The 64,570-nt window shown below is 43.3% G+C and overlaps 2 protein-coding genes and 1 long non-coding RNA gene across 8 annotated transcripts; 2 read left to right on the top strand and 1 right to left on the bottom strand.

Annotated features, from left to right (window-relative positions):
- The first annotated feature begins 5,131 nt into the window (after positions 1-5,131).
- Hnrnpa3 (heterogeneous nuclear ribonucleoprotein A3) lies at positions 5,132-15,055 on the top strand. Of its 3 annotated transcripts, none has more exons than XM_027420140.2 (11): positions 5,132-5,285; positions 7,461-7,583; positions 7,668-7,814; positions 7,893-8,103; positions 8,630-8,719; positions 8,804-8,899; positions 8,987-9,067; positions 9,549-9,692; positions 11,096-11,218; positions 11,302-11,371; positions 11,461-13,346. In XM_027420140.2, exons 1-10 carry the CDS (start codon positions 5,280-5,282, stop codon positions 11,352-11,354), a joined length of 1,074 nt encoding a protein of 357 aa, XP_027275941.1. In that variant the 5' UTR covers positions 5,132-5,279; the 3' UTR covers positions 11,355-11,371; positions 11,461-13,346. The 3 variants fall into 3 exon arrangements, with proteins under 3 accessions (XP_027275941.1, XP_027275940.1, XP_027275939.1); XM_027420139.2 differs by lacking the exon at positions 11,461-13,346 and adding an exon at positions 14,058-15,055 and having other exon boundaries at positions 5,201-5,351; XM_027420138.2 differs by having other exon boundaries at positions 5,201-5,351; positions 11,461-13,347.
- A 6,793-nt stretch (positions 15,056-21,848) lies between these two features.
- On the bottom strand, positions 21,849-48,453 carry Nfe2l2 (nuclear factor, erythroid 2 like 2). 4 transcript variants are annotated; one of them, XM_027420135.2, is made up of 5 exons: positions 48,213-48,453; positions 25,563-25,829; positions 24,808-24,897; positions 23,908-24,096; positions 21,849-23,524 (listed from the first exon to the last, which is right to left on the bottom strand). In XM_027420135.2, the coding sequence occupies exons 1-5, from the start codon at positions 48,255-48,257 to the stop codon at positions 22,301-22,303; spliced, it is 1,815 nt and encodes a 604-aa protein (XP_027275936.1). In that variant the 5' UTR covers positions 48,258-48,453; the 3' UTR covers positions 21,849-22,300. The 4 variants fall into 4 exon arrangements, with proteins under 4 accessions (XP_027275936.1, XP_027275938.1, XP_035303069.1 ...); XM_027420137.2 differs by lacking the exon at positions 48,213-48,453 and adding an exon at positions 47,182-47,332; XM_035447178.1 differs by lacking the exon at positions 48,213-48,453 and adding an exon at positions 32,836-32,860.
- On the top strand, positions 25,828-27,979 carry LOC113835261. The gene is made up of 2 exons (XR_003486301.2): positions 25,828-26,711; positions 26,810-27,979. It is a non-coding gene; the product is annotated as an uncharacterized LOC113835261 (long non-coding RNA).
- Positions 48,454-64,570: the final 16,117 nt, after the last annotated feature.

Genomic DNA, 64,570 nt, shown 5'->3' with positions numbered 1-64,570 from the left:
CTGGCCAGTTCACTCAATTTCCCTTAGCTTACTTACCTAAAGAGAATGAGTGAGAAGAATGACACGATTCATCTCTTTTTTTTTTTTTTTTCTTTCTTTCTTACCCAAACCAGGGTTTCTCCGTGAAACAGTCCTGGCTGTCCTGGAACTCACTCTATAGACCAGGTGGCCTCCAACTCACAGAGATCCACCTGCCTCTGCCTCCCAAGTGCTGGGATTACAGGATTCACCTCTTAAAGTGGTTATGGGAATTAGGACTGGGGACGTAGCTCAACTGATACAATAGAGTGCTTGTTGGATATCCACAAAGTTCCTAATATTTATACCAGATGTTGGATATACACAGAGTTCCCAGTTGAATATGACTCAGGCATCCTAGTGACTGCTGTAGATCAGACCCTAGAGCCAATGAACACATGGGTTTGTAAACCAGGTGCCCGAGCCTTATGTACATAGGGCTGGAGCTGCCTGTAAGGGAAAAGATGGCTGAATAGATAAAGTTTCTGCTGACTTCAGCCCCATAAAATGCCCTTTAAAAATAGTTCAATTTTATTTTATTTGCATTGGTGTTCTTTTTCCTGCATGTATGTGTGTGTGAGGGGTCAGATCTTGGAGTTAGTGTGTGAGGGGTCAGATCTTGGAGTTACAGACAGTTGTGAGCTGCCATGTGGGTGCTGGGAATTGAACCTGGGTCCTCTTGAAGTGCAGTCAGTGCTCCTAACCACTGAGCCATCTCTCCAGCTCCCATGAAATGCTCTTAGTACCTGTCAGAATATGTAATGACAGTTTCTCTTCCTTTGGAGTAGTCAAAGCCTTCTAACCTTTATTTTATTTATTTATTTATTTATTTATTTTTGGTGTTTATACATAGTAGACAAGCCCTCTACCACTGAACTAAATCACACTGGCACTTTCAATGGCATCCAGGTTGTCCTCAGTGCAAGTATATTCTGAAAGCTAGAGTTTCAATATACATTTAATTTTTTGGGAGGGAGGGAGGCAGGTCCTCATATAGCCCAGGCTGGCCTTGAACTTACTATGGAGCCAGGAATAACCTTGAACTTCTGATCTCCCTATCTTTGTTTCACAAGTATGGGGATCATAGGTTTGCTGACACTGTGTCTGGCTCAGGGTAGAAATATTAATATAAAATTGTTCTATTAGGTGTGAAATCCATTTGTATTATCACATGAAATGACATTACACTTGTCAATAAAAAGAAAAGTTGCTTGATTCTTTAGATAAAACTATAATTGTAAATTCTGAATGGCCCTGTAAAATGGTTTTAAATATTTTATCACCCACTTATGTCATCAGAGTCTCTCAATGATAATGAGGATTCAGAATATGAGGAACTCATCATTAAAAAGTCTGAATCAAAAACTGCATAAAGCCATTTCAACCATAAAACTCAATACTAAGATACAGTCACAGGACCAAGTTCAAAGTGATCATTAAAAAAAATGGAAATTTTTATTTGAAAGTTTTATGCAAATTCCATGTGCAATATCTTCCCTAATAATTTGCATCTTTTTAAAATCACAATTATATAAAGAAAATGTTATGAAAAATTTAAATCAGCCACTACTTAGATGGCTCCAAATCACTTGCAGCTTACCCCAGTATGCTTTAAAAAATGGTTTCTAAGTTCAGGGTCACCCTCAGCTACATAATGAGTTCAAGGCCAGCCTGAGCTGCATAAAATCCTACCTCAAAAAATATTCTTAATCATTTTCTAGGCTTGGTAGCAAATGCTTTTAATCCCAGAACTTAGGAGTCTGAGGCAGGCATATACCTGAGTTCTAGGTCAATCTGGTCTACATAACAAATTTCAAGTGAGTCAGGACTAATGAGATCGTCTCAAAAAAAAAAAAAAAAATCTGTATCTTGTCAAATGAAAGTGGAAAGACCCTCATATAAAATCTATAGGACACACCCCCATATCTCCCAGTTCCCCATGCCACCCTACACCCCCTCATTTCAAAGAAAGTTAGGGCTGCAAGTATTGACAGAAGACAGGGTTCAACCAAGTTTGAGCATGTGTTTTATAGGATCAAGAGCTAGATATTATATCTGAGAAATATTTGGCCTAAGAACTGGAGGTACTTTTAGGGAGATAAGAAAGCATAGAAAAACAGTTGCTCACCCATAGGCGGGAGCTTTGCCAGCTTACTCTGCAGTGTGGACTACAAGCAAGGACTACATAGCTAGACCCAGTCTTTCTGGGTGTTTTTGTTTGTTTTTTTTGTTTTGTTTTTTGAGACAGGGTTTCTCTGTGACTTTGGAGGCTGTCCTGGAACTAGCTGTTGTAGACAAGGCTAGTCTCGAACTTCGCCTGCCTCTGTCTCCCAAGTTGCTGGGATTAAAGGTGTGTACCACCACTCAGGAAGACCCAGTCTTTTTTTTTTTTTTTTTTAAAGGATTTATTTATTAGTGTATTTTATGTACATGAGAGCTCTGTCTTCTTGCACACTAGAAGAGAGAGCACTTGATCTCATTTACGGATGGTTGCAAGCCACTATGCGGTTGCTGGGAATTGAACTCGGGACCTCTGGAAGAGCAGACAGTGCTCTTAACCTCTGAGCCACCTCTCTAGCCCAAGATCCAATCTTAAAACACAAAACTTCACTGGATTGTGGTGGCCCATGCCTTTGATCCCAGCACTCCTGAAGGCAGAGGCAGGTGAATCTCTGTGAGTTCAAGGCCAGCCTGGTCTACATAGTGAATTCCAGGACAGCCAGAGTGGTTACACAGAAAAACCCTGCCTCAAAAAAAAAAAAAAAAAAAAAAAAAAAAGTTATACAGTTCAAAAAAATGAGATCAAAAAAATTATTGATAAAACAGGCGTTAGTGACCCAAACCTTTAATCCCAGCACTTGGGAGACAGAGGCAGCCAGATCTCTGTGAGTTAGAGGCTAGCCTGGTCTATAGAGCAAGTTCCAGGATAGGCTCCTGAGCTAAACAAGGAAACATTGTCTCGACAAACAAGCAAACAAAACAAAAACAAAGAACTTTGTCTCCCTAATCCCCCGAAAAAAACTAGCTGAGCATATGTCAGAGAACAGGCCTGTAAACAAGCAAAAATCATCAATGGTTTCTGCTTCCCATTCCTGCCCTGACTTTTCAATGGTGGCCCATGACCTGGAAGTAAAAAATGAATTTACTCTACTAAATTGCTTTTGGTCATGGTATTACAGCAACAGAAGCAAACTAGAAACAGGGTATCTTGTAGCCCATAGTGGCCTCACATTCCCTTTGTATCTGTGGATGTCCTTGAACTTTTTTGAGACAGGGTCTCTTTGTGTAGCTGTCTCTCTTGGAACTAGCTGTGTGGACCAGGCTGGCCTAGAACTCACAGAGATTCTTTTGAATCTGCCTCCTGCTGGGATTAAAGGCTTGTGCCACCACAGCCCTGGGTGCCTGAAACCTTTACTCCCAGCAATCAGGAGGCAGATTCAAAAGACCACCTCTGTGAGTTCCAGGCCAGCTTGGTCTACTTACTGAGTGAGTTCTAGGACTGGCTCCATAGCCACTGGGAAACCCTGACTCGAAAATGCAAGAAAAAAAGTCTCAGCCACCACACCTGGCTGTCCTCAAAGATTCCTTTGGATCTTCCACTTCAATTTCACAAATGCTAGGATTAGGGGCTGTGTCACCCTGCCCAGTTTGAGGAGATGAGGATCCAGGCAAAGGCCTCATGCATTCTAGGCAAGCAAGTTACTACATACCTGAGTCCATTTTTTCTCTCTTCATTTTTCTTTTCTTTTTCTTACGACAGTTTCTTGGTGTAGCCCTAACTGTCCTAGAACTTGCTCTGTACACCAGGTTGGCCTCAAACTCAGAGATCCACCAGTCTCCACCACCTGAATCCATTTCTAGTATCTCACAGGGAAAGACAAAGTTTGTTCTGTTATGCTGAATTTAAATTAAAATAGGCTATTTGTTGCAGGAAAGGGCTTGTCAATTGTGCTGTTCTTTCCCCTAGTAACTTTATTTAAATGGATTTGCAGATTTTGTTGTTGTTGTTGAGACAGGGTGTCACTATACAGCACTGGCTGCCTGGAACTCCACGTAGGTCAGAGTGGGCTCGAGATATGCTATACCACGCCTGTTGTCATGGGTGTTGGGAGATCATCGAATCCTATGTTGACTTTTATTTGAAAATCTAAAAGTCCAAATGATTTCAAATCCCTTTGCCAGGCCGAGAAAGGATTCGATTTCTATTTCATTTATGTGCTTCACAATAAAACTTCAAACAGCTGTCATTTTAAAAAGACACTAGTAAAAGACAGCCTATCTGGCCACCAAACCTTTTTAGATAGTTTGGAGCCAGGCGTTAGTTTGCACACGCCTTTAATCCCAGCACTCCGGAGGCAGAGGCAGGTGGATCTCTGTGAGTTCGAGGCCAGGCTGATCTTCAAAGTGAGTTCCAGGGTAGCCTCCAAACCTCTGAGAAACCCTGTCTCGAACCCCCCCCCCAATAAATAAGTAAATAAAAACAAAGAAAGAAAAAAAGAAACTTTGGAAATGGCTCCATTCTCTAAAATTCTGTGCCCTAAACAAACGATTCCGTTCCTTCCCCCCAGATTGATAAAAATCTTAATTCTTTAACTCTGAGAGTCGCCTATAGAGAGTCTCATCCAGTCAGCCGCATTTTCCCGCCCGTGCGACGTGCGGGACTTAGGAACGTCAGTGCCGCAGGGCTTGCAGCGTGGGCCTCCCAAGGGGACGGCGCCGTCACACTCTGCACACCTCGGGCCCCCAACATTTAGATTCCGCGAGGGAGGCAAAGGGGTCCGCAGGCTTTCTGGCAACCTTAAGTCGCAGGACAGAAAAGCGTGCTCTTCCTTCCGGCACTGCAATAGGGTGAACTGGGAAATGGAGACCCAAAAGCGCGCGGGGAGGGGCGAGAGGCGCCAAAAAGAAAGGGAATAGGCCTTTCTCTGGGCGGACGCGCGGTCACGCGGCTTTCTCCCGACGTGGGCGCTTGCCATTGGTCGAGCTGCCGCTGACGTACCTGACGTTGCCTGGCGCGAACCGCGGCGAGGGCGGCGCTGCGTTGGAAGTTGGTGAGGCGCGCGCGCTCCCGCGGCTCGACCAATCCGGACCCGCCGCTCTCGGCCCGCCAACCCGCCCGTCCAGTCGCGCTCCGCTTAGGCGTGACTCCGCCCCCGAGGGGCGGGCGGCGCGCGGAAAGCGCGTCACGTGATGACTAGCCCCGCCTCTTCCTCTCGGTCCCATATTGAACTCGAGTTGGAAGAGGCGAGTCCGGTCTCAAAATGGAGGTAAAACCGCCGCCCGGTCGCCCCCAGCCTGACTCCGGCCGTCGCCGCCGCCGCCGGGGGGAGGAGGTATTAGGGGGAGAGCGGGGGGTTGCTGGGTAGTTGCCGGCGTGGGGGGGCTTTGGCTCGATGGGAGCGGGGAGGCCGGGGGAAACCGGGACGATCGTCCCGCGCTCTGCGCTGAGAGGGCGGTGGGAGGGGGAGGGGAGCGGGCCTAGCGGCCCCATCGAGGCCCTCGGTCGGCCTGGCCCTCTCGGTCGGCCGCACCAGCAGCCCTCGGAGACGCGGCGCGGCCGGGGAGGTGGTCCGCGGCCGGGCGAGGATCCCGAGGCCTGCGCGGCCTGACTGGCGAGGCCGCGGGCGGCATGGCGGGCCTCCGCGGGAGCGGTTGGGAGGAGGCGGTGGGGGAGGGGAGGAGCACATCCGGGCGAGCGAGCGAGCAGGCGGGCGGCGGCCACATTGACATTGATCCGCTGCCGCGTTACGAAATGGCGCATTGGCCCGCAATGGCCGCCGCCTGGTTACGCCGCCAAGGAGGAGTGCGTGGGATTGGAGGGAGCGGCGAGAGGCGGCCGGGCATTTTGCCGCAGATGGCCTCGAGCCTCGGGGCGCGGTGCTTTCCGCTGGGGTGCTGCCTGCGCGTATCTGGGCCTTCGGGCCTCCTCGGTGACGGCAATCCGCGCAGATCTCCGGCCGGATTTTCTCACCGTTGATTTGGGGATACATTACTGAAATGCTTGCTGCTTTGAGGTGCTTCCTAACCCGCTAGTTTCGCTCAAGTGTTTGGAATGAAAGTGCTTATGGCGTCTGGTGGTTGAAGGATTAACCATTTCAAGGATTTGCGTGTAGATAAGTGCTAATTTGGAGCTTAATATCTTACCGATTTAATTTCTCGTGGATTGGCACCGGTTGTGGTTTCCTGGATTTTGGTTTTAGAGAACTTCGACCACAGTCAAAATTTCACGACTACGAGGATTTTTTTGTGTGTACGGAGATGTTGTTTTTGTGTATTGTCAATTGCGTTCATCCGAGGCTTGAATAAATGGGACTACGTGAATTAAAACTTTGGGCAGTTGATCATTTAACGTGTTTCTAGTATGTGGCAGTATTTAAGTATTGAATGCTTTAATTACTACTTTAGAAGATTGAAGAAGTTTTTAAATGTGATTGTGAGTCTCCTTTAAGGATTTGTGTTGCATTGTTTTAGTGCGTGCATTAAAAGCAATTCATTTGAATGTTAAAACCTTCCAAATGAAAAATTCATACCAGATATTCTAAGTCAATACGGTTTTGTGCTTACTTCCTTGGGCAGATGGTATATGCTATATGTGACAAATTCAAATTATATACTTGTGAATATCGGTGTACTGTTTGAAATCATTTAACTATATGATGTAAATGGGCATCCACCAAGTTAAATTGATTACAGAAAGCTAAGTAGTGCAACTAGGTGTAATGATGTACACCTGTTACCCTAGCACGTGGAAGGCTGAAGTAGGACTGCCTCAAGGCCCAGTCTTGCCTAGCCTGTCCTTGAGAACCTCCCTCAGCAGCTCCCCTCTCAAAGCACTACGGGCCTAATCTTATCGCTGATTTGTATTGTTCTTGTGGGATATGCCTAGGAATGTCTTAGATAACTGATGTGCTGGAAATCTGAATCTCTCTCAATTTGCCACTCCAAACTTTTTAAGTTGCATTTCACAGATTGTGTTTTAAAATACGGGTTTGTTGCTGTTCCAGACTGAGGATAGTGAAAATGGCATGGGTTGAATAATGCTGACTCCTGGGTTCTTTTTTGTTGTGAATGACTTGTTACACACATCTGAAATACACCCCTAACATACACTTGTAGCTTTCAAAAAGTTATTTTTTACTCTGGGATTGTTTTGGGGTTCAGTTTAGTTACATAATGTTTAAAGTGACCCGGGGTACCATTGTAGTGGGGTTTTTTTGTTTTTAAGGCAACAACCCACCCTCTACATACTTAATAATGGCTAGGAACTGGATACATAGTCCAGGCTAGCCTCTGCCTCAAACGCTGAAATTAACTGGTGTGTATTATCATGCCCAGCGTAGAGAGCAGATTTTTAATTGGGAGTATTAATGATAGAAATTTTGAGACTCTTGTAACAATTTGCTTCAAGAAAAAATAAAACTGTATCGATCTTTTTTTCTCAGGGCCATGATCCAAAGGAACCAGAACAGTTGAGGAAGCTGTTTATTGGTGGTCTGAGCTTTGAAACCACAGATGATAGCTTAAGAGAACATTTTGAGAAATGGGGCACACTTACAGACTGTGTGGTGAGTCCTTGGGGTGAGGATTGTCTTAGGAAGGGATGGGGACCTATGAGACTATTTAAATACTTTCATTTGTTTATTTTATAGGTAATGAGAGACCCCCAAACAAAACGTTCCAGGGGCTTTGGTTTTGTGACCTACTCTTGTGTTGAAGAGGTGGATGCTGCAATGTGTGCTCGGCCACACAAGGTTGATGGGCGTGTGGTGGAACCAAAGAGAGCTGTTTCCAGAGAGGTATTTTAATAACATGTTGTATAATGCATGGAACTGTGAGAGTTTGGTTTTTTTGACTTAAAATTATTTTATTTGCAGGATTCTGTAAAGCCTGGCGCCCATTTAACAGTGAAGAAAATTTTTGTTGGTGGTATTAAAGAAGATACAGAAGAATATAACCTGAGAGACTACTTTGAAAAGTATGGCAAGATTGAAACCATAGAAGTTATGGAAGACAGGCAGAGTGGAAAAAAGAGAGGATTTGCTTTTGTAACTTTTGATGATCATGACACCGTTGATAAAATTGTTGGTAAGTAACAGTTGCAACATAAATGATTTTTATTTTCTACTGAATTCACTAACTTACACTTCGTGAAAGGTGTAAAAGGATGTAATTCTAGTTTTCAACTTTCATAATGCTGTAACCCTTAATATAGTTCCTCATGTTGTGTTGACCCCTCCCCAATAACATTTTTGTTTCTACTTCATCACTGTAATTTTGCTGCTGTTTTGCTTATCTGATAATGTGATCCCTGTGGAGGTTGAAACCCATCTAGATTAACTTTTCTTGGCTGGGCGGTGGTTGCCCACGCCGTTAATCCCAACACTTGGGAGGCAGAGGCAGGCAGATCAGGTTGGTCTATAAGGCCTCCAAAGGCCACAGAGAAACCCTGTCTCTGGAAACCCCACTACCCCCAAAAAAACATTTATTCCCCAAATATCCTCTTATTCCCTTCTCAGTCTATCATTTTAATTAATTGCATGGCAACAAGGGTTTCACTTTGGTTTTCCAAACAAAAAAATAACTTTGTGGTTTTTTTTACTTAAACTTACAGTTCAGAAATACCACACTATTAATGGGCATAATTGTGAAGTGAAAAAGGCCCTTTCTAAACAAGAGATGCAGTCTGCTGGATCACAGAGAGGTAAGTAGGATCATATGCACATAAATAATAGACATGAACAGTAGTTGAAAGATTTTGAAGTTTTTACTTCAACATGTGTTACAGGTCGTGGAGGTGGATCTGGCAACTTTATGGGTCGTGGTGGAAACTTTGGAGGTGGTGGAGGTAATTTTGGTCGTGGTGGAAACTTTGGTGGAAGAGGTAAGGTGCTTGTTTTTAGTATAATGCATCATAAATTTAGTAGTCAGTTGAAGGTATCATTTTAATTCAAACTTTGATTTTCCTCAGGAGGCTATGGTGGTGGAGGTGGTGGCAGCAGAGGTAGTTATGGAGGTGGTGATGGTGGATATAATGGATTTGGAGGTGATGGTGAGTATTTAAAGACTGAGTTTTGTCTTTTAATTTCTGCATTGCCAGGAATCCACATAGCCTTTTGCTAGTTAGAAAACTTAAACATAGATATGATAGCGTTTTAACTGTTTTAAAAGTGTCATACCTTCCAGTCCTAAAACTTTGAATGGATTGAAGTATAGTTCATAACTAGAACCACAGAAGAGGAAGCCTCTTCCCAAGGATGGAAGTAAATATTAACTTGTTATCTTCTGGCAATAAGTTTTATTTGTATCAGCAGTTGAGCTAAAATTGCTTTGTGTAAGGCTATATTGTCATGAGTGAAAATAAAAACTGACTTGTTTGAAAGAACAAAAACACTCATCTTAAGTTTTACCCATCAAGATTGCTTGGCTCTGACTAGATTTGGAATGTTAAATCTGTTCAGTGGTTCATTGCCAGTGATGGTGTAGTATTTGGCCTTCCCTGAACATTTGTTTCTGTGTCGCTTTCTTTTCAGGTGGCAACTATGGTGGTGGTCCTGGTTACAGTAGTAGAGGAGGCTATGGTGGTGGTGGACCAGGATATGGAAACCAAGGTGGTGGATATGGTGGTGGTGGAGGAGGATATGATGGTTACAATGAAGGAGGAAATTTTGGTGGAGGTAAGTTAACAGATGTTTGAAGTAAATACAAATTAGCATTTAAATTAGTTCTCTGCAGTGCTTGGAAATGTTTAAAGGATACACTGGCAAAGTTTTAAGTGTTAAATAGCTATATTAAAACACATCTCATCCATGTAAACTTACCATGTCCATTTTTAAGTTGTGGAAAAATGGGCACTGCATACATTTCACAACTAGAAAACAATTTTTAAGGTATGTATACAGGGAGATCTTGAGTTCTAGATCACTGTGTCTTAATCCCAGCACTCAGGAGTCAGAGGCAAGTGGAGCCTGGCCTACAAACCTAGTTCTAGGACAGCCTCCAAAGAGAAACTATCTTGAAAAACAAAAACAAAAAACCCAAAGCCAAAATAAAATAAAGGTTTCAGTGTAGGATTCAATGCTGTTAAGGCATATTTACAGGTTGTTTTTTTGTTTGTTTTTGTTTTGGAGACAGGGTTTCTCTGTGTCTTTGGAGGCTGTCCTGGAACTAGTTCCTGTAGACCAGGCTGGTCTCGAACTCACAGAGATCCACCTGCCTCCTGAGTGCTGGGATTAAGGCATGCACCACCAACGCCCCGCTTTTTTCTTTTTTCTTTTTTTTTTATATTTACAGTATTTTACAAACCTCATCACTATTCCAGAAATATTTTCATCATTCCAAATAGGACTTTATTATAGCCCAGGTAGCTTAAAATATGTATTAGACTCTGGCTTTGAACCTTCTTGGATCCATTTCCCAACCACACCAGCAAATTTGATTTTTAAAAATGTTTCTGCAGTGTTAAAATGTGTATTGTAAATTGGTAAAAAGGATACTTACTAATTATAATTAGTAAATTACAAAGGAAGTTTTTAAAATGTGGTTTGTTGCTGGGTTTTTCCTTAACTCTTGGATACTTTGAAACTTGGTAAATGGGATGTGTAAGTTGTTTGAATAGGGTAGTATATCAGTTCATGGAATGCTTTGAGTGTTACTGTATTATGTATCATGCTACATACTATAGCATGGGTTATGCACAATTATTAAGGTAATATGATCTTTGTTAGGGAACTGTTGAACCTAACTCATAAATGTGCTTTTTGATGGTCTAAATTATGTGGTAGGAGTGTGTATGTAGGATATAATGGCAAAGGAAAAAAAATAGATGTTCCTCAGGCTGAAGTGTGGAAATATAGTCTTCTTGATTGATGTGTTTCACTTACTATGCCCTTTTTTTTTTTTTTTTTTTTTTTGGATTTGTTTATTAAATCACTTGGGCTTATGGTAATGGAGTTTAGTACCTAAGGTCAATGTTAAATCCTTGCATTAAAATAATTATAATACTTGGCTTCCATGAGTTGAAATAAAGGGGTAAATAATTATTTTGGAAAACTATAAATAAATATCTTTGTGATTTCAGGTAACTATGGTGGTGGTGGGAACTATAATGACTTTGGAAATTATAGTGGACAACAGCAATCAAATTATGGACCCATGAAAGGGGGCAGTTTTGGTGGAAGAAGCTCAGGCAGTCCCTATGGTGGTAAGTTCTTTTTAATCAGAATTCTTAAGAGCATTCTTGGTTAATATTTTAGGTGTATTTAGAACTGTATTGTTATTTTTCAGGTGGCTATGGATCTGGTGGTGGAAGTGGTGGATATGGTAGCAGAAGGTTTTAAAAATACAGCAGAAAAGGGTAGGTATCTTAAATTTTTTTTAAATGATAAAAGAATATATGGAACTTGACTGAGTGTAATAATTTTTTTATCCTGTATTATTCAACAGGCTACAGTTCTTAGCAGGAGAGAGAGCGAGGAGTTGTCAGGAAAGCTGCAGGTTACTTTGAGACAGTCGTCCTAAATGCATTAGAGGAACTGTAAAATCTGCCACAGGAGGAACGATGATCCATAGTCAGAAAAGAAAAGTTACTGCAGCTTAAACAGGAAACCCTTCTTGTTCAGGACTGTCATAGCCACAGTTTGCAAAAAGTGCAGCTATTGATTAATGCAATGTAGTGTCAATTAGATGTACATTCCTGAGGTCTTTTATCTGTTGTAGCTTTGTCTTTTTCTTTTTCTTTTCATTACATCAGGTATATTGCCCTGTAAATTGTGGTAGTGGTACCAGGAATAAAAAATTAAGGAATTTTTAACTTTTCAATATTTGTGTAGTTCAGTTTTTCTACATTTTAGTACAGAAACTAACAAAAATGCAGTTTTGGAGGTGTTTCCTTGTGAGTTAACAAGTAAAGAAGATCATTGTTAATTACTATTTTGTATGAATTTTGCTAAAGTTAACTGTAAAGAAACACCTACTGACTTGCAATTTAGGGGGAATCTATTCTCCCCATTTCCAAATCTATGATGAATGGGCACTGACACATGGAGAGAATAGATATTTGTATGTTTGCAATGTGTGTTTTAGATAATTAGAATTGGGTAATAAAAAAATAGCATATTTGTGAATTTAATAGCATTAAGATTACTTTCAAATGAAAAAAGATCTCAAAAGTTCCTATTTGGGTTTTGTGCATTTTATTTCAAAATGTAATCATGATTTTAGTATGTTAGTTTCATTGAGTCCTAGCGGTGTTAAGAACATCTCCATTCCACATTTACCCTGATCACATTGAAACTCCTGCCAATAGTTTTGGGGTATAAAGTGTTTATACTACCTTCTACTAAAGGGTGGTGGGTATATTTCATCTCCCCATTTAATACTCTTTTAATACAGGACCACTAAGTCTGCTGTGTCTGAGCAAACTGGTGGATACCTGGTTTGTTCTGCTTTTCAAATTCAAAGTCCCAAAGCACATTATTCCTTGGTTTAGTTCCCCCAACACAAAACTTTTCAGAGCAGAGAAATAACAGTCACTCATTTGAACTCCTAACTGGCTGGCATGCTTTCCTGTTTATACCCTATACATTTTGCTGGATGATGAAGCCAAGGATAGTTAAGGTGTCATTGTCCATAACAAAGCAGCAGAAAATGTAGCACAGTTGCTTAGTGTGAGCACCTCACTTCCCAAAGACCTGAATTCAAATTTGGATAGTCCTGAATGCTTAAATCCCTAAAGAACACATGGTTATTCTTTGTATGTATTTCATCCTAAAACATGTTGGTGTTTGTTCAGAGACCCTGGTTGAGAAGAGTTCTAGATAATAAGGTCATATATATGAAAAATGTCTACTGTTGCGCCAGCTAGTGCTTAACAATTTCATTCAAGCCCCTAAGTATGTGCTCTGCTGTTGGCTTTCTTTGGCATTTGAACATTGAATTCAGTTTTTTACTTGGTTTTTGAAGTATAAGCAAAACAAGCAATAAAAAGGGGAATGGGGCGTGCTAGTGTTTGAATATGCTCTCTTGTTGCTCTAATTCTGTGCCTCTGTGCATTATTAATATTTGGATGCATGCAATGCTAGCATGGAACTTTGGTCTTCACAAATACTGCAGTTTTTCCAGAAAACACTCACAAAACAATAAATGTAATAGACAACATTCCATTTGTTAATGGGCATATGTGAATAAGCAGTGCAGAAAATAGGCTCATGTTAGAAAATGGTTACATCTTTCATAACTAAAAGTGTGATTATAAATGGACACTGTCAATGTTCAGTTTAAACTTGGGTACCTGGTCAAAATGCTTAGGAATATTAAAACAACTAAATTGTCTCAAGTCCTTTTATTCATATAATAAAGATTGAAAGAATTGGGGAGGTTAACATTTCCTGGTTTTGTTTGTGAAATTGTTGGACACAACCTTGACAGTATCCTTTAATGTCATGAGGTCAATTGTATTGTTAACCAATTTTTTATGTTCTGGAACTACTATAATAGTGAAACATTTTTTCAGTAAGTTGATGTTTACAACCTATAATCAGGTGAAATCTGTGTGTGACCTGTTTATAAGTTGTACTAGGTTAGCTTTTGTGAACTGTGGAAAAGTAAGCCATGAGAGCGATTTAACCAGCTTTAAAGGACCTAAGTTGTGCTTTTTAAGTACTGGATCAAAGGAAACCCACTAAGACAGGACTTCAGCAGCCTTTTGTGTATGGACAAGTCAGCATAAATACAGAATGAGAAGGCAGCAGCAACAGCTTCAACTACAGAGAAGTGGAGGCATAAGATACTATGGTGATAGTCAGCAGCTTTCCAAAAGCTAGTTAAATCTGCTTATTGCAACTGAAGTGTCGAAGAAAGTAGCAGGAAGGAGCTCCGCCCTTTGGAACATCAATGAGATAGTTGCCACAGTCGCTAGGTCTAGCATTTAGACCTGCAAGGAAGGGCAATAAGCATTAGGTAAGGCTTGAATTTGAATTTTTTCACTAATTAAAGAGTGCTTTTTTGTAAAGCAAGGTAAGAGTAATCTTTTTGATTTGCAGGTGAATGAGAACCCTACTTGCCTAAATGAGGAATGTCTTTCCTACCATCTTAAATACGAAGGTTTCTGGCTGGGTAAGGTTTGTAGCTCACAGTAAAACCTGATGACACCATTGGTTTCCCTACAAATCAATGCCACAGGTTGAAATGAAACATTACCCCCCATTAGTAGGTACCCTGGTAGAGTTGCCAGGGTTTTTTGTTTTGTTTTGGGGGGTACCCTGCTGAAAATGTTGTAAGACTTCAGGCAGTTACATTATGCAGTGGTCACAATAGGGTGTTTGTCTTGAGCCAAATGAGGCCTCTTCATGAGTACAACTCACTGTTAGTATCTGTGGTAAAATCAGCTTTCCCTAAAGGAAAAAGAGTCATGTTGGCCTTCCAGAAATAATTTTTGATGTATGACTTCCAGTAAGCTGTCCCACCCTAGGGAAAATGGGGAACTTTCACAATTGCCAGAATACTTGTCTTCCTTGGGTCTCTTGCATACCAGTTCACAATTAGTGGGCCAGTAGGAGCAGTCAGTTTCTAGGTAGTGTCTGTCCCCTCCATCTCCTAAGCACAAAGGGTCTCACTGTTGTCCTGGCCTGGAACTCCATACACCTGCCTGTCTCCCAAATGCTGGGATGATGAGAAGGTGCCTAATTGTCGCTTATGTTCCTTAAAAAACAAAACCCAAAGAACAGTTTGCATTACTATTCAAATAAGTTGCTGATAAGGGCTATATTTTGCTTCCTTCATAGGGCTTTGAAAACTGCTTAATTCAGGTTACTTTTTAATACTTTCAGAGGACAAGTTTGCAAAATACTGGTTAGAGTTTTCCACACAGGGATGCCCTATATCAAGTTTGCTTGGCATTTCAATGAGGACTGAATTTATACAAACCATAGTTATCAAAGTAAGGTAACAATCTTTCGATGGTTCCTTCATACAGATGAGATGAAATACAATTTTTAGCAGGAATTCCATTTCCTTTCTGAAATAAAATGATTCTACTTAATGTTCCACTGTCATTTCTGCAAAAGCATTTTACATACAAAACAGGAAACAATTGAGGGTGGCTTTGATTTTTGTTTGACCTGTAGGATACTGCTCCCAGTTTACATGTCTAAAAGCTGCATTCACACATCTAAAGAGAGACCATGTTAAAAATCTGGAAAGGGCTAAAGAGAAATGGGCTTGGTTCGCAAGGGTTTTATTGTGTTAACAATTCAAAAACTAATGATAGTATCAGTAATTGGCATGTTAAGTGGTAAGCACGGGGTAATATATACAGGGTGCTGTGAGGACTGGTAGTCTATTCAAGTATTCAGTTTTAAACATTTTTATGACAGCAGCGGTGGCCTGTACAGGATTCCATTGTTTCATTTGTAGTATGATGAAATGTTACAGAGATGACTTTTTCATTAAAATATTTTTAGAAATGTGTCTGGTTTTTATCACTTTCCAATATTCCTTTGACTCAGTCATGTGTGAATTTAGACAATAACAGAATGAAGTTTGGGATGAACCTTGATATTTTTAAAAGATGTAATCTGAAGTAAAAACAAGTATATGGCTACTTAATTCAAGGGCAACATGTAATAATTGGTGTATATGGAATTTATGGGCTTTTTGGGTGGTGGGTGAGATAACTAAAAGGCAGTTCCTTGGTTGGACATGAGGGTAACAGGGTCAAGAAGTTAACCACACATGACCCCCAAGTGAGTTGTGAATAAAATTCAGGGGAGGGTTCATAGACACTTCATGTACTGTTTTTATGTTGTAATTAGGAACCACAAATTGCCTTGCTTTAGTACTGTCCTGAAAATGACATTTTCACCAAAATACATTTTGCTATCCAGATGAAAACAGCTATAAAGTAGTACCTCTGCTTGTCTCACAGGTTCACAAGCATGCCAAACAGAAAAGATTGAAATCTATAATGCACTTAAGCCTACTATACCTTTGTTTAGCAAGATCAGCATCTTGTAAAGTTGGCATGACCATGTTGACCAAAGATTTTGGGGAAGTGCCAGTTTTGGTTATTTAGAAACAAGTAATGGTGGGGAGGTACAGAACCTCAATGGATAGTTCTGGGCACTAGAAGGTAAGCACACATTTGCCCATGCTATTTAGATCTTAGAAATTGTCAGTGAGCAGGTTCCAAGTTACAGGGATTTAAAAGGGGGGGGGGTAGTATTACAGGTGCATGCCTGTAATCAGCAGGAAGCAGAGGCAGGTTGAATCGAGTTTTAGGCCAGCCCAGTAAGTTCCTTGACAGCCAGAATTGTTTGCCAGGAACCTGTCTTAAAAAGCCAAATATGTATATGTGGCTGGATGGAAATGGGTGTTTTACAATACATTGCTTTTTGTGTAGCCATTGTATTTTTTGTTTTGTTTTTCAAGACAGGGTTTCTATTGCTCTGGAGGTTGCCCTGTAGACTAGGCTGGCCTCGAACTCACAGATCTGCCTGCCTTTGCCTCCTAAATGCTGGAATTAAAGGCATGCGCCACCAACGCCCTGCTGTAGCCATTTTAAAGTATTTTTCCTGCATGCACATTAGCATACCTGGTGTCCCTAGAATCCAAAAGAGGGCACCGTTCCCTTGAGATGGAGTTATAGAACTTTGATTTTACTATATGGGTGCTGAGAACCAAGCCTTTGTCTTCTGCAAGAGTAGCAGGTGTCCTTAACAGCTGAACCATTTCTCCTGCCCCCTTCCAGTTGGTTCTATCTGGACGTTATAATGGGTAATTTTCTTTTTAATGGACATTGTGTTTTCCTGTGTGGTTAATGGAAACATCATTCAAGCTTCAGATAGGTTCCCTGCTGTGAATTAATTCAGCTGTCTTATGTACTCATTTAATAACAATTAGGTCTGTTTAGTAGCTCATCAAGTTTAGATTGTGAGCTTAACCATGTGAGCTCAGACATTTTTGTTTTTGTTTTTTGTTTTTTTTCGAGACTGGGTTTCTCTGCAGCTTTGGAGCCTGTCTTGGAGCTTGCTTCGTAGACCAGGCTAACCTTGAACTCCCAGAGTTCTGCCTGCTTCTGCCTCCCAAGTGTGGGGATCAATGGCATGTGCCACTGCCTAAGGGCTCAGACAATTTGGGGGTGGTTTTGTGTTTTTCCTTGTTTGATATTGCCAACAAGATAGCATAAAATAATTGGGCTTAGGGTTGAATAGATGGTTTAGTGGCTGAGAATATTTGTTGCTTTTCCAGAGGACTTAGGTTTGATTCCCAGCACCTACATGGGACAGCTCAGCCATCTACTTTTTAGTCCCAAGGGATCCAACGCCCTCTTCTGGCACCAGGCACACAAGGGTAGACAGACAACATCCGTAGACAAAACTTAAAATATTGACCTTGGCAGAAAGTTGTGATTGCATGCCTTTAATTCTAACAGAGAGATGGGAGATGGGGACAGGTAAATCTCAGTTCCAGGCCAGCAGGGATTAATCAGTGACACTCTGGAAACATTTCTAAGAGTTGGGTTTGGTTTGTTCAGAGACAGCCTATTCTGGCCTCTATCCTCTGGCCAGAGCGTTCATTCCCAAACTGGGGTTATAGCCTTGAACATCTAATGCTGGCTCAATGTTAAACTGCATAAATGTGGGCAGTTTAAATGTTACCTTTAAAGTATTAATCAGGGGCTGGAAAGATGGCCCAGTGGTTAAGAACCCTGGCTGCTCTTCAAGAAGTCCTGAGTTCAACTCCCAGCACTCACAGGGTGGCTGAAAATTGTTTGAACTGTAATGGGATTTGATACCATCTTCGGGTGTGCAGACATGTAGAAAAAGCCCCATGTTAAGTTATCAAAGTATTATCTGGCTCAGCAATAGTTAGGTGCTTTATACATTAAATCCTGATTTCATTTGGCCGGTTTTAGATCTTTGAAGTTGTTGCCTAATGATCTTTGAGTTTCCAACAAGCCAGTGATCTAAACTAAAAGCTAAAGACATCTGGGTAGCGGTGGTGCATGCCTTTGATCTCAGCACTCAGGAGGCAGAGGCAGAGGCAGGTAGATCTGAGTTCAAGACCACCATCCTGATCTACAGAGCTAATTCCAGGACAGTTAGGGCCGTTACACAGAGAAACCCCATGGGTAATAATATTGTAAGAATCTTAAAGGGAATGTTACCTCACCCCCGCCCGAGACAGGGTTTCTCTGTGTAGCTTTGGAGCCTGTCCTGGAACTAGCTCTTGTAGACCAGGCTGGTCTGGAACTCACAGAGATCTGCCTGCCTCCAGGACAACCTCCAAAGCAATACAGAGAAACCCTGTCTTGAAAAACCAGAAAAAAAAAAAAAAAAAGAAAAGAATTTAAGTCATTAAGTTTTCTCTCAAGGGCTGGAAAGATGGCTCAGAGGTTAAGAGTACTGACTGCTCTTCCAGAAGACTGAGTTTAATTCCCAGCAACCACATGGTGGCTCACAACCCTCTGTAATGAGATCTTGTGCCCTCTTCTGACCTGCAGGCAGAACAGTGTATACATAGTAAATAAATTTTTAAAAAGTTTTCTCCCAATTCTCTTATCAACTGAAACTATTGACCTTTGTTTGTTTTTTTGAGACAGGGTTTCTCTGTAACAGCCCTGGCTGTCCTTTAACTCACTGTGTAGACCAGGCTGGCCTGGAACTCACAGAGTTCCGCCTGCCTCTGCCTCCCAAGTGCCAGGATTAAAAGGCATGTGCCACCATACCCAAAACTGCTGTCTTCTCAAGTGGGCAAAATATGTTCTAAATTGTTTATTATTATGAAACGGTTTCACAATGTATCCTTGGCTGGCCTGGAACTCTAGAGATCTGCCTGACTCTGCCTACTGAGTGCTAGAATTAAAGCTATGTACTATTACATCCAGCCTGGTAATCACATAAGTTGGGTGTAGTAGTATATTGAATAGACTCTCCCTATTCACTCAGAAACAGGTGGGGAAAAAAAATCTTGGATGGGTTTTAAGATTTTTAAAACAAGGGGGAATGAAAGTGTTTATGGCAGCCGGGCGTTGGTGGCACATGCCTTTATAATCCCAGCACTCAGGAGGCAGAGGCAGGCGGATCTCTGAGTTCGAGGCCAGCCTGGTCTCCAGAGTGAGTGCCAGGATAGGCTCCAAAGTTACACAGAGAAACCCTGTCTTGAAAAACCCAAAGAAAGTGTTTATGGCTCTTGCAGAGGACCCAGGTTTGATTCCCAGTCCCACATGGTGGTTTACAAACCATAACTCCAGTTTCATGGGACATGCAGGCAAAACCTTCATACATAAAATCTTAAAAAAAAAAAACCAATAATAAAAGTTAAGGGCAGGAGAGATGGCTTGGCAGTTAAGAGTGTGTACTGCTCTTGTAGAGGACTAGAGCTCAGTTTCTAGCACCCACATAAGATGGCTCACAACCACCTACCAGTCACTCCAGTGTCAGAGAATTTCAACACCCTCCTCCTGGTCTTAACAGACAACTGCATATAACCACACAGATACTCAGGCATACACATTGTTAAAAGCTTAAAAAAAAGATTTAGAATAGTGTTGACATAACCTCAAAGGTGTGCATTTTAGCCTACAGAATTGAACTAGAAACAATTCAAGAAAGATTTAAACATTTATGGGCTAGATTTACTATTTCAAATATGGAACAAACAGTTTTGGTTTTGATAATTGGGTATGCTGGTGTTCAGAAGATTTACATTTTTTCCTTTTTTTTTTTCTTGGATTTTTGAGACAGTGTTTCTCTGTGTAACAACAGCTCTGGCTGTTCTTGAACTCACTCTGTAGACCAGACCTCAAACTCAAAAAGATCTGCCTACCTCTGCCTCCCAAGTACTGGAATTAAAGGTGTGTGCCACCACTGTCTGGCTTTAAAATTTTCTTAAAAAGACTTTTTGTGTATGGATGTTTTGTGTGCATGCCTGTCTGTGTAACTGGTGCCCTGGAACTGCAGTTATAGATGGTTGTGAGCTGCCATTCATGTGCTGGAATTTGAGCCCATGTCCTCTAGAAGAGCGGTCAGAGCTCTTAATCAATGAGCCATCTTTCTAGCCTCTCTATTTGAAATTTTAAGCAATTGCATAAAGCACCACATAATGTAAATTTAGACACTGTAAAGTACTACGGTCAGTTCCTTTTTATGAATGGCAGAATCTTGTGAAACAGGACTGTGATAATGCAGATGGGCAGTCTATTCTGTGTGCTCCACATGGAGCTACTCCCAGGATTCCTGTCAGTTTCTTTGTCAATTGGAATAAAATGGGATCGTCTATCACTACCACACCTCCAGAGATGGACAGCATGAGAATTCATGACCAACTATCTTATGAATCCTAGAACAAGGTTTGAAGATGAACAAATAATCCATTTACAGATGTTTCCATCACAGATGAGACAAGTCTGAGTGCTAAAGTGAGTAGATGGAGGCATTTCTCTAGAAAATGACCAGAACAGGGTCAGTCTGGTGCCAGGGCTGTTAAGTACATGACTGGTCCCAGTTTACTGGTAGAACTCTTAGAGGAATGTTTATCAAGTCTCAAGTGCATCTCCAGGACCCTCTTCCTCAAATTTTATGTAGCCCTGGAACTGCTCAGGCTGTATGAACTTGAGATAATTCTCCCTCCTGGGTGCACAGCCACACCTAGCTCCTGACTCTTAAAAAGGCAATAAGCATGAATTACAGCGATTAGATGAAATTGAACTGGTGTTATCAAGTGTTTTTGTTTTAAAGGAATGCAAATTTTTAAGTTTTAGGGGCTTTGTTTTTATATCCTCTACATGTCTAATAGTCTCTATCTACACATGTGAGCCAGTTTTCCCACCATTAGAATTTCTTCATTCTTGTGTAACAATTCCTTGATTTTATTAGAAAATGATGGTGTATGCCTTTAACCCCAGATATGAGGAGGCTAGGGCAGGCAGATCTCAAGCTCAAAGCCAGCTGGTCTATAGAGTTCCAGGACAGCCAGGGGTACAGAAAAACCCTGTCGTGAAAGAAAAATGTAGTTGCATATACTAACTTCACAATTGGTCTCTCTGAACCCACTCCTGCCTTGTAGATTGCTCAGGTGCACAAACCAGAGGGGACAGGCTCATCTCCCACTTCAATCTTAGCCCCTGTCTTCTAAAGACTGCCCACTCCTACCATTTTCATAGCGGTTCTTCCCATCACTTCCATCTCTGTGGCTCAGCCTTGGTCTGCAGTTTTGTGTTATCATGCAATGCTCTAACAGTGGTTTGACCTACACCTTCAGATGTTACAAGCTCAGAGTTGCAATGGGTTTTACTAGTATTCATTTATTTGGATTTTTTTTTTTTTTTTTTTTTTTTTTGAGACATAGTTTCTCTTTACATAGCTCTCTGGCTATGTTGGAACTCTCTATGTAAACCAGGCTGGTCACGAACTCAGAGAGATTGGCCAGTCCCTGCCCCGAATTGCCAAGATTAAAGACATGAGCCACTAGGCCCTGTTCCCTGTTTTTTTGTTTTGTTTTTTGTTTTTTTAATAAAAACTGGTTTTCTCAATCTTTTTTCTTAACATTCCTAACCCCCCTTAGCAGGCATACCATTGCTGTGAATAAGCAAGTTTTCATGGGACATACACCATTTCCTTGGTAGGACAATCCTAGTAACTACATTTAGTATAGAAAGGGTTTATTTTTGCCTCTACCTCCAGAATATTGAGAATAAGCAGCATGTACTACCACACCTGGTTATAAAATGCTTTTGAATTTTCAAAACCATTCTGAAAGTGAAAAATAACCAAATGTGCTAAATGGGTGATTCTCCTATGGGAAATACTGTTGTGAATAAACTCGATCCAGAGTAATTTAAGTCACGATATTCCTTTATTAGTGTCAGCTCCTTTAATTTTTGTCAGAGCTAAACAATTTAATATAAAAATGTCATTTTTGTTCATACAGTATATAAAAAAGTATAGTGGTTTGGTTAGTTTTGCAATAATTTGCTTTTAGCCAGATGTCATAAAAATCTATGAATGTAACAAATAAGAACAGTATAAATAAGTTTTGTAGTATTTACACTTACACAGAAACTAGCCCAAATGATGCCCTAAGAAATTAACTTCAGAGTTAAAATGAAACTGATTCAACATTGAGACATGAATGCTCTGTAGTTTCATATTATTTCTACGCTAACTTTGGCTATAGTTCTGCATAGTTCCTATAAAGTGTGTTTCTGCATTTCACATCACAGTAGGAAGTCTTAGCAGTACAAAACAAACACTAGCTCAAAACAAAAGGCTCCATCTTTCCGAACCTAGTTTTTCTTGGTGTCTGGCTTCTTGCTTTTGGGAACCAGGAATACATTGCCGTCTCTGGTCTGCTGCAGGGAGTACTCACTAGGAGAGTAAGGGTTTCCATCCTCATCACGTAACATGCTGAAGACTTCAAGGTACAAGGTGCTGAGCTGCCTCTTCAGTAGATGGAGGTTTCTGTCGTTTTCTCCCTTTTCTCTGAGTAGTTTTTCTCTTTCATCTTTTAAGTGGCCTAAGTCTTGCTCCAGTTCTACTATGTTCTCCAGTTTCCTTTTCCTACAGTTCTGAGCAGCGACTTTATTCTTGCCTCTCCTGCGTATATCTCTGATTAATGCAAGCTGAGCTTCATTGAATTGCTCCTTGGACATCATTTCATTGAAGTCATCAACAGGGAGGTTAATGATTTTTTCAACAGGGAATGGGATATGGAGAGCTTTTGCCCTAAGCTCATCTCTTGTGAGATGAGCCTCCAAGCGGCTTGAATGTTTGTCTTTTGTGAATGGGACTTTTTGATGACCAGGACTCACAGGCATTTCTTTTTTTGTTGTATTTTCACACTGGGCATCATGTGCAGGAGGACTGTGCCCTAGAGCTGGTGACAGAGGTTGCACTGTATCCCCAGAAGAATGTGTTGGCTGTGCCTTAGGACCATTCTGTTTGACACTTCCAGGGGCACTATCTAGCTCTTCCATTTCAGAGTCACTGAACCCAGGCGGTGGGTCTCCGTAAATGGAAGACTCCGCAGAGTGCTCTGGGGATGCTCGGCTGGGACTAGTGTTCAGTGAGATGCCAGAGTCAGAGTCATTGAATTCTGCTGTGCTTTCGGGGTGCTTCTGGTTGAAAGCTTTACAAAGTGACAGATCACAGCCATCAATAGGCCCGCCCAGAAGTTCAGAGAGTGACTGACTGACGGCAGCAGAGGAAGCCATGCTGCTACTGCCACTGGGCTCTGCTATGAAAGCAGAATAGAACTCATCACCAAAATCTGTGTTTAATGTGGAATTTGAATCTAAGGAGGTGAGCTGGCTGGCGTCTTCCGTGGAGAGGATGCTGCCGAAAGAATCTTCAAAACCATGAAGAAAATGTGGACTGCAACTGTCGACTTCTTTATCCAGTGAGGGGACGGATGAGTAAAAATGGTAATTGCTGTCAATTTCTGTCAGATTGGCTTCTGGGCTGGGAACAGTGGCAGTCTCAACCAGCGGCTTGTTTTCAGTATTAAGACACTAGAAAAGAAGTTCATATTGTATGAATTGTATTGTATGAATACGATATTGTATGAATAGAGGCTAGGTATTTTAAAATCAATTCTCTACCCCCCATTTCCAAGGTGTTCTTTTCAATAATTCCAATAACTCTAATTTCCTATAGATCGATATGATTGTCAGAGCTCTAAATTAGCTTTCACACTTAGAATGAATCTATCCTGAAATATTCAGCCTGCTTAACTAAAAACTGTATGTGTTAAATGAGCCTGGGATGCTCTCATGAGTAATTCAAACACACCCCCAATTTCTTCCTGTAAGTAGGTGACATGTAAATAATAAATAACCAGGATGACTAATTTAAGGGCCACATAGGAAACAGCACACTCACAGAGCTCGCTTACCTGTAATTCGGGAATGGAAAGAAGCTCCTGCCAAACTTGCTCCATGTCCTGCTGTATGCTGTTTAGATCAGTCATGGCTGTCTCCAGACAGCTGTCCAGTGACTGAGCCTGATCCGGACTGCTGAAGACTGGGCTTTCAACGTTGCTGGAAATATCCAGGGTGAGTGATTGAAATGTAGGTGAAGAAACCTAAGATTGACAAGGCACTTACATTAGTGACGGCCAAGGCATGCAGAGGACACTTAATTGGGTCTGCAGCTCTTTGATTACTTATCACTGTTTCTATACAACAACATTTCATCCTTCCAAAATGACTCCACATTTACAATTTACTAAGCTGTTGCCCATGTATTTAAGGGCAGATTTCAAAATGGATAAAAATAATTATGAGGACTTAATTTCTATCTGTAACATCTAGCAGAGTGCTTCAAACAATAGATAAAGCTTTTTTTTGGGGGGGGGCAGGGTTTCTCTGGGTAGCTTTGGAGCCTATCCTGGAACTATGTAGACCAGGCTGGTCTCGAACTCACAGAGGTCAACTGCCAAGTGCTGGAATTAAAGGTGTGCACCACCAATGCCTGGCAAGAATGTTAACTAAAGTACTGGTTAATAGTTGCTCTTTACTGGTCAGTATTTTATATACCTATATCCATTTCCTATGGAAAATTAACTCTTGATTCATTTTTTTTGTAGCTACACAGTAAAATTGACTTGAGGTTTAGTATTATATACAGACCTTATTTTTAAGCATCGTATAGATACCTGTATAATTCCCTTAACAAATAATTTCTTTGGTCAAATATGTCCTTCTAAAATTTTTTTTATTCTTATACTTGGGGACACATTAAAGGAACTAATACCAAATAAGGGAGTTTTGCTGTTAAGCAAACATTTTTATACCTCATGGTCATCTACAAATGGGAATGTCTCTGCCAAAAGCTGCATGCAGTCTTCAAAGTACAAGGCATCTGGTTTGGGAATGTGGGTCACCTGGATCAAGAGGGAATGGCACAAAAGAATTTATTAAAAGTTCTGCTGAGCCCAAGAGGTGTGACTGGCATCAAGAGTTGTTCCTTAAATAATGATACAAACTAATGTTACTTCAGAAATCAGTCTGTTGCACAAGTTCAAACCAGATCACTTAGATTCAAATCTTAGTCCCATCCCCTCCCCGCTTAATAAACAGTGCTGGGGGATTGAACAGAGGGCCTTGTGCTAGGCAATAACCTCCCCTAATTTTCTGAGTGGTCTGGGTAAATGATTTAACCCTTCTGAGCTTTAGTTGTCTGTCAACTTACATGGGAATCATAGTACTTAACATAGTAAGTTAAATCAGTTATTCATATAACTAGGGCGATGCCTGCCACAACACTGTGAGCAATGCACACCAGTTTACTACCAACAGCACTACTGTTGCAGTTTCTCCCAACAGGTATTTCTGTAATTCTCCAAGTGCTCCCTGTGATCCATGTCTTGATCATCACAAGGACCCTTAAGAGGAGCTCAGGTACTGAACTCATCAGGAAGCCAAGCTTGGGAACTTGATCTAGTCACAAAAGACATGGTAGACAACAGACAAAGAACTCAAATCCAGGTGGTCCACTTAGAGGAAAACTCATTTTTTTTTTCTTTTTTTTTCTGAGAACTAAGTATACCTGGGAATAGCTGGCAGATCCACTGGCATCTGTCTGGATGTGCTGGGCTGGCTGAATTGGGAGGAATTCTCCTGTCTCTTCATCCAGTTGTAACTGAGCGAAAAAGGCCTTCTCCTGTTCCTTCTGGAGTTGCTCTTGTCTCTCCTTTTCAAGTTTTTTCTGTTTTTCCAGCTCATAGTCTTTCTGTCGCTGACTGAAATCAAACACTTCTCGGCTTACCCCAAGATCTATGTCTTGCCTCCAAAGGATGTCAATCAAATCCATGTCCTGTGTTTAAGAAAGAAAAGGAAGGAGAAACCATGTTCAAGATGGTCCACATGGGTTAATTCACTGTATGCCATCCTTGATGGGGGAGAATACAAACTCACGCTAAATGAGAGTATAGATCTAGAAATCTAGAAGAGCGCTGCTAATTCCATTCACTCATCTATTTACTAAAAGCAACAGTACCTATAGCTACCATTCTAATCACAATTTGAATCATTAAAGAGGACTACCTACTACCTATAAAAGTATCAAGGGAGTATATGCTAAACATGCCACACCACTGACCTAGACCCTCACGTAAAAATTTTCCTAAAACACTCTCTAGAACAATGGTTGTTCTGGAGAGACTGAAGACATCAAATTTAAGACATAGGGAAATCTTACAAAGAGAGGCCAAGATTTCATTTTAATTAGCATTATTATTCAGAGGTAATGTCTCACTCTGTAGCCCAAGCAGTTCTCCACTCACAAAGTTCTGGGATTAAGGTACGTGTCACTATGCTTGACACTGGAGCTATCTCTCCAGCCCTAAGCCAGTTTTTTTTTTCTGATACATAACTATAGTTTTTGGAATATCAACTTTGGTGGAAAGTTGAAGTTCGTTTCCATTTAACATACCACTTATGATTTGCTCATCAGTTAAGAGAAGCTGCTGTTCTTCCAGAGGACTCATATTCAATTCCCAGCGTCTACATGGTGGCTCACAACTGTCTGTAACTCTAGTTCAGGGGATCTGATGCCCCTCTTCTGGCCTCTGTGGGCACTTGGATGTATGTGAGAACAAGTCTGGACTGACACTGCTTGGCACCAAAAGAGATCAGCCATGTGCAGAGTGATGGTCATAGGCCTGAATGCAGATATTCTGACCAGAACACAGCAACAGTGAGTTTCTTCTTATGCCTAACATGTTTTGCTGTTTTAGATTCCCATACAAGTTTCAGAAGGAAAATGTCTGAAATTTTGATTTTTTTCCCCTTAAGACAGGATTTCATATTGAGCCTAAGATGGCCTTGAACATACAGCAATCCTACTGTCCCAGCTTCCCAAAGTGTGTGCCACAATGACGTGGTTTTAGATATTGGATACTGTATGAAGCATTCAAAGTATAACACTGGAAAAAAACACTATGCAAAAGTTTGTTAACCCAAAGCACTGCTTGGGAGGCCCACAGCCTGAATGCTGCTGTTTTCTGTAATGACCAAATAAGCACCAAGCATTTCCTGAAAGGAACCCTGTGACTGGCGCATGACTTACACCACAAAGACCCATCCCTGACCCACTGTTCTGTGGCGCCCGCCCGCCCTTCACAAGCAAGAACATGACAGCAGACAGCAGGGAAGGGAAGTGCCTAAGGAGAACCAAAACTGCCCCAAACTGCCCAATGCCAAAGTTCTGGACAGCAGCTAGTGGCTTCACCCCCACTTTGTCAGTCGGCCAAGAGGGAAAGCCACAAAAACAGTCTTGAGGAGGAAATCAAAGTGGGGAAGTCAGCGCAGCATTCCAACAGGTATTTTCTTAGACTGGAAAAAGATGCCCAAGGGTAACGCAAGTACAGGGTTGAGCCTTGCAACATGTGGGACAAATAAGTTTTGTTTGTTCCAAATTCTGCTACAGACTTAGCTTACACAAAAGACAGTAAGGAAATGTTGGACAATTCATGTTACACCGCCATCTGGCCTAACAAAGTTATATTCAAAATGTGTAATAATCGTTTGCCATCTGGGTAATCCATCACAGGTTTCATGGAATCTTCAGCTGGACACCAAATACATGCCATTTTGAAATAAACATCTCTGTACATGGACGGAGACCCTGAACACTGGAGCCATACTACATGTTGAGCCAATTTTAGTTCTTTGAACAAACACTTATTATGCTTAGATGATTTTAAAAGAGAAAAGATATTAAGCAAAGATGATATTCTCATTCTAAATAAAAGCTATCTTAAAATAAGATTTTTGTTACATTTTATGTGCCACAGAGTATGAACAGAAGTCTGAGGACAGCTTCCAGGAGTGGCTTCTCGCTCTCTACCATGTGGGTACCAAGGACTGAACTAAGGTCATCATGCTTGGGGGCAGCTGCCTTTATCCTGGATGCCATCTTTCCAGCCCCACAAGAACAGTATCTTAATAAACTGTCCAAAATAATAAATTGTACCTATCATTTAGCCTAGAATGAAAACTGACGTTTGCTCCCAACTTTAAAGTAAAGGTTGTTGTTCCTTCCTCTCCCCCTTTGAGACAGGATCTCACTATGAAGGCCTAGCTGACCTCAAACTCATCATCCTCTTGACTCAACCTCCGAAATGCTGGGGTTTCAGGTGTATACACACATTCCCAAAGTCATGTGTTCTCCTTAACAAAGCAACTTCATAGCACATACCTTTAATCCCAGCACTCGGGAGGCAGAGGCAGAGGCAGGCAGATCTCTGTGAGTTTGAGACCAGCCTGGTCTATAGAGTGAGTTCCAGGACAGCCTCCAAAACAATACAGAGAAACCCTGTCTCGAAAAACCAAACAAACAAACATAAAAACAAAAACAAAAACAAAACCACAACAAAAAATGAAAACCTTAAAGTTTCTACATTCTTTCTTTTATCCAAATATTACTTACTAGAACTCCTCTCATAGACCTCATTATGACATCCTGGTGAACATATTATTCACCCATAAGGTAAATTTGGTTTAGCCCCCTCCATAGACAATACCCAGATGCTTTTGAATAAGATCAGACAGAAAGCACGACTCACGTTCTACAGTCTGAAAGGTATCCAGGTCAGAAATTATAATAAATATGTACCCCTTTACTTCTCTAAGGCTCCTGTCCCACACTGCGTTACATGGTGGACAAAACAATGCCAACTGTTTTTCAACAAAAATTCCAACAGTGGCAGAAGAGACCAAGCGTTCATAGCAATTGGGCCCACATGCAAGCATTTTTGGTAATAGTAAATTAATTTTCTAATTCTTAATTATGTTACTACTGTGAAATTGGTGATTAAAATATATAGGATAGTTAACAGAACAGAATAGTATGGGGTCAAAGAGGGCCTTACAGCTATGTAAACCAGGCACAAATATTGCTAAGTTTGTGTCTGAAACCACAGCAACCTTAGACAAAAAACTGGTCGAGCAACTCGTATATACTTGGCCGACCCTTAACCCGTTTTCCTAGTATAGAAACCTTCCCTCAATAGTCAACAGCTAGAGATTTTAACCACATAAATATCCCCAAATTCACACCAAGAACCATGAGTCAGCAAGGGTAAAGACTAGCTCAGGGATGTGCCATTCCTAGGCTGTGGAGGTTAGAAAGTGGTCTGCTTCCTCCGTCTGGCAGGTTACCATGTGCAGGCACTTCCACGGGTTGCTTCCTGTTCTCAAACAAGGTTCTCAGCAATGACTCACTCATAAGAAACATGATCCAGCCAGCTTACTGGAACTCTCACCCATTACCCTGGCCATAACCTACAATGCATGATGCAAGACAATGTAAAACTGGAAAGTGAAGGCAGTCAGACCCGGGGCTTTCTCCAGAGGCCTATTTAATGTCAAATGAAATCACAGAGGACATTTAGTTCCTTTCCAAACAGTGGGTAAGACCACCTGCTGCGGAACACACACAGCTCGGACTTTTCCATGAGAAGTTCCACACTTGGCTCTCAAGAATTACAGTCTGGTTGTGCTGGAGCAGACAGAGCAGGGCTAGGGGTTCCAAAAGGGTGGCTGCTCTGCCTCTCCGTCAGAAGAACAGCTCGATGTGACAAGCAATCTTTAGGGTAAGGGAAAGCACTCAGGGAAGACTCTTCAGTTACTGTAAGAATGGCATGCACACCTCACTACCTAAAGAACCTTCCACTAAAGGTAAAGAACGGAGCACTGCTTCATCTTTCTAGCCCACTTCACCTCAAGTGGAAACAAGCTCAGCAGCCGAGCTTGTTGTCTCCACCCTGGACCTTTCTGACAGTCAGAGACTCTTCGCAGAAACTCTGAGGCTTCTAAACCAGTCGTGTTTTCATTTATCTTCTTTTAGGGTCCCTAAACTAAATAATGTAGTTTAACCTTCAAGGTCACTTCCAGATCTAGCCACTTAACAAGTAGCTCAAAATAGCAACAATCAGGCTTGAGGGATGGGTAAGAACTAAATGTTGCAGTCAGACACAAACCCTGGGATCTTGAGACAGGGGCTGTGGTGGTGAAGGATTTAAGATATGAATATAATGTACTGAATTATATTTAGACAACACTCAAAAAGCCTTTTTGATGAACTGCAGGCACCTTTAGGGTACTTTCCAAAGGGTCTGCTAACTTTTCAACTATGAACTGTTCGGAGTATGATTTTTTTTTTTTTTTTGAGAAAGGGCTTTTCTTTTCTCCTGTAGCCCTGGCTGTCCTGGAACTCACTCTGTAGACCAGGCTGGCCTCAAACTCACAGAGCTCCTCCTGCCTCTGCCTCCTGAGTGCTGGGATTAAAGGTAGGTGCCATTACCACCCAGCAAGTATGAATTTTTGACTCTATAAAATACAAGGAACACCTTACCAATTTGCATATTGTCTCTGAATGAGGGCAAGCACCCTCTGTGTCAGACAGCAAGAGCAAGCAGGATTTCTTGAAGTAATAGGAACTAATTGCTAAACTCTGTCAAAAAGTGGCAGTCACGGAGGGTGGGGGGGGCGCATGGGACGGTGGTGGTGCACACCTTTTGTCCCAGCACTTGGGAGACAGAGGCAGGATAATCTCTGTGAGTTGGAGGCCAGCCTGGTGGTCTATAACGTGAGTTCCAGGACAGCCAGGACTACACAGTGAAATCCTGTCTTGAAAAAGAAAAAAAAAAACAAAAAACAAAAAAACCAGGTAGTCATAAAGGTGATGGTCAAGACCAGCAAGCTTAGTGTCCAGTCTGATCTAAGTGGGGCATTAGTCTATGCACCCATTGGACACATACACACACAGGTCACATCTAAGGTGCCAGGGGCACAGAATAAACAAGCAGTCTCCAACTCAAGTTCTGTGACATGATGAGCAGCACAAGGGGACCTCAGGCGGCACAGGAATGCCACTAAAGCTGCAGTGGTGATACAACAGAGGCAGTAACTTTCATCAATAGAGCAGTCATGACCGTGAACACCCTGAACATAACTATGGGTTAAGTCTGGGTTCCCAAGGCCCAACTCAAGGGAATATTTGAAAGCAACACACCTGTAATCACAGTACTCAGGAGGCTGGGCAAGGTCATGAGTTCAAGGTTAGCCTGAGCCAGAAACAAAAACCAAGAAAGCTATTCAAGGCAATAACAACATACAAAAGTCACCACAGCTCCAATCTGTGTCCTTGGTCTCCCTGACAGTGGCAACTTCTTCTCTCGTTCTCAACTGTGTGCATCCCCCAACCTCCCAAAATGAGGCTCCAATTCTCTAGCTCAAGGAAAAAAATCTCATCCCCAGAGACTTCCTCCTTTCCTCTGGACTTTTTTGGTACATGTGACTCAGATCACATGGGAACCATGTTTATGCCACACAGTCACGGAATGCTACCACTCAAAGGGCTGTTTGTCAGAACCACCTAGACAGTTCCTCTCCTCTCATTTTGCAAAGAGGGTGAAGTAATTTGCCCATGGGCAGAGGGCAAAAACTTTAAAACTACCTCGTCTACTTCTCTAATTTTATTATTCCTATCAAGCTGGCAGAGAAAAAAGACGAACCTTTACTTCACCATACCTTTTCAATGAACTTATGATTTTGTGTTTTTGTTTTTTTCAAGACAGGGTTTCTCTAGCTGTTCTAGAACTCACTCACTAGACCAGACTGGCCTTGAACTCAGGGACCGACTTTTCTTTGCCTCCAGAGTGCTGGAATTAAAGGAATAAGTCACCACTCCCGACTTAAATTTTGTGCTTTAAGAAAAAAAAATTTTTTTCATGTGTTTTTGTGTGTGGATGCATATGCCAAAAATATACGTTGAGTGGAGGCCCCTGAATCTGGAGTTCATGTTTTTTTTTGGGGGGGGGGGCAGGCTAGCAGGTAGCGAGCTCTGGTAATCCTCCCTCAAGACACTGGGGTTATAGGCAAGCATAAGACTGTGCCCAGTTTGTTTTGAGTGCTAGATTCCAAACTTGGGTCCTTGTAGTTGTGCAGCAATCACTTTTAACCACCAAGCCATCTCTGCAGCCCCTAGGCTCACTCTTTGCAGGAGTGTTTCCCCTAGGAGGGAGGAACCCTGACATCATCACCTTCATTTCTTAATGAGCACACTGGAGCTTTTCTGGTGGAGCTTTCTCTCAAATCACATGTTTGGCAACCAATAGAGCTATGACTCCAGTCATGAACTTCTGATTCTGAGGATGAAGGAAGGGGGAAGGGTAAGTTGATAGTCATACAACCTTGGTAAGTTGATAGTCATACAAAAATGTATGCAGGCAAAAAATGTAGGAGGAGGGGCTGGACAGATGGCTCAGTGGTTAGGTTAAGAGCACAGGCTGCTCTTCCAGAGGACCCAGGGTCAATTCCTAGCACCCACATGGCAGCACACAAAATAAATTTAAATAAATTATTTTGTATTTATTTATTTATTTATTTATTGGTTTTTCCAAGACAGAGTTTCTCTATGTAGCTTTGGAGCCTATCCTGGAACTCGCTCTGGAGACCAAGCTGGCCTGGAACTCACAGAGATCCGCCTGCCTCTGCCTCCCGAGTGCTGGGATTAAAGGCATGCGCCACCAACGCCGGGCTTAAATAAATTATTTTAGAAAAAGAAAACTCAAAAACTATTATGAATTCCTCTGAAAACAGACATTGATAATACTGTTGCCAAGTGTGTTAGCACACACATCAAGGATGCAGAGGCAGGCAGAAGTATTGTTGTACACTGGAGGCCTGCCTGGGCTATATAGCATAGATTGGCTATAGTCTAAACTAAACAGGACAAGGCCAAAACCAAAAAACAATTAAAAAACAAAACAAACAAACAAAAAAAAACCAGCAAAAGCCTGCTGTGTAGGACTTACCTTTGAATTTAAATGAACAGCCTGTGAAATCCTGCTACAGAGGCCCGGCTGACATCTGATTAGACAGGGCCTTCAAGGATCCTGCACATCAGTGTTTTTGAACACCACATGGTTTTCCAAGGCTGCATGCACCATTGCTCAACCCAGAAGGAGCCCCACCCCCACCCCAGACCTCAGACCCCTGCCACATCCTGTCTACCCAACCTTGACCAAACTGCCTGAAACTAATATGGACCTAAAAAGGCCCAAATTGGGCAATGCAGGCCCTGTACTCACTAAAAGCAACACAAAGCTGCCTGCTAGTTCCACAACTTCAAGACTGGGATCAGGCAACAGTCCTTGTCTGCCCTGGGCACTGGCCTTGACATTCATGTGCTTGAAGGCCACAAAACATCCACTTGCATCTTATTTCATGTAGTTCTTGGGCCTCTCTGTGTAAAGGTGAGAGGAAAAAAACAAGGAAGAGGAAGCGCCTAAGACAGAACACACATGGGATGTGCCTGCAGCTGGAGCCGCCCACCTCCACACCACAACATTCTTTCTTTCTCTTTCTGCTCTCATGCCTCAAAAAGTAAAACTCTAATTTGCCCTTAGGTTTGTTCAATGCAGCTGTAGATGGTCTCTTCAAGACAGTTTTGCAAGCAACACCATAAAACCAGGCCTAAACTCTAAGTGATGACAACTCTAAGCATACAGAGTCAAATTCTTTACGCATAAAGTCTAAAGCTATAGGTCTGGTTAAAAAAATCTTCGGCTTTGAGTCACGGATGGTGGTGACCCTGGTTCAAAGCCTTTAACCCCAGCACTTAAGAGGGAAAGGCAGGCAGATTTCTGAGTTCCAGGCTAGCCTGGTCTGCAAAACGAGTTTCAGGACAGCCAGGGCAACTCAGAGAAATGTCTCCCCCCCAAAAACAACAACAACAACAAAAAACACCAAAACAAACAAACAGAAACAAACAAACAAAAAACATCTCTGGCTTTTTAAAATAGGAAAACTAGTATAGAGTTTTCCAAAGTGGATGACCAAAGTGTGGGAATATGAACATTTACTGATGCCTCTCATGCAAGTGTTATTACACTGCCTAAGAATGACACAGACATACGGTGAACACCTATTGGACACCCCAGTCTTTTGCTTGGGGCGGGGCAGGGGCGTGTAGCATCCCTTACCATGGCAATGCTGTGGTAAAGAATGTGCTAAGGGCCCATTTTCAGTATGTAACAGGAAGAGGCTGAAGTTCCAGTCTGCTGTGTTGACAAGTTACCGTAAAGAGGTTCAGGTTCCGGCCCTACCTGGGACTGGGCACCAGTGATTTATAGAAACCTTCTGCCTTTGTTTCTGCATCTATAAAGGTGGGGTTGGACTGAAGATTCCTAAAATGCATTCCTCTAAGTGTTTTTGCTTTTGTGATACACAAAATACAACTGAAAGTTAAATTTTAATGTAAAAGTATACATTAATTTTAAGTACTTACAGGATGCACTAAAGCCAGTCTAAGAGAAATATAATGTGAGTAATACATAATGGTATTGTTGGCAGCTTAGACACAATAACAAAAACAACACAATCAATTTAATTCAAACCATGTATTTAATCCAATTTGCTCAAATATTATTTTAACATATAACAAAAATTACTGATATTAGAAGTGACAAGCACATAACAATAAATCTTACCCAACAAGACAGCATGAAATGTAGACTTACAAAAACAACAAAGGCATGCCTACAAGACTCAAGCCCACTCCTGAGCTATGGAGCGATGCCTAAGGCATATACAGAAAAGTAGTTTTCACTCTTCGGACATGTCATGTTCATTAAAATGAAAACTCCAGCTTCTCAGTTTCATGAACCACATCCCAAGCCTGCAAAGTGGCTAGTGGCTTCATGGTGGGCAGCACAGCCCTGAAGCAGCCTCTACTATGGGCCTTTGTTCTAAGCAGATGCTTTGAGTGGCTACCAACTTGTGTGGACATTCCCTTCCAAACACTCCAGGTATCTGTTAGCAATTATCTCAAAGAGCCAGTGTGAATCTGAATCACAAAGAGGGCTCTTAATTACTAGCTTGATGGTATCCTATGCTCTGTTCCAAATAAAGACATAAATTAACCCTGAGCTTGGAAATTATATTTCAACTACTTTCTGAAGGGTACATTTGAAAATGCATTATGGCACTCACCATTGCTGCTGATTGCTATGGGAGCAATTTGGGTCTCTTAAAGGATTATTAGGGGATGGAGAGATCAATGGTTAAGAGCACTTGCTGCTCTTTCAGATAAGCCAGGTTCTGTTCCAGAACTCACATGGGGGCTCACATCTGTCTGTAACTTCATTCCCAGGGAATCTGATGTGATGCTCTTTTCTGACTCTGAAGACATCAGGTATGCATGTGGTACATAGACATACATACAAGCAAAATACCCATAAATATAAAAATAAATTTTAAAAAGGAGTACTAAAGTATGTAAGTTTCACTTTCTCAAAATTAATGTAGACATCCTTTCCTTAATGTTAATCTTTTAATTAAGCTTACTATATAGTTATGTGAGACACTGGTCACACTGAGCTTTGAAAATGGAAGGTTACGGCAGGTGTTGTTGGCCCACGCTTTTAGTCCCAGCACTCGGGAGGCAGAGGCAGGTGGACCTGCGTGAGTTCGAGGCCAGCCTGGTCTACAGAGCTAGTTCCAGGACAGGCTCCAAAGTTACAGAGAAACTCTGTCTCGAAAAACCAGAAAAGGGAAAAAAAAAAAAAAAAAAAAAAAGGAAGGTTACAATTGTGGATAGTCAAAGTCCAGATAAAGTAGGCATTACATTGCAACAGTAACAGCCACCACTCATCACATACTTTCTACATGCTCAAAACATGTGTTCCAAAACTTGTACCGCCTCATCTGGGTGCACAGCAATCCACCAAGTGGGCAGTATGTCATCGTCATTCTGGAGTAAGGAAATGGAAGCACAAAGAGCTTTAGTACTTTTGCCAGCAAACATCGAACACAGTGACAGATCCAAAGCCGACAAGTGCAGAAAGTGAGTTATCATCTATCACCCACTCTAGGACACAGCTTCGACTCCCCAGCCCCCTTCTGTGGGGAGGCTGCTTGGAGAATGACAGCACACTGTAGCTTGGAAGAATTGAGCAGCTTTGCTATTAACCATGTAGGTGACAGAGCCCACCAACTTCACCCTCACAGTGGGCTCTAACACGACAGAAAGCTAAGATAACGCCAGTCTTCACAGAATGATCTTTTATACAGAAAAAAAGTATGTAAATGCATCTTTAAAATGTAAAGGAGAAGGCCAGGGTGTGGCAGCAACACTGTTAATAAATCATGTCCTGCAGCAAATGTCAGTGACTGTGAAAGCAGCTACATTTTAGGTTATATTCTGGGTCTAGCAACTGCACGGAAAATAGAAGGTGAGGCCATAACTTGTTTATGGCAACACAGTGGCAAATGTAAATGCCTTTCAGCTGTGCCATCCCTCTTTCAGGATCCCAGGAGGTTTTCTTTTTCTCCACTGCGCTGCTGACTTTAAAGGCCAAAGTTATTTTGGAAGTGATATTACAAAACAATAACTTTAAAGCCTTCAAAGAAGGGGTGGGGTGAGGAGACGACAAGGAGATGAGTTTGCTCTGTTTGCATTTGGATTTAGCCTTCCTTCCAATTCACTGCTGATCTCCAAACTTCTCTATCCAGTTGTTTGGACAGGACCCTAGGTTCCAGGGCCAGAATCCCCGAATTTCAGAGACAGGCCTAGAAGACATCCTAAGTGATGATTTATTAACCCATTTAATGATAAGGGATGCAGCAACAGGTTGGAGGGTCCCCAGGGGAGCCTGGGCAGTGTGTGGCCTTTGTTGGGTTGAAGTACACAAAGGCCTGCCCACAGGTTGGCTTTCAGTCTCAGGAGACTTAGTTTCCAGCCAGGCTCCACATAATAAGGTCAGAGAGTGCATAAGGAAGATGCAGGAAAAGAGGACATTTATGGCGAAGAATTCAACAGAGCAAGGAGGTCTGAGCTCTGCTGCAGCTGCAAAGGGAGGCGGGATTTGGTTTTCAAGTGGCCAATGGAAACCTCACAGCACTACACATCCAAACGCTCCTGAGAAAGACAAATATGACAACGGTAGCTACCACTTGTTGATTATCTGTGTGCCAGAGCCCATACTGAGATATTTTACTGATACAACATCACAAATACGATGATCCACAATGAAACCCACCATAAGTCTCTCTGCAAGGCCTCTCTCTAGGTCTCAGTTCTTTACTGAAAGAAAGCTCCTTCCGTCCAGGGTGTAAAAGGATAGTACCCAACAAAAGTAGTCTGTTAAAGCACATAGCACCATGCCCAGGGCTGGGGAGAGCCCAGGACACTGTAACTGCCATGATGCCACATCTGCTTGTTTGGGGGCCTGTCTGCCAAGCCTGCAGAAGAAGTCAGGGAGTCTGTGTGTTTCTCATTTTCCTGGGTGAATACTAATAATTCATGTGACTGGAAGCCAAGGGAAGGATTGCTACAGATGACCTGACAATACACTGATCTCAGAAGGGCCAAAAGAGGCACTCCATGCCATGTCAGAGAAGACTAGAATGTACTCTGGAAGTAGAGGAGCAGGTCAGGGGTTCCCCAACCTCCAATCACTGGACCGCACACACTGAAAGATGAGTTTTTACCAGAGCATGCAAGCATAGGCCCCGTGTGGCCAGGTACAGCCAAGTTCATGTTGTGACCTAGGAAGAAAATCTACTCACTTTAAAAAGTTGTTTTTTTGTTTTTGGCCAGGCAGTGGAATGGTACATGCTTTTAATCCCAGCACTCAGGAGACAAAGTCAGGTGGATCTCTTGAGTTCCAGGCCAGCCCGGTCTACAAAGCGAGTTCCTGAACAGCCAGGGCTGTTGTTACACAGAGAAATCTTGTGTTAGGGGTGGGGATGGGGAGTATTTTGGGAGGAATGGGAGCAAGGATAGGAGTTAAGAAAAGGTCTCACACATGCTGTGTAGTGCAGCCTAGCCCTGAATTCTCAGTCTTCCTGCTTCCACCTCCCATATACTGGAAATGCAGGCAGTATCTCTGGCTCTAAATGTTTTTAAACTAAAAAGTGCAATATAGCTACAATTACGGATCCTCAGTACAAGGGCTGGCAAATGGACCAAGCCACTGGAAGAACATTCATATCTACTGGTCAGCATGGACCTCTCACCATCTCCCAGCCTCCAACCTGCCCATCTTCTGACTCACCACAAAAGCACCCTTGACCACAGCCAACCCAGGTCCTCTGTCCTTTGTAAAACCTTCCAAGGCTGCCAGGGCTCTATGATCCGGGTACAGTGTAGCTACATAGGAGAACTGGAGGCTCACCACCCACCCCACCCCACCAGGTTAACTTTCTCAGCATGTTAGATGCTGGAGTCCAGCTCATGCTTGCCCCAGCTTTACTAAGAGGCCTCTAAGCTGAAAACATGAAATTATATGCTAGAAAAATCTAAAAAGCCTGTGAAAATGCTACCACTTTATAGACACCCTAAGCACCCCAGGGCAGAAGTGGTATTTTCTCTGATGTTGTCAAGGCCTCATAGTTTTTACTGAGTACCTAGCTCCTATGTGGTAGACTCCCTCCTCCTGTTTACTGAGCAACTAATAAACAAATGCCAAGCACCATAAGAATGTATACCCCAGCAGAAGAGACACCATTAATGAAATCACACTAATCACCATATAAAACACAGCCTGTAATTCAGCAGTACAAAGAGCCAAAGGGTTAGAGTAACTAGAGAGAGCAATTTCAGAAACCCTCGTCCTTGAAGAACAGTTGCTGTTCTTGAGAGATTATAGCAAATCTTCATGTCGTGCAAGTCCAGATGTAGGCCTCATGCATATTTGTACAATGAGTAAGACACATTATTTAGTCTTAGAATCCACTATTTTCATTGTAATCCATGAGGTCTGAGGTTATAGTTCAAATTACCAAAGTAACAAAGCACACTTTTCAGATCATTTGTGACCAAATGTAAGTCACAGAAAAATCATTTAACTCTATTCCTATAGCAATACTTGAACATTACTGAGTACAAGAAGTATTGTATCTTAAGAATATTAGCATACACCCTTTCACCACACACCTTTCACGATAAAAAAACAATCATCTTTTGGTAAGTGTTGGGTATTGCTGCTAGAGACTGAGCCTCAGGCCTTGTGCATTCCAGGTAAGTACTCTACTATTCCCAAACTAGATTTCCAGCCTTAATACTGGCTTTTAAAAGAGAACAAATGTGGCAGTATCTTGAAATATCCACTAAAAGAATTCTGTGCTCTGGATGCTGGGCACATGGTGCAGACCTGGAATCTCAGAGGCTGATGGCTTGGTGAGCAGAAGACCATATTGAACTTTACAGAGCATTCAAGCCTAATTTTGCCCACCATGGCAAAGCTGTTCAAAAAGCAAAAGTCAAACAGTTGCAATCCAGGGATGCAGCGAAAATAAATGAATCCATCAATCTATAATCCTGACTAGGTGTATTTTATTAGAGGACACTAGCTATTTCCTTCATAATGGCGAAAAGGGTGAGTCTGCACCCAGAGACTAGCTTTTTTTCTTAAGCACTAAGCTATTCCCTTGGCATCACTATTACGATGGCATCGCTGTGAACTTGGTATCTCTACCTAGTCAGCTATTCACAGCTTTTCTCACTCTGACCTCAGTATTCAGACATCAGGTGAAAAGAACACGAGGAAAAACAAACATGGAATGTGTTTCTAACTCTTTCTCTTTATATACTAAACAAGAATAATATTAAATAATCTCTTCAGGGTCTCCTCCTTGCAGCTGTAGACCTCTGTACCAGTGGTCCAACATATCAGGCAATACTACCCTGGGTGGGAAAGGATCTGGGCCAGTCGCTCTTGAATCAGGAAAATGTACTTGGTCTCTAGAGCTACCTACAGTCTCTCTCTTTCTTTGCCTCCATTCCATGAGAATAAAAGGCACAAGCAGTTAACTCTGAGGACATGGTGGGTTTCCCCACAAACAAGACATAATATGTCCATCAATGTTCTGCAGCCAGGAGTCTTCTAAGTATAGGAGGCAGAGGGTGGGGCCTGCTGGCAGCTGCTGTGCCATAGGTCCATGGAGAAGCTGGGTACAGGAGCACACACTGCCCCTTTGGCAGAACTCTTTGGTACTCTGTAAAGAGGCCTTCACTCTCTGGCAGCTAACAAAAGAAAATACTTTCACCTTTAGAGAAGGACAATGAAAAAGGAGTGAAGCAGTAAACCAGGAGCCAGAAAGCAGGGATTAGGGACATACAAATTCCCTGTTGTCACATGCATACAGTGTGATCCTGGAAAGGAGCTTAACCACTATAATGGGATATCTACACAGACTTATAATTATTGTCATTTGACATATGTCTTTGGACATGTGCATGCATGCATGGTGCACGTGTGGAAGACAGCTTTGTTCAGGTTCTCTCCCCTCCACCTTTATATGGATTCTGGAGAATGAACTCATGATGTCAGGCTCACACAGCAAGTGCTTTACTTTGCCACTAAGCCATCTTGCCAGCTTCTGTGTAGACTTTTGTTAAGAACAAGTACCAGAACATGTCTAGGGTCTGGTACTAGCAGGATTTCAACAAATAGTTTAATCTCCTCCATCCCGGAAACTGTTGGTGCTGCAGTGTAGTTGTTCATCCATATCCAGGGATATCTCAATGCAGATTTAAGCAGCCCTCAACTGAAAGGATTCTTTACACTGTCTGTACTATGCATGATGTATTAGCCCCTAACAATTTAACTCTTTATGGACACTTACATTTCACTAGGTAGTGTCAGGGAGTTAAGGATGACTTACAGAATAAGAAAGGATGTGTATAGAGTATGCATATTTTACAAGGAGGATCTGAAGAGTTTAGTACCCACAGGTTCTAGAACTACACGCCCTGAGATACCGAGGGACATCAGAGATTAGATATCTTCACAGGGAGGGGGTGAGTTGGTAACAAATCCACAAGTGTTTCCCTTCTCCATTTTTGTCTTTTGCAGTGCACACACGAACATTTTACAGCCATGGCCTTATCATGTGAACTTTGAATACCAAAGCACATAAGACACAGACCCCTTGAACTTTGGACTTCCTGCAGGTGGGGACAGAAGAAAGCCAGGGTTTTACCTAGAGTAGCCATTATGACCCACATCTGGAGATAAAGGACTGTACTAGTCAAGGTCAATGAGAAGAGTGTTAAGGTGCCCAGTTGCCTCCCTGTACCTTCCAGGGAGCGCCCCCGGATTAGTCAGAACCAACTGCTTCAAGCCAGGTAGAAATTTTCTAGTGACATGTGAGACTGTTCCTAGAGAAGGCCTGCTCTCAGCCTGGGAACCACAAGGTACATATGAGCCGATGCAGGTGCCCCCAGCCAGCAGCACACAGTAAAGCAGATCTTTAAAAGGGTATCCTTTCATGTATATTTCACTGGCAATTGGGAATTGCCAGCAGCAAAAACAAAACCCTCAAAACTTGGCACTTTTTCCTACTGCAGATAAAATGGCATGTTTATTTTGGGCGATTTCCATTACCAGGACTTTAATGGTTTAACAACAAAATGTCATGATTCTCCAACACTCTCTATTCATGGAAACAAGATTTTGTGGCTTGCCAGGCAAGGTGAGCTCACACCTGTAAAGCCAGCACTGGGGAAGCTGAAGGAGGAGGAAGAGTGTACTGAATTTAAGTCCAGTTTAAGGCCAGTGTGGGCTAGTGTGAGATCCTGTCTCCAGAAAAACACAAAACAAAAAACAAACGAATACCTGGCCCCAGTACAGCAAAACAGACCAACAGAGTCCAAATTCCTGGTCACCACTAAGAACCACAGCAGCAGCAGCAGCAGCAGCAGCAGCAGCAGCAGCAGCAGCAGCAGCATAATGCCAGTGGCAGCCACAGCTCTGCAAGGCTCTACTCGGCTCTGCTCACAGCAACCAACCACAACCACTTCCCCTCCAACCTGATTAATGCCTTAGGCTGGGCTGAGGTTAGGTTCTGAACCATGTGCAATACTACAAATTCTCACTAAACAGCAGAAAGACCATCAGATTTGACAAAGGAAAATTCCAAATGCCCCCTTTCAGTGGGCCAGTCACTTAGACACACAATCAATACAGCCCCAATATTCATGTTCTTCCTCTCAACAAATATGGGAGGTACTAACCCACCCCAAATGTCAAGTCTTCTAAGAACAAATATAAAAATAAGATACCATTTTTCAAAACCTTAAAGCAGTAGGAGTCAAACTTTTACCAGCTCCCTGTCAGGTGACTAAATATATCCCAGCAAGCAGCTATTGGAATGGCTGGGGTGGAGCTCAAGCAGCTCTGCCTAGCAGCACTGAGCAGAAGAAACAGTGAGAGCAGAGGTGTGCAAAGAGCGCACAGGCCACCCACAGAGGGCACATCCAGTGGGCCCCCATCCCACCCCTCATGCACCCACAAGCAGAGTCAGCCTCTAGCTCCAAATGTGTGAATCAGAAAATGGCTCGGCAATGTAAGTACTGATCACCGTGGCCAGGATTATACATACAGCTGTCTGTAACAGTAAGGCACAATCCAAAAGGGAGCTGTTACAAGTTGGTTTGGAGATTCCAGAGTTTTCTTTGGAGACAGAAAACAAAGCCCAGGAATGAAAAGTGTCTAGGAATCCACATTCAACACCCACCCAGCATGAGCACTCCATTGTCCTCCTGTGTCTGGAGTCAGGGTTCTTCGTTGCAGGCCAGACTGTGCTCCAACTGCCAGCAATCCTCCCTAGAAGGCTGGCTCTCACTGTCTTGAAATTGTGCATCTGTGTGGGGGTATATGCTAATGCATGCAGGTGCCAGGGAGGTCAGAGCCTCAGACCCTCTGGAGCTAGTTATAGGCAGTTGTAAGCCTCCTGACTTGGGTGCTGGGAACTGAATTCAGATCCTCTTCAAGAGCAGCAAGCACTCACTCTTAATTCTTGAACAATCTTTCTAGGCCCCCTCACAGCCTTTTTAAATATGCCATTCCTCGATGATCTCACTGCAGGTTATTCGAACTCCTGACCATTTCTTTTGGGAAAAGCCTGTTGATAGCAAGGTCATCATCAAAATCTTCATGGGGTATTGAAGAACTCAAGCCATATTTACTGCATTTTAAACATTCTCCAACTTAACTTGAAACACAGGCTGTGATCAAACATAAGAGCATTCTAACTAGCTTTTCTAAATCACTGCACACAGGATACCTCCAATTTGCATCAGGCACTGAGTTAGGTCTCTAAAGTACCAGTTCTCAATCCTCACTGCAACTGGAATCCAGTGAGATGCCTTAAAGCACAGCACTAATGCCTAAAACCACCCCTAGAGTTGGACTGAATACAGAATGTGACCTGGGCATCAATATCCAAAATGCTGGAAATGAGTGTGAAGTGTTAAAAGTTGAAATAACTCAACGTTCCACAATCTGAAATGTGATATGCCCACACAATGGAATAGCATTTAGCAATAAAAAGGAATGATGACACAGGATGTATGTTATAACAAGGTCAGTCTTCAAAGCACCATGCCAAGCTAGTCACAGAGTGTTTCATTTCTATGAAAATGTCTAGCATGAACAAATCCAGAAGGAAAAAAAAATAACTGAGTGGTTATCAGGGGCTTGGGGAACTAGAGGAAAATAAGTAGGAGGTGGCTACTAGTGGGCCTGCGGCTTCTTTTAGGAGTGATAAAATTAACTACAGTGATGATTACAGAACTATAAACACACTGGACTACTGAATGGGCTTTAAATGGGTGAATGGTGTGGTGGGCAGATATTTCATTTAAACAGATTCTTCAGGAGGCAGCTGTTGCTCACATAACCATGTGAGAGTGAGCCAGTCATCAAAGAGACCTGGATAAGATGAGCTAGGTGCTGAGAGTTCTAGTTAGGCCCCGGATTTGTCTTCACACTACAACAGTCTGGGGAAAATATGCTTACACTCTAGTACAGAAGGACTTTCACAGTCGGGGAGATTAGCTCCATGGTGGAGTTTGGGTCTAGCATGTGCAAGGACCTGGGTCTGATCCTCAATACTCCAACCATCCAGCCTCAGAAAAAAAATTTGAACACAAGGCTTTGGGACGTCAGTGTTACTCTTCATATGCTTCCCGCCAATGGATTTATCGAAATTCTTTTCTTTTTTTTTATGATTTAAGTTTGTTTTATGTGCATTGGTGTGAAGGAACTGAAGTAACAGACAGTTGTGAGTTGCCATGTGGGTGCTGGGAATTGAACTGGGGTCCTCTGTAGAGCAGCCAGTGCTCTTAACTGCTGAGCCATCTCTCCAGCCCCTCAAAATTCTTAATATTATTATAGCAAAGGTGGAGGCATATACAGAGAACTTTCTTTTGCTTTCCTGTCTATAAAACATACCATTGCCTACTGTCCAAGTCTTGGTTTGGTACCTTGAAGCCCTTTTTGCTAAATGTTGTTGGCACTTACAAAAATGAAATTTCAATACCTCCTGGAGATCATATCATCACAACAGAAACATGGTCCCTTTTAACAGCCAAGGATGGAGTAAGGCAGGGTAACCACTGACTACCTCTAGCAAGTAGCCTCCACCCGAGTTCAGCACATGCTGAAGTGGGTGACCCAGGCAAGTACCTGGTCTCACATCCACGAAATTCAGGTAAATCATCCACAAAACCCTGGAGATCCTGAAGCATATTTAATCAGACAAATCAGACAATAATCCCTAATAAGATTTAATAGTAAAGACCAGGAAATAGAGTAGTTAATCTCCAAAATGTACTAGTCCCAAAGCTACAGGTTCACCAAATAGGCTTGAGCTCTTGATGCTGGTTTCAATGGACAGGTGCCAAGACAGAGGATTAGTGTCCAGTTTGAGCTAACAGGTTTCTGCTAGCTGTTTTCAACTCACTGTTCCCCAATCCCAAATCCAGTTTCCATCAAACTAGTTCAACCCTGTTGGCCACACTGTACAACATACCCTACTTACTAAATGGAATTTTGATCACCACCCCAAAATAAATACAGGAGAGTGTAAACAAAGGCAAACAAAGGCTAAGATCCAGGCAGCTACAAGATTTAATTAAGAAAAAGGGAAAATGGTCACTGGAAAATGTGAAGCAGACTCTGGGACATTGCTTTAAAAATGATAATTACAGGAAAAAAACATCCTGCCTCTCCAAATGAAAGCTGCCTAGGCCTCCTGCTTCTGTGTCTTCCTGGACAGGACCACAGGCACCATCCAGTTACCGGTTTCCCCACGCTGCTGTCTTGAAAGGATCCACTCCCTCTCAATGGTTATTAACTTCCTTGGTAAGAGAGGAAGGTGCAGATAATACCTTTTTATCATCCCAGCCTCTCCTCCCTGGTTTGGTTTTCTGTTGTTGTTTTTTAAACAACCCACTTGAAGCTTTGTGGACCTGCTTCAAGTTCCCTTTGGTCCAGTTTGGAAGTAGAGATTCAGAGCCCAAGAAGTCAGGCTAAGTTTGAATTCTATCTTCAACATGGAACAGTTGGAGGAGTCATCTTGGCCTCTCTCCTAACCTGAAAACTGAAGATAAAAAGTGTTCCCCATGGGGGTACTGAGAAATTATACATAAGAGGCAATTACCATATTGCTTGGCTTGCAAAGGAGTATCCACTTACTTACCTACTATCTAGGTAAGTTAGTATCTAAGTTCCAAATTCTTCCTACATCCTCAAGCTAACCCTGGTTCAAGGAAAAAGTAAGAAGATAGATTTATGAAAACCTTTTAAATATGCTCAATCACGATGAAGGAAACATCTAGAAATAAAGGTAACTGCTCAAGTGCTCCTTTCTCCTGCAGCTTTGCTTAGCATAACTCATCCTAAATAAAAATGAACATTAAGAAGAACCACGTATCTGGCTTTCAACTCTCACCGGTAATCCTAAAAGAGGATTGTTCCCCCAGCATTGTTTTTAAGGACCCAAGTTAATATAAATGAAATTTCAAAATGGCCCTAATTATTTTTTTTAGTCATTTATTTTTTTTTATTCTTATGCATTGTGTTTTTGCCTGCATGGATGTTTGTATGAGGGTGTTGGATACCCTGGAACTGGAGTTACAGATAGTTGGGAGCTGTTGTGTGGGTGCTGGGAATTGAACCTGGGTCCTCTGGATGAACAGACAGTGCTCTTAACCACTGAGCCATCTCCCCAGCCACTGCCTTAGTTATTTTTAAGATAGAAAGACTGATGTGGTCGTGTATTTATCAATCCACATTTGGTTTCTGTAACGTCTCAGAGATGTTCCATATATCTAAAAAGTCAAGTTGGTCTTGCTTAACATTCATTCCAGAGGAAAGGCTTGTCCACTTTCTCTGTGTCTAACGTTTAAAAATAAGCTTATCTGTCTCGTTCAATATCAACTTCATCTTCAATATCAACTTCATCAACTTTTATCTTTCCAAGACACCACTGAAAAGAGTAATGGATGGCTTTCCCCCTGAGATGAAGAGTCATTGAGCAGTTAAAACCATTATCCTACAACAACACAACCATTTGCTCAAATCTGTAACTCAGTTCAAATCCTTCTGGACTACCAAACAATGATTTTAAGATGAATTATAATTTTTAATTCTGTTTTTCAAAGTTGCTGTCTGGAAATAACAAGAAATGTTGTTGGCAAAGAAAACTTTCACATGGAGGAGAAAGCAGTACATCTGCCATTTTTGTACATGAAATGTTATGCTACATGCTACACAGAAAAAAGAAGAAAACTTTAAAATCAAAGTTCGTTTGTATCATGTATCCTGTGGCCAGACAAGCATTCCTTTTGATTACTAATGAAGAACAGAAGATCAGAAAGTACAGTTTACTTATTCATCCTAATGAAAACCAGCTACAACCCCAATCATTTCTGGGGGAAAGTTCAAGAGAGGGAGTAGAATTAATGCACTGTCAGTAACTAAAAGCTTACATCAGGCCCTTCAGGGTCAGCGATTTAACATTTAAATTAACTTTCTGTTTACCAAGTTACACATTCCCTTTTCCTAAAAATCCAAGTACAACACAATGGCAACATAAGCATTTACTTCTTTAAAAGTGCCAGAAGTATGACCAAAAACTGATTTTCACTTACATAACAATCTTCAAAACTTATCAACAAGGGGTTATGAAACGAAAGCGTCCCATCCTCTCTGTTCATAAAAGTTCACAATGTGCTAAGAAATCGAGGAGGCAAAAAATCTCAAACACTAAGGAAAAATGTACTAAAGACACAAGGGAGGGATAATAGCTAAACGCAAAAACTTCATCGTCAATATAAAAAGCAACAAATTCTAATCTACAACTCTTACCCTTGACGGCAAGGAACAGAATATCCTGCTTTACACATTCTGGGACTGCAATTCTGCAATGCTAAATCCAAAGACAAAGCCGCCCAGGGGAAAATAACAATTGCGCAACAGATCAACAGCTCCAACTTGTCCCTTGGCCCCAGAGCAGCGAGGTTTGCACGCTATAAAGCAGGAAAGGGCCAACCGAGGGCCTCCGTGACTGCCAACCGGCCGCTGTCACCCACCCGGAGGCCACAGCCACGCACACATACACAGTGTGGGGGCCCCGCGAGTCACGACGCTCAGAACACACAGCCCCGCGTGCGGCTGCCTAGGGCCTCTGAGCCCGCCCAGGTCCTCAAGTCCTCGCCTGATGTGAGGCCAATGCCGGATTCCCGGGCTGAGGAAGCGCGAGGAGCCCTGCCCGTCGGGGCACCTGAGCACGAGGGTCACCCGGTGACTTTCTCTTCCGCCCCCAGAGGGCTGGGCTTTTCTAGATCAAGCCGGACTGGCATGATCCTACAGACGACGAGCTCTCGGGCTGAGAAAACCACAGACGGCCAAGGGGGCTTGGCAGCCGCGCTGGAGGTCGCGGCCAGGGGAGGGAAGCAGTCTCCGGGGCGGTCGCCGAGGAGACCTCAGCTCCCCCGAGCACGGCCCCGTGACTAGGCACATTTTTACCGGCACCGAATCTGGGAAACTACGCAAGCCCGGAAAGGGCCGGGCTGCGCCGGCGAAGACAGCCAGCGTCCGCCCCCTCCCGCCGCCTCTGAGCATCCGACCCAGCGAGGTGGTGTTGATGCCCTCTGGCCCCACCAAGCCCGAGCTTCCTCCACACCCCAACCCCAGTGCCCCCGGGGACCTCAGGCTCGGTCCCTACTCTCATCGCTGCCCCAACACCCCCGTTGCCTTCCCGGCCCGGCGGGGGGCAGCTCCCAGGTCGGGCTGTCGCAGTCTGGGTTCAGACTGTCCCTCCCTCCCGGGACCACTGTCCCCTCGAGCTCCCGTCTGCTTCCTGGCACAGCCGATAAGCCCAAGGGCCGGGGCAGCACCTGCTGGGACTGTAGTCCTGGCGGCGGCAACTCCAAGTCCATCATGCTGAGGACGAACGCTGCACTGAGGATCCCCGACGGCGACGCTACGTTGGCTGCCGAGGTGCGGCGGCGGCAGTGACTCGACGGAGCTGCCGGGATCCAGCAGACAGCCGGCTCGCTTGAGTGTCCGGCCAGTCTCAGTCCGCTCCGCCCCCCGCCCCCTGGGGGCGGAACAAGGACCTGGGGAAGCGACAGGAACTTAAGGGCGGAGTGAGGGCTGGAGCGAGAGGCAAGGGCTAGAGTCCCCGGCGAGGGCCCGGGGGCGGGGCAAGGGACTGGGGGCGGGGCAAGAGCCTGGAGTCGTGCAAGGGTCCTGGGCAGGGAAAGGGTCCGAAGACATGGCGAAGGGCGGAGCGAGAGTAAAGGTACTTAGAGGGGCCGGAGGGGCGGGGCAAGGGCCAGAGGGCTTGCCCTAGGGCGGGGCAAGGGTAAAGGGACAAGGCTGGGACCAGAGGGGCGGGTCAAGGGCCTGAGGGCTTCCGGCAAGAGTTGCTGTATTCCCCTCGGCCTCCGCTGATGACCATCCTCTAGCGGTGGTCCGGGCGTGGCCGTGGTCCCACGGGGGCGGAGTGCGGGCGAGAGGCCCTGGGCTGCCCGAGTCCTCGCTGGGACAGCTCTCCCTGGCTAGAGATTAGCAGCTGTTTGCTGAAGGTCGCTGGGGCTCTGGCGCTTTGAAGCAGTTTAAACAGTTGGAGCAAACACACCGGGAGCCCATCCCGGGCGCTGCTATCGGAGCTGCGCCTCCCTGATTCGGATCCGCAGAACCTTGCCCGCTTTATCTCGCCCCACCGGCTGACTGTGGCGCCAGCCGGGGGTGGGGGCTCTGGGCAGGGACTGTGCAGACAGCCAACTGCTCTCTGTCCCCCTGTCCTGCTCATGCTGGTGCGGGACAGCTCTGCCCCAGGGAGATGCGTCCACATTGCAAACTTAAGTGAACGCCCTCTATTTCTCCCACGTGCCCGCATCTAGCGGCCAGAGCTGAAGGAGTGTGTGGGTCGTTCACCCAGAACACACAGGAAGCAGCCACACAACAAATAGCATCCTTCACAGGTGTGGATCCTCATGATACAGTTCCCCCTCTTTTTTACGATTTTATTTTGGAACTTTGAGATAGGGTCTCATGAAACCTGGGTGGTTTTGAGCTCCTTATCCTCCTGCCTCCACCTCCCAAAGGCTGGTATATAGCAGTGGTTCTCAACCTTCCTAATGCTACTACCATTTAGTACAGTTTCTCTTGTGACCCTAAACCATAAAATTACTTTTGCTGCTACTTTATAACTGTAATTTTGCTGTTATGTATCACAATGTAAATATTTGATATCTGAAATGTGACCTCTGTGAAAGTTGATCCATCCCCAAAGGGGTCACGACCCATGGCTCCAATATAGGCTATGCCACTAGGTTCTGTTGTCCGAGATGGTGATTGTTTTTACAATGTCCATTCCCAAACATACTTCCCTAGCCCCTGAAAAAAAAAATCCAATCTATAAAACAGATCGTAAAGGGCCTAGAAAAAAATCGAGGGGCGTTCACTAATGTGTTAATTGTTGTTCTTTTGCTTCAAATGCTAGGATAAAGTAGGAAGGGGGTCCTGCAGGGGGTGGGGGAGGGCATGGTGGATTCCATGGACGTCGAGACAAACACGCCAGGCAGATAGAGCTTGAGTGAGAGGTTTTATTAGAAAGGGGAGGGAGGGGGAAGGAAAGAGAAAAGAGGTAAAGAGACACAGTGACACAGATGACAGAAGAGGAAGACAGGAGCAGAAAGAGAGGAGAATGGAAAGAGAAGAGATGGAAGAGAGCAGAAAGAGAGCAAGAGAGTCTAAGTGAGCTGGGGTCTGTCTTTTAAAGGGGTCCTTTGCACCTGTGTGCAGACCAATACTCATGGAACCCTGGGCTGACCAGGGGTACTGCCTGAGTGCATTCTGCCAGGTGACAGGGGCAGGCCAGCATAATGCCTGCATCTTTTCATTCCCACCTTTACTTATCATTAAAAAGGTGAGGTGTTAGGCATGGCTGGTTAGAGAATAAGGACATCAAGTTCTCAAGACTACTTCCTGATGATCTGGGGGGTGTTGACTATCTTTGGGGGACCCAAGAAAGCTGGGACGCTGCCATGTCCTGGGGTAGCTGGTTGTTTCATCACAGTCCAAGCTGTATGGAACTCTCTGGTACCTCTTAGACCTGGCAAGCTGTTGGCAGAGCAGAATACAAAGTTTAAGAATTTTTTTTTTCTTAGGTTTTGGTACTTGAGGGGAGGAGGATCATAAGATGAGGAAGGGGTTGGGGAGGTCCCCAAGATGAGGGAAGGGAGTCACAGGACCAGGGAAAGGTTGAATAATATTTATTTGGAGTGAATCTGACCTGTTTGGGTGGGTCCAATTAGGCTCGATGGAATGTAACAAGAGTTCTTTGAGTTTGTGAAAACATAAATTTTAGACACATTAGCAGTATACTCATGCCAGAAACAATTTGGTTGAAAGCATTGGCACTTAAAACTGACAGATATCAGTGCTGGAGAGATGGCTCGGAGGTTAAGAGCACTGCTCTTCCAAAGGTCCTGAGTCCCAGCAACCACATGGTGGCTCACAACCATTCTCTATGAGATCTGGTGCCCTCTTCTGATGTGCAGATATACATGGAAGCAGAATGTTGTATGCATAATAAATAAAATAAATTTTTTTTTGGTTTTTCGAGACAGGGTTTCCCTGTGTAGTTTTGGAGCCTATCCTGGCACTCGCTCTGGAGACCAGGCTGACCTCGAACTCACAGAGATCCGCCTGCCTCTGGCTCCCAAGTGCTGGGATTAAAGGTGTGAGCCACCAACCCGGCATAAAATAAAATCTTAAAAAGTTAATTAATGGGTCTTAAAAAAAAACCTGACAGATATATTTAAAACAATGAAAAGCACCTTAATCTTGAGCTTGTAGTTACAGTTATGATCGCATAGTGGTACAATATAGTGTTTAGTACTCTGTCAGAGTTGGATTAGTAGCTTATCAGAACTTTATTGATTAATGTTAAGACTACGAACAGTAGCATATCGAGAAAGAAATCTGATAACTTGCATTTGTATACCTTAAGTAAGTTTGTTATACCTTAAAACATTTTTAGATTCATACATCTTAAACTTTTATGTTCTTATATAAACTTTATACCTTAAAACATTTTTTAAAAGCTGGGCTCAAAAAACCAAACAACAACAACAACAATAACAAAAGAAACAAAACTTTTTTTTTAAGATTCTATTTATTTATTATGTATACAACATTCTGCTTCCATGTATATCTGCACACCAGAAGAGGGCACCAGATCTTATAACAGATGGTTGTGAGCCACCATGTGGTTGCTGGGAATTGAACTCAGGACCTCTGAGTTCAGTCAGTGCTCTTAACCTCTGAGCCATCTCTCCAGCCCAAAGGCTTTTGTTTTTTGGGGTTTTTTTGTTGTTGTTTGTTTTGTTTTGTTTTGTTTTTTGAGACAGGGTTTCTCTGTGTAGCTTTGGAGCCTATCCTAGCACTTGCTCTGGAGACCAGGCTGACCTGAAACTCACAGAGATCTGCCTGCCTCTTAAAACACTTTTTTTAAACAAAGGAATGGTAAAAGTTATACTAAACCTACCAGCCATCAAACTGAATCAGAGTTCTTGAGAAGTCTGTCTGTCTTTTAGTATATCTCAGCAGACAAAATTTGTCTTTAGATACTTACCTTAAGCACATAGGTGGCTAGGAAAGGCTTTATCCCTGTAATTAATTTGTATGGCTACTGATAAGTGCAGGATCTGTCTGGAGAACTGGATTGAAGCTGAGAGGCTGTGGAGGGATGTTTTACTCAGAGCCTTCCAGCCTGACTGTAACTGGTTTTAACTTAGGTTAGATTTACACCTGTAAAGGACAATGTAGAGAAAAATCCCCTTTTGTAATAGAAGTTTAACCGTTATAAACAGCTTACAGGAAGGACTGGGTGGTGTAAATATTTTGTTAATTTGAAATAGACCTTTATAACCTTAAATGTTTACCATCATTTAAAGATACATAACAATTTAGAAATATTTGAGACTTAGCACAATTGAATTTAAGTTGCATATAGAGTTAGCTTACATTTTAAAACAGTAGCTACATGTATGCATACAAATAGATGTATTAAACAGGACTGGGTAAAAGTAAGGAGAACCAGAGTGTGATCTCTGATTCTCATGTTGCAGCAAACAGACAGGACATTTAAAGACACAGAGTAGATAGACTTAAAACTGCCAGTGACAAGAAAGCATATCTGCTGCAGATGGGACAGGCAAGGTTTTTTCGTAAAATGTGTCCCCTACCGGGCCCTGGAAAGGCACACCATTCCACAAACAAGCCGTGCGCAACAGAGCCAGTGGAAGAAGAAATTAGAGACAAAAAATAAAAGGCAAAAGGTAAATGAATTATGTCTATCAGCAGGGTTTGTCGACAGAAGTTGGCTAGACTGTCCCTCTGCCTAGGCTGAGGGAAAGGAGTAACCCATAGAGTGGGCAGGCCTACAGCTAGGCCACATGGTCAAGATGGCTGCTTCCATAAACATGTTCCCATCTGACAGAAGTTAAAAAACTCTCAGAGCAGGGCTGGAGAGATGGCTCAGCGGTTAAGAGCACTAGCTGCTCGGAAGAGACCTGGGTTCAATTCCCACCACCCACATGGCAGCTTGTAACTGTCTGTATCTACAGTTCTGGGGGATCTCACACCATCATACCACTGCACATAAAATAAAGTTAAATAAATTTAAAAAAAAAAAAAAAACTCTCAGAGCATTCTAGCAGATGTTACCTCAGGCCAGGCCACTGTGGGCTGCTGGCATCTGTACTGAGAATTACAGTAGAAGGGCAGCAGAGATAGGACAAACAGGAGAGAGAGAGACATTTTGAACAGGAGCATAAGAGGTCTACGAAACAGGACATTCCCAGGTGGGAAGGAAGTTCCTGACCTGAGACAGGCTTAGCCTTGATGGGAAGCAGCAGGACACTGCTGTGGCAGCAGGAGAGTTTTATCATGCTGGGAAGAGGAGGGAAACAGACAATTGTAGAAGAGCAGAGGCCACACTTCCAACTATGGATCACTGGTAGAATGTAGGGTTCCAATAAGCAGGCACATGGTTTGATATAGGGGGCCCAGCTTCCATGAGAGAAGTAGAGAAGATCCAAAGCCTATAATCTCCAGCGACCCAGAGACTAAGCGAGGATCAGATTCGAAAGGCACGGACTGATTTTGTGGTCTGTGGAGCACAAATCAGGGGTCAGGGCTCCTGGAACCCGAGAGAATGTGCTCATCCAGTACTGGGATTTTCCACTGGGCCAAAAAGGAAAGAGACCACAGTCTCAATACGAGTCCTAACTCATGGAAGCATGGGCAGAGGTAGAGAGGAAGGGGCAGGTTTACCAGACATGGCAGTGGTGGGTGGAAGAATCCAGAGGTCCTTAGGTGGAAAAGTGGCCCAGTTGAAGGTTACAGGGTTCCCAGCATATCTCAGACTGCACAGGCAGGAGCAAATGCCAGGAAACGCTGCCGAGTCACATGTACCAAAATGTTGTTCTTTTGCTTCAAATACTAGGATAAAGCTGGAAGAGGGTCCTGGGGAGGGGGCAGCCGCATAGCGGATTCCATGACTGGCGAGGGTGACCGAGGTGGGGGACAAACACGCCAGGCAGACAGAGCTTGAGTCAGAGATTTTATTAAAAAGGGGAGAGAGGGGGAAGGAAAGAGAAAAGAGGTAAAGAGACACAGAGGGAAGAAAGAAGGGAAGAGGGAGACAGGAGCAGAAAAAGAAGAGAGTGGAGAGGGAGAAAGAGATGGAAAGAGAGCAGAAAGAGCAGAAGGAGGAGAGCCGAAAGAGCAGAAAGAGAGCAAGAGAGCATAAGCGGGCAGGGGTCTGTCTTTTAAAGGGGTCCTTTGCACCTGCGTACAGACTAGTACTCATGGGACCCTGTGCTGACCAAGGTACTGCCTGAGTGCATTCTGCCAGGTGACAGGGGCAGGCCAGCATAATGCCTGAATCCTTACATTAATAGTTGAAAACCCTCAGAGTATTTTTATCTTTTGTTGTTTAAAAGTATGTTGGAAATTCACAACGAATATCTTCTTTCAAAATGTAATTTAAGGCCGGGAGTTAGTGGCGCATGCAGGAGTATCTCTGAGTTTGAGGCCACCTGGTCTATAAAGCTAGTTCCAGGGCAGGTTCCAAATCAATACAGAGAAACCCTGTCTTGAAAAACCAAAAAATTAGATAGATACATAGATAGATAGATGGATGGATGAATGGATAGATAGATAGATGGATGAATGGATGGACAGACGGACAGACAGACAGACAGACAGACAGACAGACAGACAGACAGACATCTGACCACTAATAGATTTTAAACAGAGGCTTTTATTCAGATCCTGGCACCAGGTCTACACCCCTACACGTGGGACTGGGGATTTCCAAATGCAGCGCCCAGACACCTCAGTTAGGTGTTAGTAAAGGCAAAGAATACAAAGTTACATTTGTCCTTTGCAAACAGAAGGTCCTCTCTTGAAAAAAAAAAAAAAAAAGCTTGTTTACAGAAGCAGAAATAGCAATAAAAAATTTTAACCCTTATCAGCCCTTTACAGTTGGAGCTCTAATTTTGTTTTATAGTTCTCTAAAGACAGAGATTTTAAACTTTTCAGCATAAAGTTAGCCATCAACATAATGTTAGTCATCACATCCCGGTCCACTCCAAGTCACACCGTGAGTCAATCCTTGACTGTGGAGGGTATGTATTCATACTAAGACTTAATTACCACCATTGTAATGCGCCTAAGTGGGAATTTACATATCTAGTTAAGACTTTGTTGATTCAAGGGCCAACTGTAATCAGTAGCAGCAGGAGAGCTGAGGACCCTGTGATGGGTGGGCAACAGCAGTCACTAGTCTGGAAGAACCTGGGAAAGAAAATGGGAGGAATTTTCTCCTCTGTGAGGTGCTTTTAAAGTTTGGCCAAATTATCCCGATAATTCCTGAGTGGTTTGCAGAGAAGCAGTGGCTTTCTTCTCACCAGCTCTTATAACTTAATTAACCTGTTTCTATTAATCTATGTTCTATCTCGTGGCTTGGTTACCTTTCCTCTGTCCTATGTCTTACTTGTTCTGAGTCTTGCTGGTGTCTCACAAGTACCTATATTCATCCCTCTGACTTACCTGGTCTCTCTGCCCAGAAGCCCCACCTATTCTTACACCAATCACAGCAACATATTTTCACACAGTATACAAATATCCCACAACACTAGACCATGTTTTAAGGCTACCTCAGCTAATGAGTCAACCTGGTTTTGTTTTTTTTTTTTTATTTTGTTTTGTTTTTCGAGACAGGGTTTCTCTGTGTAGCTTTGGAGCCTGTCCTGGAACTCACTCTGTAGACTAGACTGGCCTCGAACTCACAGAGATCCGCCTGCCTCTGCCTCCTGAGTGCTGGGATTAAAGGCATGTGCCACCAACGCCCAGCCCCTCTTCTGATTTTGCAATGGATTGTCTAATGCAAATAAATCCTGGGCTATTTGATGTCCTAAGTTTTTGTAGTTGACATCAGCCTTGCTGTGCCAATTGCCCCAAGAATGGTTTATGAGGAATGTAAGAAGAGTAACTGCATGTTTCTTTCTACCCCAGGGGCTGGAAAGATTTTCAAATACAAGTGCTCTTTCCATGCTACATCATATGCAAACATCCAGAGAAATAGGAAAGGAATACTAAGATACTAAATCTGGCGGGGGGGGGGGGGGGGGCTTGATGCATATGCCAAATAGATAAGCAGGGATGTAATCCATGATTACATCCCTGTAATCCTTGATTACAAGCAGTTTCAAACAAGAGGTGAAGGAAGGAATGTCCACCGGATGAAGTGTGGCCAGGAGCAGTGAGACAATTATGGCAAGTTTTCATTTGCTCTTAAAGAGGGATCTATACATATACCCCATGGAAGAGCAGGTGGGAACATAGATAACACATTGTTAATTTACAACCTGCATCAATCTTATCTTTAGTGGATCTTCTCAGGCCATGGTGATGGTCCATTTTTCTGCTGAAGGGTCATTGTCCCCTGTGACCTGCTGGTGTATATATTCAGGTGTGGACATGGTCTATCTTGACATCAGAGATAAGGAAGATAAGGTATGGTCCCTTCCAGTGGGGTCCCAGTTTCCTTTAGACCTAACATTCCAGCCTTTGGTTAAGGATAAGGGATAACATACTCTCTTCTGTGACTGCTTTTCACCTGAGATTAGGATGTCATTGTCAGAACCCATGAAGGCTGGAATGCTAGTAAAAGTCAAAGGGTTGGGGGGCATTGGGACATTGGGGGACAATCACCATGCAGTGAGGGGGCATTCACCAGAAACATCCGGTTTGCTGACCCAGCTGAAGAGACAGGGAACAATCACATTGGCTGCACTGGTTTACATAAGCTTTCAACAAGTCCAGGGCTCATAGCTGTTTGGAGCTGTTTGCATTTCACTGCTGATTCCTTGATGGTGTCTGTCAGCCAAGTGGAAATCTGCTGGGACAGATATAAACTAAGGACAGAAGTTAAAGTTTAGGAACTTAAAGGAAAATCTTACATTTAGAACTTATCCCTCAGGAATAAGCAGGAGGTGGGGAAGCTTAGGCTGTTGACTGACAAGAGTGCTCGGGTCCATTTGACCTCTGACAGATGAATCTAAATCTTGGTTCCCTGAAGCTTACGTGGCTTTAAAGTTTACAAAAAAAGATAAAGGTTTTAGATATATTAGCATTGCCACTGTTTGCAATCTGTACAAAAATCCACATTGTAGAAAAAAGCAACACCTTTGAATCATAGTAAAAGCTTTGGAACCTCCCAAAATGATTTTGAGTTAAAAACATTAACACATGTCCCTCTGTCTAGGGGGCTGGATATATATATATGATGGAGATGTTTTTAGCACAAAGAGAAGTACCTTTCAGTCTATACTTAGAAAACAACCATAGGAAATTTTAAAATTTGAGCTTGTGACTATAATAGTAGTCAGTGTTTTACCAGGGCCAGATTAATAGCTTATCAGAACTCCATTGATTAATATGTTAAGACTCTGAACCTTTGAAGTCTTAACACCATATATTGTCTCTAAGGTTTTTTTTGTAAAGATTTATATTATTATGTATATGGATGTTTTTGTCTGCAGGTACAACTATCTGCACATCAGAAGAGGTCACCTGACCCTATGAGACTATAGCTATAGATGACTGTGAACCATCTATGTGGGTGCGGGGAATTGAACTCAGGACCTTTGAAAGACTAGCCAATGCTCTTAAGCACTAAGCCATCTCTGCAGCCCCATCTCTTAAGTTTTATTATTTTTTAATTATTTTCTCAGACCCTTACAACTTCCATAAACCTCAAACCATTTTTCATTCAGTCATTTACCATGAGACACGAGTAGTTGATTACTGAGAGCAGTCATTCATTGCAAAGCAAGTTCTTTTGAATAGAGGAATAGTAAAAGTTACATGCAAAGCCATTTTTTGATTTTGCCTTTCTCACTAGCAGACCAAATAGCTCTAGAGAAAGCAAGACGTGATTTTCATATATGAAATTCATTGACCAGGCAGCTGCTCTAAACTGATAAAAATACAGTTAGCCATCAACACCATCAGAGTTCAAAGAAGGATAAATCTGAGCAGGAAGTATACACTAAATGGCCTCTGTATCAATAAAATGAGACTTACCAGCTACCTAGATGACTACCATAGGCCCCTACTCCAGGTAACCTCCATGGAGACAGGATGGTTTCAGTCTCCATGGACGGGAGACTGGTCACACAGGACAGCATTAACTCTCTGACTGCTGCACAGGAGAGCATCAGCCTTTGGCTGCCAGACCCAAAAGATCCCAGAGAATTTCCTGTAGGGGAGGAACTTGAGAGGCTGGCTTACTTTGGTGAGGCAAACAGGGAGGACAGTCAATTCTCCTCTGTCCTGCTTGTCTACATTCTTGGTGGGGTCTTTGAGGACAATGAGGCATGGGGAAGTTTTTTTTTGTTGTTTGTTTTGTTTTTCGAGACAGGGTTTCTCTGTCTAACAGCCCTAGCTGTCCTTGAACTAGCTCTATAGATCAGGCTGGCCTCGAGCTCACAGAGATCCACCTGTCTCTGCTTCCCGAGTTCTGGAATTAAAGGCATGGGCCACCACTGTCCAGCACACGGGGCAGTTTTGCCCAATAGTTAACATTACCACAATCCACGTGGTCTCATCTTCTTTGGAGGAGACCTTAGTGCTGCCTCTAGGAGCTGGCTTTCGTTTCGTTTCGTTTTGTTTTAGCACCAGAAGCCTTTTCCACTAACCGCTTTAAATACCATGGTCAGCAGATCTCTGAAGAATTTTTGAAGGCTATCTATTAAGCACATTTGACTTTAAATAAACTTTACTTGTTTTTAGTTACTTGTTTTAGACTTAATCTTGAAAACATACATAGAAGGTCTCTTCTGTGAAGAGACACCATGACCACAGCACCTTTTACAAAGAAAACATTTACTTGTGGTGGATTGCTTACAGTGCAGAGGTTCAGCCCATTATCATCATGGTAGGGAGCATGGCAGCAGGCAGACATGGTGCTGGCTACATCTTGGTCAGAAGGCAACAGAAAGTCAACTACCTGTTACACTGAGTGAAGCTCAAGGAAAAGAGACCTCTGTTAGTATTCAGGCATTTACACTGGCCTACTCTCAGGGACCTAAGTACACATCATCAGCTGCAGCCACTAAGCAGAGCACTCCCTGGGCACATGCGCTATGTCCCCTCATAAAAGGCAAGACTTCCTCACTCCTTCCTCTCTTTCCTTTGTTCTCCCTCAGAGGCCATCTCTGTATCATCCCCCCAAACCTCCCCTGTGAGTTCTGTTGTATGGTGTGACTTTGTGGTGCCCTTGGCTCTAACCCGCCAGCGTTGCCTTCCTGTTGCTGCTAAACTACCACATTGGTGCCAAGACTCTGGCAGGATCTTCTGGTGGCTCCTCCTGCCCACAGGTGGTCTGAGGCACACCAGGACCCTGTGCCCACTCTACCTGCAACAGGTTTACTTTCCAACTAACAGATTGCTAGGCTCTCCACCCAACACGGGCACAATTGGTAAGTTCCCCTTCTCGCAGTCGGCATAAACACTTCCCTGGATCTATGGGAGTGATCACTGAGTGTCCAGCACTCCTCTGGTGTTCATGGAAGCAGAAGAACCCCCAACCACGGTTTTTAAGGCTATGGTTAACCCTCTTTGCAAACACCTCTGGCCATTTCCCATTTCACTCAGGCTCTCAGCCCTTGGCCTCTGTTCTTGAGTGACAACATACTGAACAGCTTGTGCCTACTTACTCCAATCCTACCTGAATCCCTGGGATGCTAGGGTATCCAGGCCTTGGATCTTCTTTCCCTATCTCAATCGTGGGAATTGTGTCCTCGACCATACCTCTAAGCTCCCTCTTGGGATGCCTTTTGGAAAATCTCAGACCTCTACACCTAGCACCTGACTTAAAGGCTTGTAACTTAACTGTCTTTGTACTCAAGTCTGGCCCAATACTCCTTAGATAATCAACCCAAGTGGCCACCTACAGGCAGCCTGGATCCCAATATTATACAGGACTTCTGCAACTTTTGCCAGCAATTCCTCCTCTCCAACAACAGGCTGTTCTAACCGTCAGACTCTGGCACCCACTTTCACTTTCCCTGTTACTTGTTCCCATTCCACTGTGGGACTCCCTCCATCTCTCCCTACCCAGCCCAACCCCGCTACAGTTCTCCCTTTGTGAGAGGTTGCCAGGGTGGATGGACTAGTTAAGGTACATTTCCCCTTTTTTGTTAAGTGAAGTATTGGCGGAATGAATTCCCAAAACACTTGGCTAGCTCAGTTGGTAGAGCATGAGACTCTTAATCTCAGGGTCATGAGTTTGGGCCCCATGTTGGGCACCAGATGTTGGTGAAAGTATGGGAATCCATGAGAACACAAATAAAAGGATATCAAAGACTTATTAGGAAACACAAGTAACAACAAGGTAGAGAGCCACCGTGGTCTCCCGTTCTGCCCTGCGGTCAATGGAAGCAGCAATCTGATCGCCGACTACCACACAAGAGAGCGGACTCCCTCCCCTTTACTTATAAGAGGTCACATCTGAAAACAAGAAGCCACACCCTAAGATCAGTACCCCAAATCTATTGGTGGAATGATTTCACACAACACTGAACTCTCTCAAACGGAAACTGTGTCTTATATGTCTAACTCTGCTTCTTTCATTAAAGAATTCCAGTTTATTATCCAACTGTATAGTCTCACCTTCTATGGTATATGTGATTCTAGTTAACAGCCTACTTCCTGAGGAATGCAGGTGAGTTTGGGAGCAGGCTAGAGCAGGCTAGAATTTGATGAAATTCACCAAACTAAGGCAGCACACCCAGCTGGGGCTGAGGCAGTGTCCGACCAGTCATAGGGAGTTGTTTGCCCTCTGGGTTTTCGGCATCTAGATTGGTATACTATAAGAAGGCCTTTGTGAGGCATTCTAGGAACTGAGATGGCTTTTCCTGTTTGTTCTGGGTGACCTCTTGGAGTTTCTCATAGCTAACTGGTTTAAGGGCAGCCTTGTGGAGACTATCCATCCAGGAGGCAAGTTATAGACTAATCCCTAGCTAGAATGCCCCCTTTGGTATTGCAGTCCACTGGGGATCCTGGCCAGACAGCTGCTTCATTCTATTTTCGTGAGTGTGTTTTTCCATTGCACCCCTTAATTATTAAATAGGCTTTTGTGGGTTCTCACTATGTGGCTCCTTAAAAAACACCCTTGTCAAAATGTCATAGGAACTTCACCTCTATTGGGTAAAGCTCCTGCCTCTGCCTATCTCAGGCTCTGGGTTCTCCCCAAGTGACCTCTTTCCATCTCATTATTTGAGCTCATGTTTGGATGACCAGTTCTGACCACTGGTCTTTCACACCCTCACCTCTCCATGATCATCTACTCATTCCCTTACTCTGTCATCTCTGCTCCTTCTCTCCTACAGAACTTCACTAACCACTCCCTATCTTGACTCTGCACCAACCCTGGACCATCCCCAAATAACATCGGGGATCGGGTCCTCTCTCCTCCAGACCAATGCCCCCCCCCCCCATGGCAGGACCCCTTCAAGGTAATTCTTTTTTTCTCCATTTTTAAATTTAAATTAGAAGCAAGATAATTTTACGTGTCAATCCCAGCTCCCTTTCTCTCCCCTGCCCCTGCCAACTAACATCCTACCTATCCCATACCCTTTCTGCTCCCCAGCAAGGGGGAGGCCTTCCATAGGGGGTCTTCAAAGTCTGTCATATCCTTTGGGATAGGTCTAGGCCCTCCCCTGTGTGTCTAGGCTCGGGGAATATCCCTCTACGTGGAATTGGGAGCATGGAGGGAGGGGAGAGGGAGCTAGGAGAATGAGAAGGGGAGAAGAGGAGGGGTGGGGAGGACATGAGGGAGCAGGAAGGTTGAATAGAGGAGAGCAAAATGAGAGCTACCATAATAGAGGGAGCCATTATAGGTTTATAGAGAAATCAGGCACTAGGGAAATGTCTGGAGATCTCCAAGGCTGACACCAACTAACAATCTAAGCAACAGACGAGAGGCTACCTTAAATGCCCTCCCCTGATAATGAGACTGATTAACTCATATATCATCCTATAGCCTTCATCCAGCAGCTGATGGAAGTAGAAGCAGACACCCATAGCTAACCACTGAACTGAACTGGAATCCAATTTCAGAGGAGGAGTGATGAGCAAAGGGGTCAAGACCAGGCTGGTGAAACCCACAGAAACAGCTGACCTGAACAAGAGGGAGCTCTTCGTCCCAAGATAATTCTTGTAAACCCCACAGCTTCTAAGCCTGAGGGCCTCCCTCTTTGGATTCATCTGAAGGAGGCTTCACCCTACAGCTGTGCTCAATTCTACTGGATTGAGAACTCCATACGGAGGAGGACTCTTTCCTCCCTGACTGCCTCCTCGTTCCGTCTCTACTAATCACGCCCTGCTTCTTCAGTTTCTTCTCTATGTATCTCCAAAAAAATCTTCAAAAATCTCTGATCAAACATCTAATCAGCTATTGTTACAGGACCAACAACTGTCAGCCACAGAGCTGGAGGTGCAAGACTAACAATTATGTCAAGGGGGTGAGAACCAGCAGCACCCTAGAAGCATCCATGTCCCCCCATATTAAAAAAAATCACAGAACAGATTTCAATGTAACTTTTTACTATCCCTTTATTTAAAAGTACTCACTCTACAATGACTGCCCTCAGTAATCAACCACCTGTCTCCTGGCAAATTGGATAGAAAGAAGGTGCTTTAAGGTTTGTTTGTGAGGATAGGAAAGCTTAAGTGGTGATAAGGAGAAAGTGATTTGAAGTGTATAAAAGAATGAAACATGTTTCAGATTTCTCTCGCTCACTATGCTACTGTTATATTGACTCCAAAAGTTCATAGTCTTAACATTAATCTATAGAATTCTGATCAGCTATGAATCTCGCTCTGGCAGATTGCCACTTCTATTATCATGGCCACAAGCTCAGGATTTTAAATTCCTTTTGGTTGTTTAAGTATAGACTTAAAAGTGCTTCTCATTAGCTTCTGCAAGGCAAAGGAAACAGTCAGTAGGACAAAACGACCACCCACAGAATGGGAAAAGATCTTCACCGATCCCACATCTGACAGAGAGGACTGATTTCCAAAATATATAAGGAGCTCAAGAAGCTAGCCACCAAAACACCAAACAATGAAATCAAAAAGTGGGGTACAGAACTAAATAGAGAATTTTCAACAGAGGAATCTGAAATGGCTGAAAGACACTTAAGAAAGTGCTCAAAATCATTGGCCATCAGAGAAATGCAACTCAAAACAACTCTGAGATATCACCTCACACCTGTCAGAATGGCTAAAATCAAAAATACCAAGGACAATCTATGCTGGAGAGGATGTGGAGAAAAAGGAACACTCTTCCATTGCTGGTGGGAGTTCGAACTTGTAAGACCACTCTGGAAATCAGTATGGCAGTTGCTCAGAAAAATGGGAATCAGTCTACCTCAAGATCCAGCCATTCCTCTCTTGGGTATATACCCAAATAGTGCATGTTCATACAACAAGGACATATGTTCAACCATGTTCATAGCAGCATTGTTTGTAATAGCCAGAACCTGGAAGCAACCTAGATGCCCCTCAACTGAAGAATGGATTGAGAAAATGTGGTACATTTATACAATGGAGTACTACTCAGCAGAAAAAAGCAATGGAATCTTGAAATTCGCAGGCAAATGGATGGAACTAGAAGAAACCATCCTGAGTGAGGTAACCCAGTCACAAAAAGACAAACATGGTATGTACTCACTCATATATGAATTTTAGACATAGAGCAAAGGATTACCAGCCTATAATCCTCTCCACCAAAGAAACTAGGAAACATGAAGGACTCTAAGGGATTAATGGTCCCCAGGAATGGAAGTGGCATGAACTCCTGAACTAATTGGGAGCATGAGGGTAGGAGAGAGGGAGCTGCTACAATAAGAGCAAGAGAAGAGGAGTAGAGGAGAGGAAATGGAGGGGCAGAAATATTGAGTTGGGGGAAGAATAGAGGAGAGAGAGCAGGATGAGAGATACCATATCAGAGGGAGCTACTATAGGTCCGAGAAGAGATCTGGAACCAGGGAGATCTCCAGAGACCTACAAGGATGACAGGATCTGACAATCCAGGCAATGGTGGAGAGGATAACCTAAAAGCCCTTCCCCTAAAATGAGATTGATGACTTCTCTTTATGCCATCCTAGAGCCCTCATCCAGTGGCTGATGGAAGCAGAGACAGACATCCACAGATATACACTGAGCTGAAATCTGGAACCTAGTTGAAGAGAGGGAGGAATGAAGATCGAAGGGGTCTGTACCAGGTTGGAGAAACCCACAGGAACAGTTGGCCTGAACAAGGGAGAGCACATCGACCCCAGATGCTGTCGGGGAGGCCAGTACAAGACTGATCCAGACCCCTGAACATGGATGTCAATAAGGAGGCCTCTGCACTCCAGGGAGCCTCTGGTGGTGGATTAGTATTTTTCCCTGGTGCAAGAAGGGACTTTGAGAGCCCATCCCATGTGAAGGGATACACTCTGGCCCTGGACAATGGGAAAGGGCCCAGGACCAGCACAGGAAGATTTGGTGGACTTTGCAGAGCCCCCTGTTGAGGGCCCTACCCTGCCTGGGGAGTGGTGGGTGGATGGGGTGGGGGTAGGCTGGGGGTGGGGGAGGAGGGATGGGGGTGAGGGGAGGGAGA

This window comes from Cricetulus griseus, chromosome 6, assembly GCF_003668045.3.
Source record: "Cricetulus griseus strain 17A/GY chromosome 6, alternate assembly CriGri-PICRH-1.0, whole genome shotgun sequence".
Lineage (NCBI taxonomy): Eukaryota > Metazoa > Chordata > Mammalia > Rodentia > Cricetidae > Cricetulus > Cricetulus griseus.
Note: the sequence above shows the minus strand (reverse complement) of the source record. Positions and strands in the feature narration are given on the sequence as shown.

Excerpts from the sequence above, each read along its gene's own strand:
- Nfe2l2 (XM_027420135.2), bottom strand. The coding sequence starts at position 48,257 with ATGATGGACTTGGAGTTGCCGCCGCCAGGACTACAGTCCCAGCAG. Across the intron at positions 24,097-24,807 it reads CATTTGTAGATGACCATGAG|GTTTCTTCACCTACATTTCA; the intron begins GTATAAAAATGT and ends TGTCAATCTTAG. Across the intron at positions 23,525-23,907 it reads TTTCCATTCCCGAATTACAG|TGTCTTAATACTGAAAACAA; the intron begins GTAAGCGAGCTC and ends CTTCTTTTCTAG.
- Hnrnpa3 (XM_027420139.2), top strand. The coding sequence starts at position 5,280 with ATGGAGGTAAAACCGCCGCCCGGTCGCCCCCAGCCTGACTCCGGCCGT. Across the intron at positions 8,104-8,629 it reads CACCGTTGATAAAATTGTTG|TTCAGAAATACCACACTATT; the intron begins GTAAGTAACAGT and ends TTAAACTTACAG. Across the intron at positions 8,900-8,986 it reads TGGAAACTTTGGTGGAAGAG|GAGGCTATGGTGGTGGAGGT; the intron begins GTAAGGTGCTTG and ends GATTTTCCTCAG.